Below are 72,089 nucleotides of genomic sequence, written 5' to 3'. Positions count from 1 at the left end.
TGGTGGGATGAAGAGGTTAAGAAGGCCATAAAGAAACGTCAGGAAGCCTCCAGGGAACACAGGTATTCCAAAAGTAAGGGAGAACCTGAAGCAGAAGTAGAGAGGAAATGGGTAAACTACATAAAATGCAAAAGGGAAGCATCTTATTTGATCAACGAGAAAATCAAGACAAAAGGGTCCCAATGGCTGTCAAAAATAAGCAATAAAAAAGATAAACAGGCAGCTAGAAAATTCTGGCAACATCTGAACTCCTTGGGTAATAGGACAAGCCTAGAGCAGAGGTATATAGTAACAGCTCAAGGTACTCGGTTAGAAGGAGAGGCGGCAATGGAGCATATAGGAACCATGATGAGGGAAGAATTTACAGAACAGACAAATGGTACATGCAGTACGTCGGAGAGGGATAGCCCGGTCAACCCACTGCTTTCGCTTGGACAAAAAGAGTGGGAAAGGGCGGAGAAGAGGGTACCAAGTAGCACATCGGCAGGCCCCGATGGTATTCCAATTATGTTAATAAAGAAATTGGGACCGAAATCTAAGAAAGCATTGAGGGAGGTGGTGAGCAAAATGCTAGTGGATGGTAAAGTACCTGACGAATGGAGGCTAAGTAGGATGAGAATGATATATAAGGGAAAGGGGGACAAAGCTGACATAAATAACTACCGGCCTATAACAGTGACGTCAGTGGTTTACAGGGTGGTTATGCAGATTATAAAGGACAGACTGCAGGCATGGGTAGAGAACGAGGGGGTACTTGGAGAGCTACAAGATGGGTTCCGGAAGCATAGGAGGCTAGAAGACAATCTGTTCTCGCTAACACAGTGCATTGAAATAGCTGAAAAGGAACACAGACCCCTATGGCTGGCTTTTTTGGACATCAAGGGAGCCTATGACAGTGTACTTCAAGAGGGCTTGTGGGGCATTCTGGAAACTTTAGGAGTGCAAGATGGAGTAACCAATTTCTCAAAAGATATCTATGAAGGTAACCGGGTGATTATACAATGGGAAAAGCAGGTTTCGGAGCCTGTGATGATTCGGCGGGGGCTTAGGCAGGGTGCCCATTGTCACCTCTGATGTTTATGCTGTACCTACAAGGTCTAGAGGCCAAAATACAGCAAAGCGGACTCGGCTTCAACCTATCATTTCTCAAGCAAGGAAAATTGATTGAACAGTCATTACCAGGACTGATGTACGCGGATGATATTGTATTAATGGCTGACAATGCAGAAGATCTGCAGGAATTAATGGACATATGTGGTACAGAAGGAGACAGGTTAGGCTTGAAGTTTAGCAAAGAAAAATCAGCAGTCATGATTTTTAATGATAACAGTTGCGGCGAGCATAAGATACAGGAGGCCACGCTGGAGATAGTCGATAAATACAAGTACCTTGGGGTGTGGATAAATAATGGCATTGAGTATCTGACAGAGTACGAAAAATATCTAACGACTAAAGGTAACAGAAGTGCAGCCATTATGAAGAGTAGGGCACTGTGGAACTACAATAGGTACGAGGTAGTACGAGGGATATGGAAGGGGGTAATGGTACCAGGCCTGACTTTTGCCAATGCAGTTCTATGTATTAGAACAGAGACCCGGCAACAGTTGGAAATTAGGCAACGTGGTGTGGGTAGGCTCGCTCTGGGAGCACATGGCAAGACACCAAATCTTGGAGTGCAGGGGGATCTGGGATGGTCTTCTTTCGAGGGCAGAGAGGCTAGTAGCAAGATAGCATTTGAGGAGCGATTGAGAAAAATGGGGGAAATTCGGTGGGCTAGGAAGGTTTTCAGTTACTTATACACGAGGAATGTTGACACGAGGTGGAGGAAGCGAACTAGAAAATTGACAAGCAAATACTTGGGCAGTAGCGGGGGAACAAGTAAGGAATCATCTGTCAAGAAAAAGGTTAAGGAGGCAGAGAGGGGTATGTGGAGTACAGAGATGCAAACCAAATCGGCATTGGAGACATACAGGACGTTTAAGCAAGAAATAGCCAAAGAAAATATTTACGATAACTCTAAGGGAAGCTCATTGTTGTTCGAAGCCAGGACAGGTGTACTGAGGACTAAAACGTACCGAGCCAGATACCAGGAGATAGATTTGGTGTGCGAGGCGTGTAGAGAGGAGGAGGAAACGGCGGAACACCTGATACTTGCTTGTAAACAACTTCACCCTGCAGTTGAATCTAACGGGGAACTATTCAAAGCCTTGGGTTTTAAAGACAGTGAAAGTAGAATAGACTTTGAACAGGTAGAAATAACTAAACGGAGGCTATATGATTGGTGGACAATATCAACGCAAAAGGCTACGTGGCGCGCGCCGCCGCCGCCCGATTCAAAGGGTTGAGCCACAATCATCCATCCATCCATCCATCCTTGCGAATAGCCTTGTCATTTCCTCACACGGTACATCGCGTTGTGGCAGAGCTATTGAACTTCAATTGGATTATGGGGCTGTACGTGCCAAACCGACAATCGGATTATGAGGCACGCCGTAGTGGCGGACTACGGGTTAATTTTGACACCACGCGATGTCCTTTAACATGTGCCAATATATAAGTGCACGTGCGTTTTCAACTTCGTCCCCGTCGAAATGCGACTGCCGCGATTTGGATCAAATCCACGGCCTCTAGCAATGCCATAGCCGCAAAGCTAACGCGGCGGGCACAGAAGTGTTGATTTGGCGGTCGACAGCTTCCTTAGTGTCGCCTGGACCCTGCGGTGCGCTTGTATTAATGCGGATCTGCTTCTGTGCACCGTGCCTAAGCTGCACGCTTGGCATATTTGCATGGCGTTCATTTTCCGGAAGTAGCAGCAGCGTGCTACACCGTACCTTGAACTTAAACTTAGCCTGTTTCCCCACAACCACTGTGGGGTTTCTTCATGGTTTGGGAGAGGGAAGTAGGCTCAATTGTGCAGTCCATATGGAAGCACGGCTTCCTTGCCTTCTCATGTTACCTCCCTTCCCCCCTCCTCTATTATATGGGAAGTGCATCTTCTCCTCTCTGCAGTTCTATCTGCGGTCCCTCTGGCCTCGCACGTTAGTAGAAAGGGGAGCTCTGCAGTTTCTGCACTGCTTCTCAGGGGAGTCACGGATAATTACAGCTGTCAACCGGCTAATGTGGAGACGGCCAGGGAGATCCAGAGGGCATTGTGCATATTCGACACGGCGGGTGAAAACGAGTTCCACCAGTCGCCTTTTCTCCCTCGCGTCTGTCATCGATATACACGCTCTAGAGCCTTCCCCTCCTCCCCCCCCCCCCCCCCCCGCCATCCCGACACGGTGTGCGAGACGGCAGACATCGCCTCTTACTAATCTCTGTTGCGGACATGTTGACTTTCCCCTGCTCTTGGTGAAACCAAGGGCTTGAAGGAGGCTAGTGGTGCCTAAATCGACCGCTGGGCAAATAGCTTCACATTTTAATAAAGTAATGCTGTACCGCAGTTCACAACATGCATCTTTTTCCTTCTAATATTTCTCTTTATAGGTGCCTGTTCTAATCCTCATCTCGCTTCGAAAAGTAATGAGCTTCCCTTTGAGTTACCATAATTTGTTTCTTTCCTGATTTCGCTTTTTTTCTCTCTTGGCAGCTTTCATTTCGATTGCCATTGATTCCCTCTCTCATTTACCGCTTGACGTTCTTTGTCAACTGGCATGCGGCCTCCTCGCTCCCTGCATAAAAGGGGCGCGCGCGACTATCATGCGAATTCCATGCAGTTCTGAGAAAGCTATCGCCCGGCAACATGGCTAGCGCCAGAAGGGCTTTTCCATTGTCCGCGTCTGACTTCCTCTCCCCACACAGGCGACTGAATGGAAGCTTCGCCGAATGACCAGTGGCCTAAAGTGGGCGAGTCATCGTCACGATTTCTCTGGAACACGGCTTCGGCCCTTATCGATGACTGATCGACTCCGCCCAAGCTCGCCATCGGCACTTCACGCTTGTGACCAGCTTTCGAAATATCGCTTATTGCCTTATCGATTCTACTGAGAAACTCTTTGCATGCTGCTTTGCTTTTGTGGGGGAAAAAGAATAGTAATAATAACCGTATTTGTACGATGCGCCGCGACATTCGTTGTCTTTTCTTTTCCTTTTTGCAATTGTCTTAACCATACAGCGAACTAAATCAAGAAGAGATAGGTCAATGCATTTGGTGCCTCACCCCATGGTGCGTGGGCGGTAGAATATTGATTTCAGTTAACCCGAGTAAACTTGAGTAGCTTAACTGTCGAACAAGCACGCAGCGTGCTTCAGTTGCAAGCGGCGGGCGCCTTTGGTGCATATTTTTATTAGATTTCAAAGCAAGGCAAGAACAAAAAGAGAAAATGACAGTCCTCCTCCGCTTCTCTACACTGTCGAAGCCCGATTTCCTACGCGCGCCGTACAACGTCCCAAAACTTTACGCCGATGGTTTGCGCACAAGTGCTTCGTGTCAAATGAGATCTGAACCTTGTGATCTGGATCAAGCTGAAACAATCACTTTCACCATTGAATCGTCGCGAAAACAGAGCTCTGGGTCGTTCAGTTGCGCGGAGCAGGGTATCGGAAAAGAAATCGCTTGCGATAAGAAAATGCGCGTATGTGTCTGAGCTTTTATTTTTCCGCCTTCAACACATTTTATGTGTCTTTAAGCCAAAGATATATTCTGAACACAGTCGTTTTCGAGCTAAACATTCGATAGCATCAGGTCACCTTTGAGTTAGGAGGAGGTTACGTTCACTCTCAGGAGTCTGCGCGACGGTCGGTATTGATTCATCTGGTGAGCGGCGTGTAGAATTTACATTCCGCACTTTCAGTGCCGGAAGGCGTTTGCTTTACGACGTGTGCATAAAGACGAACAGATCACTCGCACTATTTTTTCTCTGTTGTGCTGCATGTGCTAAATATGGATAATGTTGTCCTTCCGGTGCGCAGTGGTGCGAGAAATGTTGATTATGTGAAGTTGCTTGTTTTACCAAGCTGAAAAGTGGACCACGAGAGACAAAGTAGTGGAGGCCTCCGTATTTATTTTACGCGATGTGGTCCTTTTGATTTCACAACCACGGGCGTGGTACAGGAGCATTTTTTTTATTGCAATAAATCTCTGGGAAGGCGCACAAGTGCGTGGGAGACGAACTTATGACCTCGGGTTGAGTAAATAGACCAAATGGGAAATGAAATCAAATAGATCGAATACGCGTCTATTTATACAAGCAATATTCTGTTATTCCGTTTTTACATCTTATTTCTCCATTTTACCTGTCAAAAGCAGTGCCTCTTCTTCCTGCTTTAAGGGAAAATTAATCCCCTGCGATAGACAGGACCAGCTTACATGTGACAACTCTCGTCTACATTTGGTATTCTTACAACCACTTTAAAGAATCAGCCGCAACCGCTCCGCTTCAACGCCTTCCCCTCTTGTAGAGTAGCTCACTAAACTAATAACTGTATTTTTTTGAACATTTCGCCTTTTTTTGTCATCGTACTCTACACGTCCACTTGACAATCACCCCGACGGCGTCATTGCATCGAGCATCAGCGGCCATTGTTGCCTCGACCCAAGCCAAGTCCTAGTATCTATATGATGGCTCTAGAAGCATCCGTACTTCAACCGATGTTGATATTTTTCACGTGAATTGACTAAATAAGCGGCCACGTGCAGACAAGCGTGACTCATCTAGAAAGTTCGCCTAGCGCCGGTAGGGGAAAGACCAGCGCTGGCGTCGGGGGTGAGACTTGACGTGGGGGAGGGCACGTTATACCACGCCGGAGAAACACTTGTGTTGCTCACTCACTCTCCCTCCCTGCCCCGTTCTCTCTCCTCCTCTCTCTCTCTCGCTCCCTCTCTCTCTTCTCTTCTAGGGGATCACGTGGTCGAAAGAAAGGATAAAAGGAGATCACTCGCACTGCACCAGCCTTTTCCTGCACCGGTCGGCCTGCCTGGTCACGGCCGGACTGGACTACGCGTATGATGCGTGCTCCAGTCCGGCCATGGCCACGCGTTGCACTTCGCCATATTGTGAAGACAGGGCCGGCTAACGTTCATTACGTTTCCTACGCACATAAGGTGAGTGACCCATTTGCTACGAAATTTATTCGTTTCATTTATAACCTGAATAAATCATTGAACGTTATGACATCTTCAGCAAACGCGAGTGAAGGCGGTTTGAGACACGGCATCTTATGCAATGCCGCACGACATAATCGGGGGAACGCGAATGCGTGACTTCAAGTTTGGGTTCTCTGTGGTTAAAGGACGCTAGTGTTAGTGGCGTTTCTTTCACTGAGGCTAACATATTTGTAATGTGCTTCACTGCATTTTTGCACATGTTAGGTGAATGGGTATCCACATTGGAAACGAACGAGTGATCTCAAAGCTGGGTTTTCTGTGGTTAAACAACATCAGTATTGGACGCATTTCTTCCGCTTGGGCGAAAGAAATGCTTAGTTGATTACTTGAAAAGTATTAGTTGAGAAATGTGCTTTGCTACATTGTTCCACCTGTTAGGTGTTGTAGGTACCCACAGATATCCCACGAATCGGGTGACACCTCAATCTGCTAGCATAGCTTGTTTTTTGTTTTGTTTTTCAAGCTCGTCCAAACAATCTTGCTTCAAAAATATTTCACAGTAGGTGTTTCAATAAGTTTCCCACATTTAGAACAAAAACCTCGTGGCACTCTTTGCGCGGCCAGCTAACTTCCGAACACCGTCAGACACAGTAGAGCCGGCCTTACAATTTCACGTGGCGTATGTGTATTTGGGAATTCACCAGCGAAGGTTTTGGTGCAGCGAGGAAATTGCGCGAGGAATTCAACCTCAGGGCGGGGGGGGGGGGGGGCGTCATTAGGCAAATCTTCGCTACACCTCTGAAGACGCAGTATAGTGGAATCCGCCATATCATCTACCTGCGCGGAAATAAGATATCCCGAGTGGTTTTAATCAGGCTCGATCGGGTTCTCTAGATGCCGTCCTTTTTCAGGAATTTGCCACTTATGTGCGCTTGTCAGGCTGGACTTCGCACTCAATTCTCAGGTTGCCATTGATTACATTATCTTCTGATTATTCATAACCTCATGATCTTTCTCCTGATTTCCCTCTATTGTGGCGCCGGGTAACATGCTAGGGGATTAAACATGGCGCCGGCGTCAATGTCTCGAAAAACAAAGGGTAATATGTCACATGGGTGCTTCGAGCAATTTCCGAACTTGAAGAAGCCCTGCCCCAAGCATACCACATCAAAAATTTGTACGATGAATTAATAGGAAAGTAGAGAAACAACCATGGTATGCTATGGCCAGAGCTGGGGTGGTGTATACTTTGTCTTCACCTAATGAAAAAAAAATGCTGACATAATGTTAAAATCAAAGCGTTTGTTTTGGCTGGGTAACGTGGAACGCTACGCGCACCTGCCGTGGTGGATCGTGGATTTGTTCTAATAACAGCTTCGTCGTTACTTTGCAGCATCTGAGCAACGCACCCGTATGCTCTCCCCCTGGGGTACAGATCGACACGCAATTACGAGGACCCACTTTCGTCGGCGCACCCATCCAAGCGAAGACAGCTAAACCTCTCTCAAGGTAACGCCATTCTTCCTATCCTGCTCCCATGATCTGATCCTCCTCCTACAAGAACCGCTGCTACCGCTACCAAAATGTTTAACAACACGTCCGTGAAAAACAAATGGCTTGCAGTTTGTGTCGTTCTATTCATTTGTTATCGTTTCGTATTATTTTAATTTGTTATTAGGATATTCCGAGCAGTACACATCGTTACTTATGCGTATGTTTGCGCGATGGTTTGTCAAACATTGCAATCTTTTCAGTGCGCTGGTGGTCGTACGGTTGCAATGGCAAGCGGTGTGGACTTCGTCCGGACTATATACAGTGCGAATCAAGTATAGCACTAGTCCTTCATCGATGGCGAGCAAACGGGTTGCAAAACATGCGCGTTACTGTGGGCTGACAAATGATTCCCGGAGAATAAAAGAAACGATTTCACTGATTGCGTGATCAAATACGATGGTGACGTGACACTCGTGGGTTTACAGAAAAGCGTTGCGGAGCTGCTCGTTGTAGGACGTGTTAACCGGTCTCTCCATCTCTGATGCCTCATTTGTACACTCTTTGTGCAGCACCGAGATTTCCGAAGGCGGGGACCCGTGGTTAGCCGACAGTACGCCGCCTGAGGCTGCCTTCGATGGTCTACAGTGGTCCTTCTCCCAGTGCGTCTGGTCTGCGCTCTCGACTACCTACAATGGACGAAACTTTTTTTTCTTTTTTGGAGGCCTGCGAAGCGATAACTGCGAGCTAGTGTGGCCTGCATATTTTTCCAGGGGTACGAAGATTGCAAGCGATTTTACATTTCAAGAATAAATACACCACTTTGTTCTCACGCTTTCTGTGCACTGTTTCCTTTATATAGACACCACTTTGTTTCCCCAAAATACACTCGTTTCCTTGATTTGCTGTAAGATATTACCGTGACAATATGAATGACGCTTCGGGCGGAGCAAACAAAAGCTTAGTTTGACGTCGCATTAAAGGTTCGTTTCAATTATCTGGCGAGTAAATCGATGGCACTGGATAGATGGGAACACTTACAAAGGCCACCTTGCATGTACATTTTCAAGTTGCGCCATCAATTTTTTTGTAATGCCGGTGAGTACAAGTTTTCCTTGGTATCGTACTTTCTAGAAAGCACATAGCGCCTAGTGAAGCATTAAGTGCACGTTAGCTGTACGGGGGCCATTCCAAAGGCATGCAAGTAGGCGCAGGCATTGTAGGGTGCCTTCACCTCTTTCGTTTACCTTTGTTAAAAAAACAGCGATGTAGTGGAAACATTCATCAATCTAACAGCGCTCACTGTCGACATCAAAGATATGTTTCTGCGTATTCGCGCCATAATCGTCTTTCCCGCAGAAACGAAAACGCGCGGAATCTGTCCTTTCCCGCTAAAACCAACACGGCTGACGCGGTCAACGAGTTCAAGGACACAAAACAGCAAACAAAGTTAACAACCTTTGGGGTGTAAATCGGCCACACAACGATAAACGTCATCTGCCTTGCTTGTGTTTCCTTTATTGAAAACGCCGCGCCTGCTAGTTTCCTGTCGCCAATGCCATGTCATGCTGATAATGCGCATGGCGTTCGTTACTAGGAGGTACCGGGCTCGCAGCGCTAAGAAAAGGAAATGCGGACAAGACAGATGGCGTTTATTGTGTGGCAAAATACGGCTCCAAGGGTGTAAACATTTCTAAGAGCGTAACAATGTTGGAAGCAGAGTTCCATGAAAAGCACGTGCATTCAATCTATTCGTTTTCTTTCGCGGTAGAACCCCATGGAGTTTAGTTTTCGAGCTTGGCGGTGTAATGAGGGCACAGAAGAATTTCGAAATATTAGCTGCGCCGTTTGAGAGATTACATACGCAAGACAATGATGTTTACAAACAGTTCCACACGAAACAAAGGGAACAATAATGTCGCCCTAAACTTCTTTACAAAAGTGGGAAAGCGCCAAAATTCACTTTGGTGTAAAATACATAAGCGACAAGCATGCGTGCTTGCATTCCTACGCCAAAACAGGTAAATCGTGGAAAATGCTTAACAGCGACAAATGCACACGCGCTTTCACAGAATCGCACCAACAAATACAAGAAACGGGAGGAGCGGATAAGAAAATAGAAGGGGACAGACACTTGCAGGCAGAAAAATTGCGGGAACGTAGCAACGAAAAAGGCAGTCAGTATTTGTGGCTTATGCTGGACGAACGCGAATTGTGCATCTTCATTTCTGGAGTGGCCGGCGGCCCAAACAGAGCGCGCGCATGGAGACACGCTGGAGAGGTTTCTACTTTTCATATTTTAAGTCATATAATTTGTAGCAGGCATCGAGAAGACAGTCCATGACAACCATACCATTGTGTCAATTGTGTCACCATCACAACCACACCGTGAACAACTGTTGCATGTTCTGCATTCCGCTGCCGCGTACATTTGCTGTACAAGCGGTCGGATATGCTCACGATTTTGCTTGGCAAGTGCGATCCGTTGTGTAGAGGCTCGTTCAATCGAACCTTTCCTTCACTCTTCGACTTTTCCACTCGCTGCTGTCGCTGACTTGCACGCCGTGTCAGGTGGTGGTTCAGAGCGTGCATATACAAGCCATGCACGTGGCAGAGAGGGAAGGGTTACATTAACTCACCACTCTCGCACTGCACTAAGCGCCGAAGAAATTAAACATTCGCCTTCAACATCACCGCTTATTATGGTGAATCAAAGCAACAGGCACATAAAGCTTCGCTTACATCAATTCCCATCGAGCGGGGGATATGCACAATTTTAGTTATTTTCTCAGTGGTAATCGTTTACGCGCTTTCACACACGAGATGCTTAGACAGAGCTGTTGTGTGCTTCTGTCTGGTCGGACCAACTGGATGGATGGATGGATGGATGGATGGATGGATGGATGGACGGACGGTCGGACGGACGGATGGATGGATAGATGGATGGATGTTATGAGCGTCCCCTTTGCAACGGGGCGGTGTGTTGCGGCACCAAGCTATTGCTTTTATACCGCCTAATGTCCTACCTAGGTTCAAAAAAAAAAAAAAAAAACCACAATCAATTCCCATAACCAAATTTGCTGACCCCCTATTGTAAGCTTTGTTTTTGTATATCTCCGTTTTTTTTTATCCTTTGCCTACTATTCTTCCACCAATCTTCCAATCGCCTCCTACTAATCTGTATTGTGGACATGTTTACTTTCCCACTGCTCTCGCTGAAACCAGGGGCTCCAAGCAGGCCTGCGGTGCTTAAATCGACCGCTGCGCAGATATCTTCACGTTCTAATAAAACATGCCCAATCTTGTCCCTAGCCTTCGCGCAGTTCAACCACATGCTGCTTCTCCCTTCTTATTTCTCGCTTTGTAAGTGCGTGTTCTAAGGCATACCGATCTCGCTTGGAAAAGCAACGAGCTTGCCTCTGAATTATCATAAATTGTTTCTTTCCTTATTTCGTTTTTTTCCCTCTGAAGTAGTTACTTTTGGCAGGTTTCTTTACGACTGCCTTTGATTCCCTCTCCGACATTCAGCTTGACGTTCTTTGTCAACTGGCATACACCGACCACGCTACCTGTCTGGAAGGGGCACGGCGACCATCTTGCGAATTCCATGCATTTCGGAGAAAACTGTTGCAGGGCATCTGGCTAACGCAAGAGGGGCTTCTCCATTGTTCGCGTCTGACTTCCCCTCCGCGCACAGGCAACTGAAGGGAAGCTTCGCCGAATAACCGGTGGCCTACAATGGGCGAGCCATCCTCGCGCTTTCTCTGGAATGCGGCGTCGGCGCTTATCGATGACTAATCGACTCGCACACGCTGGCCATCGTCCCTGCGCGCTTGCACCAGTTTTCGAAACATCGCTTATTCCCTCGACGATTCTATCGAGAAACTGTTTGCATGCGGCTACATATCGATACATATCGGATAGGTGTAAGCGTTGATTGATTTACGCCAAGTTAATTTTATTTGCATTAGCTAAAGTAGTGAAGTTTTCCGCGAGGTCGGCGAAATCAGTGCCGAGATAGCTCTGTCTACATTGCTCTGCATAATCTCCGGAACCGCAGCTGTAGCTTCAAGGCCAAGAAAAAATTATCCATGAGTTATCGATACTCCGTGGCCTTGTTTGACTGTAGCTTCTCACAGCATCAAGATGGAGGGCAAGGAGGGAGAAAGGCCAGGGGGGAGGCGGGTCCGCTCTCCTGGGTACGTGCCTGAGGGTGGCAGAGAGGAAACGCTAACACCAAATCGCCGCCCACGTACTGGACTTCGCGCTGAAGACATTTAACATTCGCCGTCAATATCAGCATTAATTATCGTCAATCAAAGAACCAGCACAATAAGCTTCGCTTACATCGATTCCCACCGTGGGTGAGATCCGCACAATTTCCGTTCTTGTCCAACTGGCAACCGTTTTTGCGCTTTCTCACGAAGTGTTCAGACAGAGTTCTTGTCTTCTGTCTTCTCTTTGACCGGGCCAATTGGATGTATGGATGTTATGAGCGTCCCCTTTGGGTCGGGAATGGTACGTTGCGCCACCAAGCTCTTGCTAATGTCATACCTAGGTTAAAAAAAGAACAAGAAAAAAAATTATGCAGATCCCACGCACTGTGGGAATCGATGTAAGCAAAGCTTTCCGTGCTCTTTGCTTTGAGTGACGATAATTAGTGGTGATGTTGACGGCTAAGGCTTAGTTTCTTCAACGTTACATTGCGTACACCACTGCTGTGTGTCTGCGTAATACACAGAACACACAGGGAGTGGGGTTTGCTTGAGGCGTTGTTGTACGCCATGTTTCATAACCTCCGCGAGGGCATAGCGTTGTCATTTCCTCACATGGCACATCGCGTAGTGGCAGAACTATTAATCTTGAATTGCATTATGGGGTTGCACGTGCCAAAACCACAATCGGATTATGAGGCACGCCATAGTGGCGGACTTCGACTTAATTTTCACACCGTGATTTTCTTCAACGTGTCCCAAAATCTAAGTGCACGTCCGTTTTCTATTTCGCCCCCGTCGAAATGCGGCTGCCGCGATTGGGATCAAATCCACGGCCTCTAGCAATGCCATGGCCGCAAAGCTTACGCGGCGGGCACAGAAGATCTTATTTGGCGGTCGACCCCTTCCGTAATGTTGCCTAGACCCTGCGGTGTGCTTTAATTAATGCGGCTGTGCTTCTGTGCGACCTCCCTAAGTTGCACCCTTGACATATTTGCATGCCGTTTATTTTCCGGAAATAGCAGCAACGTGCTACACCGTACCTTGAACTTAAGCTTAACTTGTTTCCCCTGCCGCTGAGGTAGAGTTGTGGGGTTTCTTCATAGTTTGGGAGAGGGAAAGTACGCTTAATAGTGCAGCGCATATTCCCTTCCTTCCTCTATTATATGGGAACTGTCTCTTCTCCCTAGTCGTGTTCGAAGTGCGTCCCCCCTGGCCTCCCTCCTTAGTAGAAAGGGACGCGCTGCAGTTTCTGCACTGCTTCTGAGGGGAGTCACGGATAATTACAGCTGTTAGGCGGCTCGCGTGGCAACGGCCAGAGGGCATTGTGCACATTGGATGCGGTGGGGTTAAAACGAGTTTCACCTCTTGCCTTTTCTGCCTCACGACTGTCATCTATATACACGCTCTTAAGCTCCCCCGCCCCCTCCCGCCCCTCCCGACGCTGTGTGCGAGACGGCAGACATCTAATCTCTGTTGCGGACATGTTGACTTTCCCCCTGCTCACGCTGAACCCAAGGGCTTCAAGGAGGCCAGTGTTGTCTAAATCGACCGCTGGCCTCCTTCAGCGAATACATTTCGCTGTCTAAATCGACCGCGAATATATTCACATTCTAATAAAACATGCTCCATAGTTTCCCTAGCTTTACCGCAGTAAGCAAATGTTTCTTCTTCCTTCTTATATCTCGCTTTATAGGTGCCTGTTCTAATCGTGATCTCGCTTCGAAAAGTAATGAGCTTCCCTTTGATTTACCATAATTTGTTTCTTTCCTGATTTCTTTTTTTTTTCCTCTTAAGTAGCTACTCATGCAGGGTTCCTTTTCCGCTGGCATGCAGCGACAACGCTCCCTGTATGTAAGGGGCTCGCGCGAGTATCTTGCCAATTCCATGCAGTTTGGAGAAAACTGTGGCACGGCCTCTTGCTAGCGCGAGAAGGGCTTCTCTATTGTCCGCGTCTGACTTCCCCTCCGCACACAGGCGACTGAATGGAAGCTTCACCGAATGACCGGTGGCCTATAGTGGACGAGGCATCTTCACGCTTTCTCTGGAATGCGGCGTCGCCGCATATCGATGACTAATCGACTCGCACAGCCTCGCCATCGTCCCTGCATGCTTGTGACCAGCTTTAGAAATATCGCTTATGGCCTTCCCGATTCTGTCGAGAAACTTTCTGCCTGCAACTTTGCTTTTAGGGCAAAAAATAATAATAATGATAACCGTATTTATACGATGCGCCGCAACATTCGTTCTTTTTTTTCTTCTTTTCCTTTTTTTTGCAATTGTCTTAACCGTACAGCGAACTAAATCAACAAGATATGGGTCAATGCACGCGGTACCTCACCGCATGGCGCGTGGGCGGTGCAATTTGGATTTCAGTTTAGCCGAGTAAACTTGAGTTGCTTGACTGTGGGACACGCACGCAGCATGCTTCAGTTCGATGCTGCGTGCGCCTTTGGGGCATCTATTTATTACAGTTCAAAACAAGGCAAGAATAAACAGAGAAAAGAACAGTCCTCACCCGTTTCTGTGCACTGTCGAAACACGACTTCCTGCGCGCGCTGTAGAACGTACAATAACTTTACGCCGATGGTTTGCACACAAGTGCCTCGTGTCAAATGAGATCCGAACCCTCTGATCTGGATCAAGCTGAGACGATCACCTTCACCATTGAAACGTCGCCAAAACAGACCGCTGGGTTGTACAAGTGAGCGGGTAAGGGCATTACAAAAGAAATTGCTTGTGCTAAGAAAATGCACGTATGTGTCTCAGCTCTTATTTTTTCCGCCTTCAGAGCACTTTATGTGGCGTACATATATTCTGACACGGTCAGTTTCCAGCTAAATATTTGTTAGCATCAGGTCAGTTATGAGTCAGCAGGAGGTTATGTTCACTCTTAGAAATCTGCACGACTGTCGGTATTGATTGATCTCGTGTGCGGCATGTAGAATTTATATTCCGCACTTTCAGTGCCCGAAGGCTGTGATTTAAGTATTGTAGCTCTCCGTATCGGCGTTTGCTTTACGACGTGCACACAAAAACGAACAGATCATTCGCACTATTTTTTTTCTCTGTTATGCTGCATGTGATAAATATGGATAATATTGTTCTTCCGGTGCGCAGTGGTGAAAAATGTTACGTTATGTGAAGCTGCTGCTTTTAGCAAGCTGAAAAGTGGACCACGAGGGACACCGTATAGTGGATGCTTCCGTATTTCTGTTACGCGATGTGCTCGTTTTGACAGCACATCCCCGAGCTTGGTACACGAGAATTTTTATTATTGAATTAAATATCTTGGAAGGCGCCCAAGTGGTTGGGAGTCGAACTTATGACCTCGGTAAATGTAATCAAGTAGATCGAATACGCGTCTATATATACAAGCCATATTCTGTTAAACCATTTTAATGTCATATTGCTCATTTTTTAACTGTCAAAAGTAGTGCCTCTACTTCACGTTTCTTAATAAAATTAAGCCTCTGCGATTGACAGGAACTGCTTACACGTGACAACTCTCGCCTATATTTCGTATCCTTATAAACACTTGGAAGACTCAGCCACAAGCCCTCCGCTTCAACGCCATGCCACCTTGTTATGTAGCTAATACAACTAATGATTTTCGTTCTTTGAACATTTCCATTTTTTTTTTTTTTTGTCATCCTAATCTACACGTCCACTTGACAATATCCACGACTGCATCTTTAAATCGAGCATCAGCGGCCATTGTTTCTTCGACCTAAAGAAGCGGCCACGACTAAAAAAGCGGCCACGTGCATACAAACGTGACTCATCGAGAAAGTTCGCCTTGCTCCGGTAGGGGAAAGACGGGCGCTGGCGTCGGGAATGAGACGACATTGGGGAGGGCACGCCATACCACGCGAGAGGGACCCACCTGAGCTCTGTAGAAGAAACAGTTCTCTCTCCCTTACCGAACTCTCACTCACTCACTCACTCACTCACTCACTCACTCACTCACTCACTCACTCACTCACTCACTCACTCACTCTTTCACTCTCTTTCTCTCCCCTTTTACGCTAGGGGACCACGTGGTAGAAAGAAAGCATAAAAGGAGATCACTCGCACGCCACCAGCCTTTATCTGCACCGGTCGGCCTGCCTGGTCACGGCCGGACTGGACTACGCGCCTCGTGCGTGCTCCAGTCCGGCCGTGGCCTCGCGTTGCACTTCACCATATTGTGAAGACAGGGCCGGCTAACGATCCTTCCGTTTCCTACACACTCAAGGTGAGGAACCCATTTGCTACGAAATTTATTCGTATCATTTATAACCTGAATAGATTGAACGGCATGGCTTCTTCCACAAACGCGAGTGCATGCAGGCGCTTTGAGACACGGCATCTTATGAAATGTCCCACGAGACAATCGGGGGAGAGCGAACGCGTGATTTCAAATTTGTGCTTTCTGTGGTTAAAGGACGCTAGTGTTAGCGGCATTTCTTCCACTGAGGCTTACATATTTGCGGAGTAATGTGCTTTACTGCATTTTTGCACATGTTAGGTGTTATGGGTATGCATAGGTACCCCACGAACCAAGTGACACCTCAATCTGCTGCCGCAGCTTCTTTTTTCTTTCATTTTTGCAAACACGTCCAAACAATTTTGTTTAAGAAAATGTACCATAGTATGGGCGTCTAAATAATTTTAAAGAAAGCGGACCGAGCCTTACTAATTGCGTGGCCTACATGCATGCGTTCAGGAAGTCACCCGCGAAGGTTTTCGTTCTGCGTGGCAGTTTTACGGAAGTAAATAAAGTAAAAAGGGATCGTGGCTTAACTTGCCGACTGTCCGGAAAATCGATCGTCCCCTTTGCATTTTCTGAGCCGGTTTATTGAACATTGGGAAGGGGGCTCGCCATACCACGCGAGAGGGACCCACCTGAGCTCTGCAGAAGAAACAGTTCTCTCTCCCTTACCGAACTCTCGCTCACTCTCTCTCTCTCTCCCCTTTTACGCTAGGGGACCACGTGGTCGAAAGAAAGCATAAATGGAGAAAACCTCGCACTGCACCACCCTTTTCCTGCACCGGTCGGCCTGCCTGTTCACGGCCGGACTGGACTACGCGCATGGTGCGTGCTCCGGTCCGGCGGTGGCCTGGCTTTACACTTCACCATACTGTGAAGACTGGGCCGGCTAACGGCTTTTCCGTTTCCTATGCGCACAAGGTGAGTAAACCACTTCATACGAAATTTGTTCGTTTCATTTATAAACTGAATAGATCATTGAACGTTATGACATATTCCGCAAACGCGAGTGAAGGCGGTTTGAGACACGGCACCTTATGCAATGCCGCACGAGATAATCGGCGGACAGCGAATGCGTGACTTCAAGTTTGGGTTTTCTGTGGTTAAAGGACGCTAGTGTTAGTGGCGTTTCTTTCACTGGGGCTAACATATTTGTAATGTGCTTTACTGCATTTTTGCACATGTTAGGTGTATGGGTATCCACATTGGAAACGAACGAGTGATTTCAAAGGTGGGTTTTCTGTGGTTAAACAACATCAGTATTGGCAGCATTTCTTCCGCTTGGGCGGAAGATATGCTTAGTTGGTTAGTTGAAAAGTATTAGTTGAGAAATGTGCTTTGCTACATTGTTCCACCTGTTAGGTGTTGTAGGTATCCACAGATATCCCACGAATCGGGTGACACCTCAATCTGCTAGCATAGCTTGTTTTTTTGTTTTGTTTTTCAAGCTCGCCCAAACAATCTTGCTTCAAAAATATTTCACAGGTGTTTCAATAAGTTTCCCACATTTAGAACAAAAACCTCGTGGCACTCTTTGCGCGGCCAGCTAACTTCCGAACACCGTCAGACACAGTAGAGCCGGCCTTACAATTTCACGTGGCGTATGTGTATTTGGGAATTCACCAGCGAAGATTTTGGTGCAGCGAGGAAATTTCGCGAGGAATTCAACCTCAGGGCGTGGGGGCGTCATTAGGCAAATCTTCGCTGTACCTCTGAAGACGCTGTAGTGGAATCCACCGTATCGTCTACCTGCGCGTAAATAAGACATCACGAATCGTTTTAATCAGGCTCGATCGGGTTCTCTAGATGCCGTCCTTCTTCAGAAATTTGCCACTTATGTGCGCTTCTCAGGCTGGAATTCGCACTCAATTCTTAGGTTGCCATTGATTACATTACCCTCTGATTATTCATCACCTCATGATCTTTCTCCTGCTTTCCCTCTACTGTGGCGCAGGGTAACATACTAGGGCATTAAACATGGCGCCGACGTAAATGTCTCGAAAAACAAAGGGTAATATGTCACACGGGTGCTTCCAGCAATTTCCGAACTTGAAGAAGCCCTGCCCCAAGCATACCGCATCAAAAATTTGCACGATGAATTAATAGGAAAGTGGAGAAACAACCATCGTATGTTATGGCCGGAGCTGGGGTCGTGTGTATACATTGTCTTCACCTAAAGAAAAAAAATGCTGACATAATGTTAAAGTGAAAACGATTACTTTGGCTGCGTAACGTGGAACGCTACGCGCACCTGCCGTGGTGGATCGTGGATTTGTTCTAATAACAGCTTCGTCGTTACTTTGCAGCATCTGAGCAACGCACCCGTATGCTCTCCCCCTGGGGTACAGATCGACACGCAATTACGAGGACCTACTTTCATCAATTCCCCCATCCAAGTGAAGACAGCTAAACCTCTCTCAAGGTAAGACCATTCTTCCTACCCTGCTCCCATGATCTGATCCCCCTCCTACAAGAACAGCTGCTACCGCTACCACAATGTTTAACAACACCTCCAGGAAAAACAAATGGCTTGCAGTTTGTGTCGTTCTATTCATTTGTTGTCGTTTCGTATTATTTTAATTTGTTATTAGGATATTCCGAGCAGTACACATCGTTACTTATGCGTATGTTTGCGCGATGGTTTTGTCAATCTTTACAATGCGCTGCTGGTCGTACGGTTGCAATGGCAAGCGGTGTGGACTTCGTCCGGACTATATACAGTGTGAATCAAGTATAGCACTAGTCCTTCATCGATGGCGAGCAAACGGGTTGCAAAACATGTGCGTTACTGTGGGCTGAAAAACGGTTCCCGGAGAATAAAAGAAACGATTGCACTGATTGCGTGAACAAATACGATGGTGACGTGACACTCGTGGGCTTACAGAAAAGCGTTGCGGAGCTGCTCGTTGTAGGACGTGTTAACCGATCTCTCCATCTCCCGTGCCTCATTTGTACACTCTTTGTGCAGCACCGAGATATCCGAAGGGGAGGAACCATGGCTGGCCGACAGTACGCCGCCTGAGGCTGCCTTCGATGGTCTACAGTGGTCCTTGTGCAAGTCCTTGTCCTAAGCTCTGGACTACCTACAATGGACGAATTTTTTTTTTTTTTTGGAGGCCTGCGAAGCGATAACTGCGAGCTAGTGTGGCCTGAATATTTTTCGAAGGGGACGAAGATTGCAAGCGATTTTACATTTCAAGAATAAATACACCACTTTGTTCTCATGATTTCTGTGCACTGTTTCCTTTATATAGACACCACTTCGTTTCCCCAAAATACACTCGTTTCCTTGATTTGCAGTAAGATATTACCGTGACGATTTCAATGACGCTTCGGGCGGAGCAAAGAAAAGCTTAGTTTGACGTCGTCGCATTAAAGGTTGGTTTGAATTATCTCGCGAGTAAATCGATGGCACTGGATAGATAAGAACACTTACAACGGCCACCTTGCATGTACATTTTCATGTTGCGCCATCAATTTTCTGTAATGCCGGTGAGTACAAGTTTTCCTTGGTATCGTACTTTCTAGAAAGAACATAGCGACTAGTGAAGCATTAAGTGCACGTTAGCTGTACGGGGGCCATACCAAAGGCATGCAAGTAGGCGCAGGCATTGTAGGGTGCCTTCATCTCTTTCGTTTACCTTCATTAAAAAAACAGCAATGTAGTGGAAACATTCATCAATCTAACAGCGCTCACTGTCGACATCAAAGATATGTTTCTCCGTATTCGGGCCATAATCGTCTTTCCTGCAGAAACGAAAACGCGCGGAATCTGTCTTTTCCCGCTAAAACCAACACGGCTGACGCGGTCAACGAGTTCAAGGACACATGAACAGTAAAAGAAAGTTTACAACCTTTGGGGTGTAAATCGGCCACACAGCGATAATCGTCATCTGCCTTGCTTGTGCTTCCTTTATTGAAAACGCCGCGCCTGCTATTTTCCTGTGCCAATGCCATGTCATGCTGATAATACGCATGGAGTTCGTTACTAGGAGGTACCGGGCTCGCAGCGCTAAAGAAAGGAAATGCGGACAAGACAGATGGCGTTTATTGTGTGGCAAAATAAGGCCCAAAGGGTGTAAACTTTTCTAAGAGCGTAACACTGTTGGAAGCAGAGTTAGATGAAAAGCACGTGCATTCAATTTATTCAATTCATACAGTGTAATGAGGGCACAAAAGAATTTCGAAATATTAACTGCGCCGTTTGAGAGATTACATACGCAAGACAATGATGTTTACAAACAGTTCCACACGAAACAAAGGGAACAAGAATGTGGCCCTAAACTTTACAAAAGAGGGAAAGCGCCAAAATTGACTTTGGTGTAAAATACATACGCGACAAGCATGCGTGCTTGCATTCCTACGCCAAAAGAGGTAAATCGTGGAAAATGCTTAACAGCGACAAATGCATACACGCTTTGACAGAATCGCACCAACAAATACAGGAAACGGGAGCAACGGATAAGAAAATAGAAGGGAACAGACACTAGCAGGCAGAAAAAGAGCGGGAATGTAGCAACGAAAAAGGGAGTCAGTACTTGTGGCTTATGCTGGACGAACGCGAATTGTGTATCTTCATTTCTGGAGTGGCCGGCGCCCCAAACAGAGCGACGCATGGAGACACGCTGGAGAGGTTTCTACTTTTCTTATATTAAGTCATAGAATTTGTAGCAGGCATCGAGAAGACAGTCCCTGACAACCACACCGTTGTGTCAATTGTGTCACCATCACAACCACACCGTGAACAACTGTTGCATGTTCTGCATTCCGCTGCCGCGTACATTCGCTGTACAAGTGGTCGGATATGCTCACGATTTTGCTTGGCAAGTGCGATCCGTTGTGTGGAGGCTCGTTCAAGCGAACCTTTCCTAGACTTCCACTCGCCGCTGTCGCTGACTTGCACGCCGTGTCAGGTGGTGGTTCAGAGCGCGCATATACAAGCCAGGAACGTGGCAGGGAGGAAAGGGTTATATCAACTCACCACTCTCGCACTGCACTAAGCGCCGAAGAAATGAAACATTCGCCTTCAACATCACCACTTATCATGGTGAATGAAAGTAACATTTTCTCAGTGGCAATCGTTTAGACGCTTTCACACACGAGATGCTCAGACAGAGCTGTTGTGCGCTTCTGTCTGGTCGGACAAACTGGATGGATGCGTGGTTGGATGGATGGATGGATGAATGGATGGATGGATGGATGGACGGACGGACGGACGGATGGATGGATGTTATGAGCGTCCCCTTTGCAACACCAAGCTTTTGCGTTTATACTGCCTAATGTCCTACCTAGGTTCCAAAAAAAAAAAAAACCCCACAATCAATTCCCATAACCAAATTTGCTGACCCCCTATTGTGAGCTTTGTTTTTGTATATCTCCGTTTTTTTATCCTTCGCCTACTTTTCTTCCACCAATCTTCCAATTGCCTCCTACTAATCTCCGATTGCGGACATGTTTACTTTCCCCCTGCTCTCGCTGAAACCAGGGGCTCCAAGCAGGCCTGCGGTGCTTAAATCGACCGCTGCGCAGATATCTTCACACTCTAATAAAACATGCCCAATCTTGTCCCTAGCTTTAGTGCAGTTCAAGCACATGCTTTTTCTCCCTTCTAGTTTCTCGCTTTGTAAGTGCGTGTTCTAAGGCATACCGATCTCGCTTGGAAAAGTAATGAGCTTCCCTCTGAGTTATCATAAATTGTTTCTTTCCTTATTTCGGTTTTTTTCCTCGATTTCCTTTGATTCCCCCTCCGACATTCATTACCCGCCGTGGTTGCTCAGTGGCTATGGTGTTGGGCTGCTGAGCACGAGGTCGCGGGATCGAATCCCGGCCACGGCGGCCGCATTTCGATGGGGGCGAAATGCGAAAACACCCGTGTGCTTAGATTTAGGTGCACGTTAAAGAACCCCAGGTGGTCAAAATTTCCGGAGTCCTCCACTACGGCGTGCCTCATAATCAGAAAGTGGTTTTGGCTCGTAAAACCCCAAATATTATTAAATTATTATTATTATCCGACATTCAGCTTGACGTTCTTTGTCAACTGGCATGCACCGACCACGCTACCTGTCTGGAAGGGGCACGGGCGACTATCTTGCGAATTCCATGCAGTTCGGAGAAAACTGTGGCACGGCATCTGGCTAACTGGCGAGGGGCTTCTCCATTGTCCGCATCTGACTTCCCCTCCGCACACAGGCGACAGAAGGGAAGCTTCGCCGAATGACCGGTGGCCTACAATGGGCGAGCCATCCTCGCGCTTTCTCTGGAATGCGGCGTCGGCGCTTATCGATGACTAATCGACTCGCACACGCTGGCCATCGTCCCTGCGCGCTTGCACCAGTTTTCGAAACATCGCTTATTCCCTCGGCGATTGTATCGAGAAACTGTTTGCATGCGGCTACATATCGACACATATCGGTTAGATGTAAGCGTTGATTGATTTACGCCAAGTTAATCTTATTTGCATTGGCAACAAAAGTAGGGAAGTTTTCAGCGAGGTCGGCGAAATCAGTGCCGAGATAGCTCGGTCTACACTGCTGTGCATAATCTCCGGCCCCGTAGCTGTCGCTTCATGGCGAAGAAAAATTATCCACGAGTTATCGATACTCCATGGCGTTGTTTGACTGTAGCTTCCCACAGCATCAAGATGGATGACAAGGAGGGAGAAAGGCCGGGGGGGGGGGGGGGTATTCCGTGTGATTTGCGTGGTTGACGGTTTCCCTCGCCTGTGTACGTGCCTGCGCGTGGCAGAGAGGAAAGGCTAACACCAACTCGCCACTCACGTACTGGACTTCGCACTGAAAACATTTAACATTCGCCGTCAACAACAACATTAATTATCGCCAATCAAAGAACGAACACAATAAGCTCCGCTTACATCGATTCCGCACCGTGCGTGAGATCCGCACAATTTCCATTCTTGTCCAACTGGCAGTCGTTTTTGCGCTTTCTCACGAAATGTTCAGACAGAGTTCTTGTCTTCTGTCTTCTTTTTGACCGGGCCAGCTGGATGTATGGATTTTATGAGCGTCCCCTTAGGATTGGGAATGGTACGTTGCGCCACCAAGCCCTTGCTAATGTCCTACCAAGGTTTAAAAAAAGAACAAGAAAAAAAAATTATGCTGATCCCATGCACTGTGGGAATCGATGTAAGCAAAGCTTTCTGTGCTGTCTGCTTTGACTGGGGATTATTAGCGGTGATGTTGACGGCTAAGGATTAATTTCTTCAACGTTTAGGCTAACACGAGAGTGGTTAGTTAATGTTAAGCGTTACCTTGCGTACACCACTGCTGTTTGTCTGCGTAGTTCACAGAACACACAGGGAGTGGTGTTTGCTTGAAGCGTTGTTGTGCGCCAAATTTGATAACCTCCGCGAGGTCATAGCGTCGTCATTTCCTCACATGGCACATCGCATAGTGGCAGAACTATTAAACTTGAATTTGATCATGGGGCTGTACGTGCCAAAACCACAATCGGATTATGAGGCACGCCGTAGTGGCGGACATTGGATTAATTTTGACACCGTGATTTTCTTTAACGTGTCCCAAAATCTAAGTGCACGTCCGTTTTCTATTTCGCCCCCGTCGAAATATGGCTGCCGCGATTGCGATCAAATCCACGGCCTCTAGCAATGCCATAGCCGCAAAGCTAACGCGGCGGGCACACAATTCTTTATTTGGCGGTCGACCGCTTCCGTAGTGTAGTGTCGCCTGGACCCTGCAGTGTGCTTTAATTATTGCGGCTCTGCTTCTGTGCGCCCTCCCTAAGCTTTCGAAAAATCGCTTACTGCCTTCTCGATTCTGTCGAGAAACTTTCTGCTTGCAACTTTGCTTTTATGGCAAAAAATAATAATAATGATAACCATATTTGTACGATGCGCCACGACATTCATGTTTTTTTTATCTTCCTTTGTGCGATTGTCTTAATCGTACAGCGAACTAAATCAACAAGATATGGGTACGTCACCGCATGGCGCGTGGGCGGTGCAATTTGGATTTCAGTTTACCCGAGTAAACTTGAGTTCCTTGACTGTGGGACACGCACGCAGCATGCTTCAGTTGGATGCTGCGTGCGTCTTTGGTGCATTTCTTTATTACAGTTCAAAACAAGGCAAGAACAAACAGAGAAAAGAACAGTCGTCATCCGTTTCTGTGCACTGTCTAAGCACGACTTCCTGCGCGCGCCGTACAACGAACGAAAACATTGCGGCGATGCTTCGCACACAAGTGCTTCGTGTCAAATTAGATCTGAACCCTCTGATTTGGATCAAGCTGAGAGACTCACTTTCACCATTGATGCGTCGCGAAAACACAGCGCTGGGTCGTTCATGTGTGCAGAGCAGGGTATTGGAAAAGAAATTGCTTGTGATAAGAAAATGCGCGTATGTATCTCCGCTCTTATTTTTTCGCCTTCAGCGCATTTTACTTGCATTTTAGGCAAACATATATTCTGATACAGTCAGTTTCCAGCTAAATATTTTTTAGTATCAGGTCAGCCTTTAGTCAGCAGGAGGTTCCGTTTAATCTCAGGAATCTGCGCGACTGTCGATATTGATTAATCACGCGTGCGGACGGCAGAATTTACGTTACGCACTTTCAGTGCCGGAATGTTGTGATTTAAATATGGCAGCTCTACGTAGCGGCGTTTGCTTTACGACGTGTACACAATAACGAACAGATCACTCGCACTATATTTTCTCTGTTATGCTGCATGTGATAAATATGGATAATATTATTCTTCCGGTGCGCAGTAGAGCGAGAAATGTTGGTTATGTGAAGTTGCTTGTTTTAGCAAGCTGAAAAGTGGACCACGAGAGACACTGTAGTGGAGGCCTTCCTATTTATTTTACGCGATGCGGTCGTTTTGACCTCACAACCACGGGCCTGGCACACGAGCATTTTTTTATTGCATTAAATATCTGCGAAGGCGCCCAAGAGGCTGGGAGTCGAACTTATGACCTCTGGCTGAGTAAGTGGACGAAATGGGAAATGAAATCAAATAGCTCGAATACGTGTCTTTATATAGAAGCCATATTCTGTTAACCCATTTTTATATATTATTGCTCGTTTTCTAACTGCCAAAATTAGTGCTTTCTCTTCCTGTTTTAATGGAAAATAATGCTCCTGCGACTGACAGGACCTGCTTACACGTGACAACTCTCGTCTACATTTCGTATTCTTACAATCCACTTGAAAGAATCAGCTGCAACCCCTCCGCTTCAACGCTCTACCCTGCTTGTTATGTAGCTAATACAAGTAACCAATGATTGTCGTTTTTTGAACATTTCGACTTTTTTGTCATCGTAATCTACACGTCTACTCGGCAATATGCACGACTGCGTCTTTGCATCGAGCATCAGCGGCCATTGTTACCTCGACCTAAGCCAAGTACTACAGTCGAAATGCTGGCTTGAGCTAATTACCGCCCTATAGCTATACTTTCATTCTTCAGTAAAATTATCGAAAAACTAATCGTAACACGCTTATCAAGCTATTTATCAAAATTTTGCATCCTATCACCAAATCAATTTGGGTTTCGGGAAGGTTACTCAACTGATTTGGCATTAATATTTCTAACAGACAAGATTCGGCAGGCAATTGACACTGGAAATTTCGCTGGCGCATTATTTATTGACCTTTTTAAAGCATTCGATTCACTTGTTCATAACATCCTTTTTGCTAAATTAGACTCTATTGGTATAACTGGCCCGGCACTGCAATTACTACGTAACTATTTGAAAGATAGAGAATACACTGTATCAATCTCCAGCACTTACTCGCACCCTAAAACAACTAACATTGGTGTACCACAAGGATCTATATTAGGGCCTCTCTTGTTTTTAATATACATTAATGACCTCCCAAAGTACCTAAAGTCCTCTGACTGTATCCTTTACGCTGACGACACTACCATGTTCTCCTCAGACAAAAGTCTTGATTCATTGATGTGTAAGCTTAATCACGACGCGGCAAATATTGTAACCTGGTGCCAACTAAACAGACTACACATTAATACTGCCAAATCTAACTTCGTCATCTTCTCAGCTAAACAAAATCTTATCTCAGTGTATCCATCGCTAACTTTTGCTTCCAGTGTACTTTATCCTACTGATAGTGTACTGTTTCTTGGCGTCATATTAGATAAACACCTAAAATTTGACGAGCATGTTTTATCCTTAACAAAGAAGGCAGCATATGGAATTAGAATATTAATTAAAGTTCGCAATTTCTTTAATATGAAGACACTCATCTCCCTCTACTACGCTTTTATTCACACGGATATTAATTATTGCATATTATCACGGGGAAACACGTATCCCACACATTTATCTCCACTACAGCATACCCAAAATCATGAAATTCGCATCATTACACGTAGCAGCTACACATCGGAAGCATCTCCATTGCTCAGATCTAACGGCGTTTTATCGTTACAGAAACTAAATAAATACTCACTTGGAATACTTGTTTATAAATCTGTTAACGGAAAGCTCCCATTCCCTATAATTACTACCAGCCAGTATCCATATTCCACGTCTACCCGTTTCGCTTGTGCCAACAGCTATTTATTACCAAACCCTAGAACTAATTATGGTAAATTTACTACTAATTTTTCAGCCACACTACTTTGGAATTCATTACCGTGTCATATTAAGATATCCTCTCATTTTTACACATTCAAATCAAACCTTCGTAAATTGTTGCACTCAATATAACAATTTGATCGTTATCACTCTATAAATAAGTGCTTTGTGTCGTTAAATATTTTACAGCGTAAGCTAGTGACTAACTTAATATGGTGTCTTTTGTGTTTTCATATAGCTGCTTTGTATATATATACCCTACTCATTTGTAATGGGAGGTCCCCTGTACAGTCTGTTGACTATGGGACCTCCCTCTGTATGTATGTATAATCCCCATTTGTAACCTTATTATTATGCAAATAAAAATAAATAAAGAAGCATCCCTGCTTTAACCAGCGGTGCTATATTTTACGCGAATTGACTAAAGAAGTGGCCACGTGCAGACAAGCGTGACTCATCGGGAAAGTTCAACTTGCTCCGGTAGGGGAAGGACAAGCGCTGGCGTCGGGTGCGAGACATGACGTGGGGGAGGGCACGCTACACCACTCCGGCCACCAGAACTCTGCAGAAGAAACAGTTCTCTTGCTCCCTCACTCTCCCTCCCTTCCCCAATCTCTCTTTCACTCTCTCTCTTCCTGTTCCCTAGGGGACCACGTGGTCGAAAGAAAGCATAAAAGGAGAGCACTCGCAGTGCACCAGCCTTTTTCTGCACCGGTCGGCCTGCCTGGTCACGGCCGGACTGGACTACGCGCATCGTGCGTGCTTCAGTCCGGCCGTGGCCGGGCTTTGCACTTCGCCACATTGTGAAGACTGGGCCGGCTAACGATCTCTTCGTTTCCTACACGCACAAGGTGAGTAACCCACTTGCTATGAAATTTATTCGTAGCTTTAGATCATTGAACGTTATGACATCTTGCGCAAACGCGAGTATGCGGTTTGAGACGCGGCATCTTATGCAATGCCGCACGAGACAATCGAGAGCGAGCGCGTGACTTCATATTTGGGTTTTCTGTGGTTAAAGGACGATAGTGCTAGCGGCATTTCTTCCACTGAGGCTTACATATTTGCGGAGTAATGTGCTTTACTGCAATATTGCACATTTTTGGTGTTATGGGTATCCATAGGTATCCCACGAATCGGGTGACACCTCAATGTGCTGCCGCAGCTTTCTTTTTCTTTTCTGCCAACACGTCCAAAAAATTTAGTTTAAAAAGTAACTGATAGTAGCCGTCTCAATAATTTTTAAAAAAGCGGACCGATCCTTACTACTTTACGTGGCCTACATGCGTTCAGGAAGTCACTTGCGAAGGTTTTCGGGCTGCGTGGAATTTTTACGGAATAAACTAAACAAAGTAAAAGGGATCATGACTCAACTTGCCGACTCTCCGGAAAGTCGTCCTGTTTGCATTTTCTGATTCATGCATGCGCGGAAATACAATATCACGAGTAGTTTTACACTTGGGAAAGGGTCCATCGTGTTCTCTCGAAGCCGTTAGCTTTCAGAAACACGCCACTTATGCGCGTTTGTTGGCCTGGACTTCGCACTCAATTCTTAGGTTGCCATCGGTTATATTTTGTTCTGATTATTGGCGATCTCATGGTCATCTTTCTGCTGCCTTCCCTCTATTCCGGTGCCACGTAACATGCTAGCGGATTAAACATTGCGACGACGTCACTGTCTCAATAAACCAAGCGTAACATGTCCCAAGGTCTACCCATGCTTACAAGAGCGCTTCCACCTATTTCCGAACTTGAAGAATTAGCGCCGACGCAAACTTTGGATGATGAATAGGGAGGTGGCGAAACAATTACAGGTTGTTATGGCCAGAGCTGGGGTCATCTATGCATTGTCTTGACTGGACCTAATAAAAAAGATTGCCGACATCGTTTAGAAGTAAGGCATGGGGCCCAGTCGTGACCTGTGCGAAAGTGAATCATCGCATGCTATTGCGTTGTCTGGGTAACGTGGAACGGTACGTGGACCTGCCTTACCGGATCGTCGACTTCTTCTAACAGCTTCGTCGTTACTTTGCAGCATCTGAGCAAGGCACATACCCGTATGCTCTCCCCCTGGGGTGCACATGGACACGGCGATCACCGGGACCTTCTTTCATCGGCGCCCCCATCCAAGCGAAGGCAGCTAGACCTCTCCCAAGGTAACTCGTTTCTTCCGCTCCCGCTCCCGTGATCTTATCCTCCTTCGATATGAAGCACTGTTAGCGCTACCAAAATGTTAAGCAAGTGCGTGTAAAGCAAATAGCTTCTAGTTTTATGTCACACTATTCATTTGTTATCACTTTGTAATATTTGTATTTGTTTTTACGATCTGGATGTGATTTGTTTATGAAACATTGAAACTTTTTTGGGCGCGCTGATGGTCGTACGGTTGCAATGGGAAGCGGCGTAGCCTTCGTCCCGATTATATATACTGTGTGAATCAAGCATATTACTAGTCCTTCATTGATGGCGAGCAAATAGAGTGAATAAAATTGACCGCTCCTTCCAGTCCGTGAAGATGGTCGAACAGTGAAACTGGGTTAAATACACCGAGTGTTACACCATGAAAGTCAAACTTCGCAAGCATTCTGTAATGTAAATCTTCTGTTTCACCATTCTTTCACCTCGTTTTTGCTTTGGCGGTAAACAGCTTCTTAATCTGTAATACACACTACACGTGGTTACTGGGGCAATGAAAGAAATAATAAATGCATTATCAGAAACGACTGCGACGTGACACTCGTCGGGCTACAAAAAGCGTTGCGTAGCTGTTCCTTGTAGTTTGGGACAACTGGTCTCTCCACCTCTCGTGCCTCATTTGTACACTCTTTGTGCAGCACCGAGATTGCTGAATGGGGGAACCTTGGTTCGCCGACTCTACGCCGCCTGAGGCTTCCTTCGATGGTCTACAGTGGTCTATGTCCAAGTGCTTCTGGCCTACGCTCTCGACTACCTACAATGGAGGAAACTTTTTTTTTTTTTTTGAGGCCTGCGAAGCGATAACTGCGAGCTAAGCTAGTGCCGACTTCATATTTCTCCAGGGGGACGAAGACTGCAAGCGATTTTACATTTTAAGAATAAATACACGACTCTGTTTTACGCTTTCTGTGCACTGTTTTCTTTATGAGGACACCACTTTGTTTCCCCAAAATACACTCGTTTCCTTGACTTGCGTAACATATCCCGGTGACAGTACATGTCACGCTCGGGGCGGAGCTAACTAAACATTAGTATGACCTCGTCGAATTGACCGTTGGTTTCAATTATGTGGCGGGTCACATGATATAAAAAGCGACTGTAGATAGATAGGAATGAAAAGTGCCTAATCGGTCATATTGCGTGTGTATTTTCAACGTCTACGATGCACCGTCAATTTTATGAAGTACCTGTGAGTATTGCAAGCAGAAGGCATATCGTTATTTTTTTTACTCGTAACCACTGCAAGAGGAGTATGCAATATAGTCTGGTTGATTGACCACTTGCATTTCTGAAGTGCCACAATAACAGGTCGCGCTCGTCAAACAAAACGAATCAATACGACTGGATAAAAGCAAAGAAAGCGGCCACGACGTCGCCTTCGCTATGAACGTAGCCTCTTCCAAGATATGACAACGCACAGCAGAGTTGTTTTCGAGTGCGCAATCCCCGATTATGCTTTCTCCACTACAAACACAGAAGTTTTACTTGCTATCGCACTTGAGAGAGAGACTCATTATTAGAAAAAAGATCTTTGCCGGCGCGTACACAACCGCTGGCATGATACTCTGTATAGAGACGGAGAATGGGATCAAAAGATTGCTGAGGAGAGTGGGAAAACAAAAGAATAAAAAAATACGAAATCCGCAAGTGGTCCTCATACTAATAATTGCAGTTGACACGGCGGGCAAATTTAGGCTTTCTGACAGGTATTTGAGCAACAAATCCAAAACTCGCCCCTGTTTTGAAGGGCCGCGCATTGGACATCAGATGCGGGGTAATGTTAACGGACCGTGAACAAATCAGGTCGATTTGTTGCTCTAAATATTGTCTCGTGCCGGTACGCGGGGCATTCTAGTAATATGTACTCCGTTGTCTCTAAGTTGCCACGCTTATCACAGTATAGGTGTTCGTGGAAACCCCTATGCGGTACAGATAGTTGTTCGTGTATGCCACGTTCAGTCGAAGACGATGGTACAATGTCTGTAAGTGTCGAGGAAGTGGTCGTGGAATTTCCTGTCTCATTTCTGGGTCAGTGTAACGCAGGAAGTTATCTTCGTGAAGCGGCAGGTTCCAGATGCGTTCTTTTTCTTTATAGGAATATTTTTTGCAATGTTTGAAGCATCGGCTTTTGTAAAAAAATTTAATTTTGAAATTGCACTATTGGAGTCCATTTTGGACAGCTTCATCCGCTTTTTCATTTCCTGAAATATCTGCATGACCAGGTATCCACTGGCACTTCATGCAATGCCCAGCAATCTTAGCCTTGTGGTGAAGATCAGCAATATCAAATGCTGCAGGTTGGTTATTACAAGGCTTGTGCCTGTTTCACATAACTTGTGGGACTGCTCTTGAATCCGTGAAAATCACCCCCGTCTTTGGCGGCTGCTGCGAAGTACATACACCAGGGCATCCTTAATTCCATACAGCTCCGCTGAAGTAGATGATGTCGCTCGCTCAAGACGAAACGAGAATCGTTGCTCTATAGAGGGAACGAAAAGTCCGCACGATGAGTGATGTGGAGTTGTAGAGCCATCTGTGGATATTTGCGTTGTGACTGCGTATTCTTTGTGCATACATTCCAAAGCTTGAAGAAACACGGCGACTATAATGACGCATGAAGTGCGTGTAACTGGACGGGAAAGTTGACAAACGATAACGAACACGTGTCATCATTGTAGAGTGACTACCTCATCCATTTTCTTTCATTAAAAAAAAAGTCAATGTAGTGAAAATATTAACCGATCACAGTGGTTGTACAGATCTGTCTACTCGATGCCTGCTACGAATGATATACAATACAGAAAACAGAAACCGCTTCTACGCTAGGGTGACTCGATGTGGGCGCTCTATTCTGAGCACCATCCACTCCCGAAATTAGGACAAGCAATCTACGTTCCTCCATCACGGACCACAAATCCAGGCTACCTTTTTTGTTGCTAAATTCAGAGTTGGGTCCCACTCTCTCCTGCCTGCAAGTATCTGTCCCCTTCTTTTCTCTCATCCCCTCCTCTCATTCCTTGTATTCGTTGGTGTGACTCTACGAAAGCGTGAATGCATTTGTGGCTGTTATGTATTTTCCACGCTGTACTTGTTCTGGCGTAGGAATGCAAGAGTTCGCATGCTTTTCGCCAACATATATTTTTCCCCAAGGTGACTTTGGTCGCTCTCCTTCTGCTGTGAAGAAACATGCGGCCCCATTCTTGTTTCCTTTGTTTCATGTGGAACTATTTTTAAACATCACTGTTTTGCTAGTGTGATCTCACAAATGGAAGAGGTAATGCTTCGAAATTCTTCTAAGCTCTCATTACACTGGCAATCTCGAAGACTGGACACATAGGCTTCGCCCGCAAAGGAATATGAATAAATTGAATGCGCGTACTCGTAAGCTAACTCTGCTTGCGGAAGTGGTACACGTGTAGTTGAACTCGTTGACCGCGCCAGCTGTCGGTTTTGGCAGGAAAAGGAAGATTGCGCGCTTTATCGTTTCACGGGAAAAGGTGCTTATGATACGAAGACGCAGAAGTGTATGTTTCATGGTGACAGTGAGCGCTTTGTGATTGGTGAATGTTTGCACAATGTTTCCACTAGATTGGCATTTTTAAAATTTTTTTTTATGACAATAAACGAAAGAGATGTAGGCGCCCTACAATGATGACGCCTACTCGCTTTCGTGTTGACTGGCCCCGTACAATTATCTGTACTTAATGCGTCGCTAGTCGCTGTGTTCCTTCTACAGTCGCATAAACGAGAAGAAATGGGGTTAACCGAGAGGCCTGATTTTTTATTACTCCTATCAGATGGAGCCAACAAACACTGATACCAAGGACCACATACGGGAAATTACTTGTGCTTAATAAATGAAATAAAGAAACGATCGATTAATTGAAATGAAAGGGGACAAAAAATAACTTAACGTGGGTGGGGAACGATCCCACAACTTTCGCATCCGAATTTCCCATTAAAACTGCAAGACACACCTATTTTGACTGTTTAAATTCCAGCAATAAAATATAAGTACAGGTTAACAGAAACTGACTTCTATCAATAGACTCGCATTCTAACTAATTGCTTTCATTTCACATTTGCACTACGCACTGAATCGCTTGATGGCTACATAATGCTGCACTGCTTAGCTGAAGGTCATGTGTTCGAATCCTGACCACTCGGGCGCCTTCCCAGATATTTGATTCAAAATAAAAAAAAATGCTCGCGTATCGCGGTGGGGTTTGCGCAGTCATAAGCACCACATCGCGTAATATGAGTACGGCGGCCTCCACTACACAGTGTCCCTCGTGGTCGTTATAACCCGCAACTCGATATAACCTAACATTTTTGGCACTGCTGGGCACCCGAAGAACAATATAATGCACACTTATCACATGCAACATAATAGAGAAAAAGATAGTCTGAGTGATTGGTTCATTTTTGTGTACACCTCGTGAAACGCAGTTCCGCAGAGTTAGAGTAATTAAATCAACGCCTTCCGGCATTGAAAGGGCGGAATGTCAATTCAGCAAGCCGCACACGTTGATCAATGAGTACCGATGGTGGCGCACACTCATGAGAGTGAAGCTAACCTTCTGCTGACTCGAATTTTATTCTGCAGCATGAAATGACCGCAAGTTTCCACGCTCGACTTGCTTTAAGCCACAATTGCAGTCATTTCATAACCTGAAAAAATAAAAAGCTGACAGTATGCTAACGAATATTTAGCTGAAAATTACTCCACCAGAACATACCGGGTGCTTCGGCGAACATGTTCAAATTTGTGTAAAGATGGCCTGTGGCAGATCGCACGATTCTAGTTCATCAGCTGCTCTACTCGAAGAGGCGGACATTAGTTGCACAAGAAATTGAAATGCATAATTGCCTAATCAACAAAAATTCGCTAATTAGCAGTCTAACTAATTACCTTACGGCTCATATTGCAATTTTAAAGATTTAGACTTGGAGTTGTCAAGGCGGATACACATTTTCACGATCGCACCAGTTTAGAGATATTAATTCCCGAACTTTGCGGAGGAAAGCTCTGGCGTTCCAGTTACTTTCATATGAAAACGTCGTCTGATGTATTAAGGCACAAATTAACTGGAACGCCAGCGCAGTCTTCGATACATATCGGATAGGTGTGAGCATTGATTGATTTCCGCCAAGTTAACTTTATTTGCATTCGCAAAAGAAGTGAAGTTTTCCGCAAGGTCGGCGAAATCAGTATCGAGATAGCTCGGTCTACATTGCTGCGCATAATCTCCCGCACCGCAGCTACCGCTTCAGAATCAAGCAAAGTTTTCAGAGAGTTACTGATGCTCCATGGCCTTGTTCGGCTGGAACTACTCGCAGTTTCGAGATGAAGGACAAGGAGGGAGAAAGGCGGGGGGGGGGGGGGGAAGGGGTGTATGCCGCCTGATTTCTGGGAGCGGGACGGTCCCCCTCCCCAGGGTACGTGCCTGAGCGTGGCAGAGAGGAAAGGCTAACGTCAACTGCCCACTCCCGTACTGGACTTCGCGCTAAAGACATTTAACATTCTCCGTCAACGTCAGCATTCATTGTCGTCAGCTAAAGAACCAACACATAAAGCTTCGCTTACATCGATTCACACCGTGGGTGAGATCCGCACAATTTTCGTTCATGTCTAACTGGCAGTCGTTTTTGCGCTTTCTCACGAAATGTTCAGACAGAGTTCTTGTGCTCTTCAGTCTTCTCTTTGATCGGGCCAATGGAATGGATGGATGTTATGAGCGTCCCCTTTGGATCGGGGTGGTAGGTTGCGCCACCAAGGACTTGCTAATGCCCTACCCAGGTTAAAAAAAAGAACAAGAAAAGAAATTATGCAGATAACACGCACCATGGGAATCGATGTAGGCAAAGCTTTCAGTGCTGTTTGCTTTGATTGACGATAATTAGTGGTGATGTTGACGGCTAAGGCTTCATTTCCTCAACGATACCTTGCGTACACCACTGCTGTTTGTCTGCGTAGTACACAGAACACACAGAGAGTGGTGTTCGCTTGAGGCGTTGTTGTGTGCCATATTTTATAACCTCTGCGAGGGTATTCACAAGTTCCGTCGCCTACAGGTGGCGCGCAAGCCGACTCAATATGGCGTCCACAGAGAGCATGGGAACCCCCGAGCACAATGTGCGTCCTTCAATCACAGCTAATGGCTTATCTTTAGATTTGTCCTGTTACTCTTCCTTTCCTCTTTCTTCCCCTCCTTCCTATGTTCCATTTCTGCGTTGTTGTCACCTCTCTTCTGAAGAGCAGGCAGCTTTTGTTCCCCTTCCGGTGGCAGTTGCCAACCTTCTCCTCCTCGCTTTCCCTTTCCAGTTAATTGTATATATGTGTTCAAAACAAATAATAATAATATTTGGCTTAGCGCATCAAGATGGCTCTACCTTTTTCGCAATCACTGTCTCTAAGTGACATCATGAGCCACATAGACGCCTCAGATATGCGGATACGGTTCCCAAAACATTATTTGTTGCGACGTGAAGGCCTGCAATGCATCGCCTGTCGCTGTGGAAGGGCTTTGCCTGCAGACGTCACATGCCCGGCAGGAGCTGCACGAGCTGGGATTTATGACCGGGAAGGTTCTATCAAGGAACGCTAGCTTGTATTTTATCTTTATCTTCGTGCTGATCGCGACGGTCCGCAAAGCCTGCCTTTCGCGCATTGCCGTTTCGCAACAAAAATTAGTTTTACGGCTCTGTGACGTTTTCGAGCTCCTTTGACGGATTGAGTTGTTATGAGGAGATATTTATAATCCATAATTAAAGGAAAGATGTCACTAAGGTTACCACAACTGCGATTTTTAAGACTATTTTTTTTTTGTACGTCGCTATGCTAGCGCATGCAGATGTACAGAAAGACATGCCGGTTATTTTATTTTTCACTGGTACAGTTGTATTGTGACGAATAGTCGCTACAGAAGCTTGTTGCGTTCACGTCGACAATTCGGTGCCGGTGCCTGGGTTTCTGGGCCACTGTAGCTGCAAAGCTTGGCCGCGCGTTGGCAGGCGGGGTGCAGCCCAGAATGTAAACATATGTTTTTCTGGCGGGACGATACAACGGCAACCACACTGCGGGTTGCTGCCGGTGAAACACGGCCAAATACTACGCCCGCCCACGTAGATCTACTGTAGCATTTCTCTAGAGCTGCGACAAAGTGCTACAAACAGGTCACTTTCTATGTTAAATGCTCGTGTGCTCTCGTTGCGCTGGTCACAAGAGCACAGCTGGAGCTTGGCCGCGCGGAGGACCCCGGGATGCAGCGAGAACGAAAACATGCGTTTCTGGCAAAAGGAGACACCATGGCAAACGCGCACTATGAGTTAATGCAGGTGAAACCTGAGCAAATACTTCCGACGCTCGCACGTACTATATACACATACTTCGGATCAAAGCCATGCCGTTCGCGCTGCTGCAATACACTGTCGCAAGCTCTGTTTTTCTTTTTCTAACTAACGCATCGATATTCCGTAGAGAAACAAATAAAAGAATGCACATAAGCAACCGATTTTCGTTCTCTTGGCTACATGACTCCAGAAAAAGTCACTGCCGATGGACTGCGCGTTGCGCCCTTTCATCCGTGGTGTGCGCGACTTGCCAATTCCCAACTTGACAGCCCATTCTTTCATGCCGCGTCTTTGGGGAGCGAATGGAGACTGACTTCACTTGCCGCAACTATGTTGGCGCTTTGGGGCACGCAGCACATGTGATTGCTTTGGAATTTCATCTTGCACAAACGACGCGCAAGAACAGTCAATCAAGCCTTCTAGCCGCCGCGAAGAAAGCAAGCAAATGCGCTACCGCCGCGCCGCCTGCGGTTACTCCGATAGTCTTTGAAAAAAAATTCGCCGATGGCCGCCGCGTGGCGTGACAGTCTACGGAACTTGCGAATAGCGTTGTCATTTCCTCACATGGTACATCACGTTGTGGCAGAGCTATAGAACTTCAATTGGATTATGGGGCTGTACGTGCCAAACCGACAATCGGATTATGAGGCACGCCGTGGTGGCGGACTACGGATTAATTTTGACACCGCGCAATGTCCTTTAACATGCCCCAAAATATAAGTGCACGTGCGTTTTCTATTTCGCCCCCGTCGAAATGCGACTGCCGCGATTTGGATCAAATCCACGGCCTCTAGCAATGCCATAGCCGCAAAGCTAACGCGGCGGGCACAGAAGTGTTGATTTGGCGGTCGACCGCTTCCGTAGTGTCGCCTGGACCCTGCGGTGCGCTTGAATTAATGCGGCTCTGCCTCTGTGCGCCGTGCCTATGTTGCACGCTTGGCATATTTGCATGGCGCTTATTTTTCGGAAGTAGCAGCAGCGTGCTACACCGTACCTTGAACTTAAGCTTAGCCTGTTTCCCCGCAACCACTGTCGTATAGTAGTGGGGTTTCTTCATGGTTTGGGAGAGGGAAAGTAGGCTTAATTGTGCAGCCCATATGGGAGCACGCCTTCCTTGCCTTCTCATGTTACCTCCCCCCCCCCCTCCTCTATTATATGCGAACGGCATCTTCTCCTGCTCCTCTCTACAGTTCTATCTGCGCTCCCTCTGGCCTCGCACGTTAGTAGAAAGGGAAGCTCTGCAGTTTCTGCACTGCTTCTCAGGGGAGTCACGGATAATTACAGCTGTCAACCGGCTAATGTGGAGACGGCCAGGGAGATCCAGAGGGCATTGTGCATATTCGACGGGGTGGGTGAAAACAAGTTCCACCAGTCGCCTTTTCTCCCTGGCGTCTGTCATCTATATAGACGCTCTTGAGCCTGCACGCTTGTGACCAGCTTTTGAAATATCGCTTATTGCCTTATCGATTCTACTGAGAAACTCTTTGCATGCTACTTTGCTTTTGTGGGGGAAAAAGAATAGTAATAATAACCGTATTTGTACGATGCGCCGCGACATTCGTTTTCTTTTCCTTTTTGCAATTGTCTTAACCGTACAGCGAACTAAATCAAGAAGAGAGAGGTCAATGCATGCGGTGCCTCACACCATGGTGCGTGGGCGGTAGAATAATGATTTCAGTTTACCCGAGTAAACTTGATTTGCTTAACTGTCGAACAAGCACGCAGCGTGAGTCAGTTGCAAGCGGCGTGCGCCTTTGGTGCATTTCTCTATTACAGTTCAAAGCAAGGCAAGAACAAAAAGAGAAAATAACAGTCCTCCTCCGCTTCTTTGCACTGTCGAAGCACGATTTCCTACGCGCGCCGTACAACGTACCAAAACATTACGCCGATGGCTTGCGCACAAGTGCTTCGTCTCAAATGAGATCTGAACCTTTTCATCTGGATCAAGCTGAGACAATCACTTTCACCATTGAATCGTCGCGAAAACAGAGCTCTGGGTCGCTCAGCTGCGCGGAGCAGGGTATCGGAAAAGAAATCGCTTGCGATAAGAAAATGCGCGTATTTGTCTGAGCTTTTATTTTTCCGCCTTCAGCACATTTTATGTGTCTTTAAGCCAAAGATATATTCTGAACACAGTCCTTTACCACCTAAGCATTCGTTAGCATCAGGTCACTTTTGAGTCAGGAGTAGGTTGCGTTCACTCTCAGGAGTCTGCGCGACGGTCGGTATTGATTGATCACGTGAGCGGCGTGGAGAATTTACATTCCGCACTTTCAGTGCCGGAAGGCGTTTGCTTTACGACGTGTACGTAAAGACGAACAGCTCACTCGCACTATTTTTTCTCTGTTATGCTGCGTGTGATAAATATGGATAATATTGTCCTTCCGGTGCGCAGTGGTGCGAGAAATGTTGATTATGTGAAGCTGCTTGTTTTAGCAAGCTGAAAAGTGGACCACGAGAGACACCGTAGTGGAGGCCTCCGTAATTATTTTACACGATGTGGTCCTTTTGATTGCACAACCACGGGCGTGGTACAAGAGCATTTTTTTTTTATTGCATTAAATCTCTGGGAAGGCGCTCAAGTTGTTGGGAGTCCAACTTATGACCTCGGCTTGAGTAAATAGACCAAATTGGAAATGAAATCAAATAGATCGAATACGCATCTATCTATACAAGCAACATTCTGTTATTCCGTTTTTATATCTTATTTCTCCATTTTAACTGTCAAAAGTAGTGCTTCTTCCTGCTTTAACGGAAAATTAAGCCCCTGCGATAGACAGGACCAGCTTACACGTGACAACTCTCGTCTACATTTCGCATTCTTACAACCAATTGAAAGAATCGGCCGCAACCCCTCCGCTTCAAAGCCTTCCCCTCTTGTAGTGTAGCTAACACAACTAATAACTGTATTTTCTAGAACATTTCGCCTTTTTTTGTCATCGTACTCAACACGTCCACTTGACAATCACCCCGACGGCGTCATTGCATCGAGCATCAGCGGCCATTGTTGCCTCGATCCAAGCCAAGTCCTAGTATCTATATGATGGCTCTAGAAGCATCCGTACTTTAACCGATGTTGATATTTTTTCACGTGAATTGACTAAAAAAGCAGCCACGTGCAGACAAGCGTGACTCATCGAGAAAGTTCAGCTTGCTCCAGTAGGGGAAAGACAAGCGCTGGCGTCGGGGGTGAAACATGACGAGGGGGAGGGCACCGTATACCACGCGGGAGAAACACTTCTCTTGCTCACTCACTCTTGCTCCCTCCCCTGTTTTCTCTCTCCCTCTTTCTCTCTCGCTCCCTCTCTCTCTTCTCTTCTAGGGGATCACGTGGTCGAAAGAAAGGATAAAAGGAGATCACTCGCACTGCACCAGCCTTTTCTTGCACCGGTCGGCCTGCCTGGTCACGGCCGGACTGGACTACGCGCATCGTGCGTGCTCCCGTCCGGCCATGGCCTGGCTTTGCACTTCACCACATTGTGAAGACTGGGCCGGCTAACGGCCTTTCCGTTTCCTACGCGCACAAGGTGAGTAACCCACTTCTTACGAAATTTGTTCCTATCATTTATAACCTGAACAGATTGAACGTTATGGCGTCTTCCGCAAACGCGAGTGCAGGCGGATCGAGACGCGGCATCTTATGAAATGCCGCACGAGACAATCGGGGGACAGCGAATGCGTGACTTCAAGTTTGGGTTTTCTGTGGTTAAAGGACGCTAGTGTTAGTGGCATTTCTTTCACTGAGGCTAACATATTTGTAATGTGCTTTACTGCATTTTTGCACATGCTAGGTGTATGGGTATCCACCTTGGAAACGAACGAGTGATTTCAAAGCTGGGTTTTCTGTCACTAAACAACATCAGTATTGGCAGCATTTCTTCCGCTTGGGCTAACGTATTAGTTGAGAAATGTGCTTTGCTACATTGTTCCACCTGTTAGGTGTTGTAGGTATGCACAGATATCCCACGGATCGGGTGACACCTCAATCTGCTAGCATAGCTTGTGTTGTATTTTGTTTTTCAAGCTCGTCCAAACAATCTTGCTTCAAAAATATTTCACAGGTGTTTCAATAAGTTTCCCACATTTAGAACAAAAACCTCGTGGCACTCTTTGCGCGGCCAGCTAACTTCCGAACACCGTCAGATACAGTAGAGCCGGCCTTACAATTTCACGTGGCGTATGTGTATTTGGGAATTCACCAGCGAAGGTTTTGGTGCAGCGAGGAAATTTCGCGAGGAATTCAACCTCAGGGCGGGGGGGGCGTCATTAGGCAAATCTTCGCTGCACCTCTCAAGACGCTGTAGTGGAATCCACCGTATCGTCTACCTGCGCGTAAATAAGACATCACGAGTGGTTTTAATCAGGCTCGATCGGGTTCTCTAGATGCCGTCCTTTTTCAGAAATTTGCCACTTATGTGTGCTTCTCAGGCTGGACTTCGCAAGAAATTCTTACGTTTCCATTGATTACATTATTTTCTGATTATTCATCACCTCATGATCTTTCTCCTGCTTTCCCTCTATTGTGGCGCAGGGTAACATACTAGGGCATAAAACATGGCGTCTACGTAAATGTCTCGAAAAACAAAGGGTAATATGTCACACGGGTGCTTCGAGCAATTTCCGAACTTGAAGAAGCCCTGCCCCAAGCATACCACATCAAAAATTTGTACGATGAATTAATAGGAAAGTGGAGAAACAACCATGGTATGTTATGGCCAGAGCTGGGGTGGTGTATACATTGTCCTCACCTAATGAAAAAAAAAATGCTGACATAATGTTAAAGTCAAAGCGATTGCTTTGGCTGGGTAACGTGGAACGCTACGCGCACCTGCCGTGGTGGATCGTGGATTTGTTCTAATAACAGCTTCGTCGTTACTTTGCAGCATCTGAGCAACGCACCCGTATGCTCTCCCCCTGGGGTACAGATCGACACGCAATTACGAGGACCTACTTTCATCAATTCCCCCATCCAAGTGAAGACAGCTAAACCTCTCTCAAGGTAAGACCATTCTTCCTACCCTGCTCCCATGATCTGATCCCCCTCCTACAAGAACAGCTGCTACCGCTACCACAATGTTTAACAACACCTCCAGGAAAAACAAATGGCTTGCAGTTTGTGTCGTTCTATTCATTTGTTGTCGTTTCATATTATTTTAATTTGTTATTAGGATATTCCGAGCAGTACACATCGTTACTTATGCGTATGTTTGCGCGATGGGTTTGTCAAACATTGCAACCTTTTGAGTTCGCTGGTGGTCGTACTTTTGCAATGCCAAGCGGTGTGGACTTCGTCCGCACTACATACAGTGTGAATCAAGTATAGCACTAGTCCTTCATCGATGGCGAGCAAACGGGTTGCAAAACATGTGCGTTACTGTGGGCTGACAAATGATTCCCGGAGAATAAAAGAAACGATTTCACTGATTGCGTGATCAAATACGATGGTGACGTGACACTCGTGGGTTTACAGAAAAGCGTTGCGGAGCTGCTCGTTGTAGGACGTGTTAACCGGTCTCTCCATCTCTCATGTCTCATTTGTACACTCTTTGTGCAGCACCGAGATTGCCGAAGGGGGGGACCCGTGGCTCGCCGACAGTACGCCGCCTGAGGCTGCCTTCGATGGTCTACAGTGGTCCTTGTCCCAGTGCGTCTGGCCTGCGCTCTCGACTACCTACAATGGACGAAACTTTTTTTCTTTCTTTTTTTTTTTTGAGGCCTGCGAAGCGATAACTGCGAGCTAGTGTGGCCTGCATATTTTTCCAGGGGCACGAAGATTGCAAGCGATTTTACATTTCAAGAATAAATACACCACTTTGTTCTCACGCTTTCTGTGCAATATGTTCTTCATAAGGACACCACTTTGTTTCCCCAATATACACTCGTTTGCTTGATTTGCAGTAAGATATTTGCGTGACAATATCAACGAAGCTCCGGGCGGAGCAAACAAAAGCTTAGTTTGACGTCGTCGCATTAAAGGTTCGTTTCAATTATCTGGCGAGTAAATCGATGGCACTGGATAGATGGGAACACTTACGACGGCCACCTTGCATGTACATTTTCATGTTGCGCCATCAATTTTTTGTAATGCCGGCGAGTACAAGTTTTCCTTGGTATCGTACTTTCTACAGAGCACATAGCGACTAGTGAAGCATTAAGTGCACGTTAGCTGTAAGGGGGCCATACCAAAGGCATGCAAGTAGGCGCAGGCATTGTAGGGTGCCTTGACCTCTTTCGTTTACCTTCATTAAAAAAACAGCGATGTAGTGGAAACATTCATCAATCTAACAGCGCTCACTGTCGACATCAAAGATATGTTTCTGCGTATTCGCGCCATAATCGTCTTTCCCGCAGGAACGAAAACGCGCGGAATCTGTCTTTTCCCGCAAAAACCAACACAGCTGACGGGGTCAACGAGTTCAAGGACACCCGAACAGTTAAAAAAAGTTTACAACCCTTGGGGTGTAAATCGGCCACACAACGATAATCGTCATCTGCCTTGCTTGTGCTTCCTTTATTGAAAACGCCGCGCCTGCTAGTTTCCTGTGCCAATGCCATGTCATGCTGATAATACGCATGGAGTTCGTTACTAGGAGGTACCGGGCTCGCAGCGCTAAAGAAAAGGAAATGCGGACAAGACAGATGGCGTTTATTGTGTGGCAAAATAAGGCTCAAAGGGTGTAAACTTTTCTAAGAGCGTAACACTGTTGGAAGCAGAGTTAGATGAAAAGCACGTGCATTCAATTTATTCAATTGATACAGTGTAATGAGGGCACAAAAGAATTTCGAAATATTAACTGCACCGTTTGAGAGATTACATACGCAAGAGAATGATGTTTACAAACAGTTCCACACGAAACAAAGGGAACAAGACTGTCGCCCTAAACTTCTTTACAAAAGAGGGAAAGCGCCAAAATTCACTTTGGCGTTAAATACATAAGCGACAAGCATGCGTGCTTGCATTCCTACGCCAAAACAGGTAAATCGTGGAAAATGCTTAACAGCGACAAATGCATACACGCTTTCACAGAATCCCACCAACAAATACAAGAAGCGGGAGGAACGGATAAGAAAATAGAAGGGAACAGACACTTGCAGGCAGAAAAAGAGCGGGAATGTAGCAACGAAAAAGGTAGTCAGTATTTGTGGCTTATGCTGGCCAGGAACGTGGCAGGGAGGAAAGGGTTATATCAACTCACCACTCTCGCACTACACTAAGCGCCGAAGAAATTAAACATTCGCCTTCAACATCACCGCTTATCATGGTGAATCAAAGCAACAAGCACATAAAGCTTCGTTTACATCGATTCCCGTCAAGCGAGAAATATGCACAATTTCAGTTATTTTCTCAGTGGTAATCGTTTACGCGCTTTCACACACGAGATGCTTAGACAGAGCTTTTGTGTGCTTCTGTGTGGTCGGACCAACTGGATGGATGGATGGATGGATGGATGTGGATGGATGGATGGATGGATGGATGGATGTTATGAGCGTCCCCTTTGCAACGGGGCGGTGGGTTGCGGCACAAAGCTCTTGCTTTTATACTGCCTAATGTCCTACCTAGGTTCAAAAAGAAAAAAAAAACGCAATCAATTCCCATAACCAAATTTGCTGACCCCCTATTGTGAGCTTTGTCCTTGTATATCTCCGTTGTTTTTATCCTTTGTCTACGTTTCTTCCACAAATCTTCTGATCGCCTCCTACTAATCTCTATTGCGGACATGTTTACTTTCCCCCTGCTCTCGCTGAAACTAGGGGCTTCAAGCAGACCTGCGGTGCTTAAATCGACCGCTGCGCAGATATCTTCACATTCTAATAAAACATGCCCAATCTTGTCCCTAGCTTTAGTGCAGTTCAAGCACATTCTTTTTCTCCCTTCTAGTTTCTCGCTTTGTAAGTGCGTGTTCTAAGGCATACCGATCTCGCTTGTAAAAGTAATGAGCTTCCCTGTGAGTTATCATAAATTGTTTCTTTCCTTATTTCGTTTTTTTTTCCTCCATTGCCTTTGATTCCCTCTCCAACATTCAGCTTGACGTTCTTTGTCAACTGGCATGCACTTCTTCTTCGTGATTTGGGAGAGGGAAAGTACGCTCAATTCTGCAGCCCATATGGGAGCACGGCGCAGCGTACTGGGAATGGGGGCGGGGGATGGGGGCTTGACGTTCTTTGTCAACTGGCATGCACCGACCACGCTGTCTGGAAGGGGCACGGGCGACTATCTTGCGAATTCCATGCATTTCGGAGAAAACTGTTGCAGGGCATCTGGCTAACGCAAGAGGGGCTTCTCCATTGTCCGCGTCTGACTTCCCCTCAGCACACAGGCGACAGAAGGGAAGCTTCGCCGAATGACCGGTGGCCTACAGTGGGCGAGCCATCCTCACGCTTTCTCTGGAATGCGGCGTCACCGCTTATCAATGACTAATCGACTCGCACACGCTCGCTATCGTCACTGCGTGCTTGCACCAGTTTTCGAAACATCGCTTATTCCCTCGACGATTCTATCGAGAAACTGTTTGCATGCGGCTACATATCGATACATATCGGATAGATGTGAGCGTTGATTGATTTACGCCAAGTTAATTTTATTTGCATTGGCAACAAAAGCAGGGAAGTTTTCCGCGTGGTCGGCGAAATCAGTGCCGAGATAGCTCGGTCTACATTGCTGTGCATAATCTCCGGAACCGCAGCTGTAGCTTCAAGGCCAAGAAAAAATTATCCATGAGTTATCGATACTCCGTGGCCTTGTTTGACTAGCTTCTCACAGCATCAAGATGGAGGGCAAGGAGGGAGAAAGGCCAGGGGGGAGGCGGGTCCGCTCTCCTGGGTACGTGCCTGAGGGTGGCAGAGAGGAAACGCTAACACCAAATCGCCGCCCACGTACTGGACTTCGCGCTGAAGACATTTAACATTCGCCGTCAACATCAGCATTAATTATCGTCAATCAAAGAACCAGCACAATAAGCTTCGCTTACATCGATTCCCACCGTGGGTGAGATCCGCACAATTTCCGTTCTTGTCCAACTGGCAACCGTTTTTGCGCTTTCTCACGAAGTGTTCAGACAGAGTTCTTGTCTTCTGTCTTCTCTTTGACCGGGTCAATTGGATGTATGGATGTTATGAGCGTCCCCTTTGGATCGGGAATGGTACGTTGCGCCACCAAGCTCTTGCTAATGTCCTACCTAGGTTAAAAAAAGAACAAGAAAAAAATTATGCTGATCCCGTGCACTGTGGGAATAGATGTAAGCAAAGCTGTCCGTGCTCTTTGCTTTGAGTGACGATAATTAGTGGTGATGTTGACGGCTAAGGCTTAGTTTCTTCATCGTTACATTGCGTACACCACTGCTGTTTGTCTGCGTAATACACAGAACACACAGGGAGTGGGGTTTGCTTGAGGCGTTGTTGTACGCCATGTTTCATAACCTCCGCGAGGGCATAGCGTTGTCATTTCCTCACATGGCACATCGCATAGTGGCAGAACTATTAATCTTGAATTGCATTATGGGGCTGCACGTGCCAAAACCACAATCGGATTATGAGGCACGCCATAGCGGCGGACTTCGAGTTCATTTTCACACCGTTATTTTCTTTAACGTGTCCCAAAATCTAAGTGCACGTCCGTTTTCTATTTCGCCCCCGTCGAAATGCGGCTGCCGCGATTGGGATCAAATCCACGGCCTCTAGCAATGCCATGGCCGCAAAGCTAACGCGGCGGGCACAGAAGATCTTATTTGGCGGTCGACCCCTTCCGTAATGCTGCCTAGACCCTGCGGTGTGCTTTAATTAATGCGGCTGTGCTTCTGTGCGACCTCCCTAAGTTGCACTCTTGACATATTTGCATGCCGTTTATTTTCCGGAAATAGCAGCAACGTGCTACACCGTACCTTGAACTTAAGCTTAACTTGTTTCCCCTGCCGCTGGGGTAGAGTTGTGGGGTTTCTTCACAGTTTGGGAGAGGGAAAGTACGCTTAATAGTGCAGCGCATATTCCCTTCCTTCCTCTATTATATGGGAACTGTCTCTTCTCCCTAGTCGTGTTCGAAGTGCGTCCCCCCTGGCCTCCCTCCTTAGTAGAAAGGGACGCGCTGCAGTTTCTGCACTGCTTCTCAGGGGAGTCACGGATAATTACAGCTGTTAGGCGGCTCGCGCGGCGACGGCCAGTGTTTGGATCGCACCGATGGCGCGAGTTGTTGTGGTCGCACCGCTGGTGCGATCGGTTGAGAACTCGGCGCTGACGCCCGTGGTTGTACCTGGGTCGCAAGCCCCAAGGGTAGCGTTGGCCTGGCGGCCTGGGGTACAACTGGAAGCATCCGAAGGTCCCGGCAAAGCATGAGTCGACTGGTAACAACAAAACAACTTGTTTATTTTAACATCGCAAAGAGTTGGCGGTCAGGTTGACCGAAGTAGAGAGACGGGAGAGCACTTTACTCAACAGAAGAAAACGGAGCCCTCCTTTTGGCGTCCGGGGGCAGCTGTTTTTATACTCTCGCAGTTGAGGGCAAGAAGGAACCCCTCAATAGACGAGCACGTGATTGTACAATGGGCTAATGGTGACGCACACTGTCGTAGCGCCGCCGGTCGGGCACAAAGACTGGAAGGAGAGGGTGACCCCCTGCTGTCGCATCGCCGCCGGTCGGGCACAATGGCACATACACTCACACACGCACATGAAGACACGTGGCATCGGAACATGCCTGGAAACGCCTGGAAACGCCTGGCGGGGAGCGTTGCGGCGACGCCGAACGGGCCAAAATGTCTGCCGCCCCGCCGCAGTCGCGCCGGCAAAACCGCGCGTCGCAGGCGAAACGCAACACCAGGGAGCTCCAGAGGGCATTGTGCACATTGGATGCGGTGGGGTGAAAACGAGTTTCACCTCTTGCCTTTTCTGCCTCACGACTGTCATCTATATACACGCTCTTAAGCTCCCCCCCCCGGCCCCTCCCAACGCTGTGTGCGAGACGGCAGACATCTAATCTCTATTGCGGACATGTTGACTTTCCCCCTGCTCTCGCTGAACCCAAGGGCTTCAAGGAGGCCAGTGGTGTCTAAATCGACCGCTGGCCTCCTTCAGCGAATACATTCAGACAGGGAATATATTCGCTGTCTAAATCGACCGCGAATATATTCACATTCTAATAAAACATGCTCCATAGTTTCCCTAGCTTCACCGCAGTAAGCACATGTTTCTTCTTCCTTCTTATATCTCGCTTTATAGGTGGCTGTTCTAATCGTGATCTTGCTTCGAAAAGTAATGAGCTTCCCTTTGATTTACCATAATTTGTTTCTTTCCTGATTTCTTTTTTTTTTCCCTCTTAAGTAGCTACTCATGCAGGGTTCCTTTTCCGCTGGCATGCAGCGACCACGCTCCCTGTATGTAAGGGGCTCGCGCGAGTATCTTGCGAATTCCATGCAGTTTGGAGAAAACTGTGGCACGGCCTCTTGCTAGCGCGAGAAGGGCTTCTCTATTGTCCGCGTCTGACTTCCCCTCCGCACACAGGCGACTGAATGGAAGCTTCGCCGAATTACCGGTGGCCTATAGTGGACGAGCCATCTTCGCGCTTTCTCTGGAATGCGGCGTCGCCGCATATCGATGACTAATCGACTCGCACAGCCTCGCCATCGTCCCTGCATGCTTGTGACCAGCTTTAGAAATATCGCTTATGGCCTTCCCGATTCTGTCGAGAAACTTTCTGCTTGCAACTTTGCTTTTAGGGCAAAAAATAATAATAATGATAACCGTATTTATACGATGCGCCGCAACATTCGTTTTTTTTTTCTTCTTTTCCTTTTTGCAATTGTCTTAACCGTACAGCGAACTAAATCAACAAGAGATGGGTCAATGCACGCGGTACCTCATCGCATGGCGCGTGGGCGGTGGAATTTGGATTTCCGTTTAGCCGAGTAAACTTGAGTTGCTTGACTGTGGGACAAGCACGCAGCATGCTTCAGTTCGATGCTGCGTGCGCCTTTGGGGCATCTGTTTATTACAGTTCAAAACAAGGCAAGAATAAACAGAGAAAAGAACGATCATCACCCGTTTCTCGGCACTGTCGAAACACGACTTCCTGCGCGCGCTGTAGAACGTACGAAAACATTACACCAATAGTTTGTCGCTTGTGCTTCGTGTCAAATGAGATCTGAACCCTCTGATCTGGATCAAGCTGAGACGATCACTTTCACCATTGAAACGTCGCCAAAACAGACCGCTTGGGTTGTACAAGTGAGCGGGTAAGGGCATTACAAAAGAAATTGCTTGTGCTAAGAAAATGCACGTATGTGTCTCAGCTCTTATTTTTTCCGCCTTCAGAGCATTTTATGTGGCGTACATATATTCTGATACAGTCAGCTTCCAGCTAAATATTTGTTATCATCAGGTCAGTTATGAGTCAGCAAGGAGGTTACGTTCACTCTCAGAAATGTGCACGACTGTCGGTACTGAGTGATCTCGTGTGCGGCGTCTAGAATTTATATTCCGCACTTTCAGTGCCGGAAGGCGTTTGCTTTACGACGTGTACACAAAAACGAACAGATCATTCGCAATATTTTTTTCTCTGTTATGCTGCATGTGATGAATATGGATAATATTGTTCTTCCGGCGCGCAGTGGTGAAAAATGTTAGGTTATGTGAAGCTGCTGCTTTTAGCAAGCTGAAAAGTGGACCACGAGGAATACCGTAGTGGATGCTTCCGTATTTCTGTTACGCGATGTGCTCGTTTTGACAGCACATCCCGAGCTTGGTACACGATAATTTTTATTATTGAATTAAATATCTTGGAAGGCGCCCAAGTGGTTGGGAGTCGAACTTATGACCTCGGGAAATGAAATCAAGTAGATCGAATACGCGTCTATATATACAAGCCATATTCTGTTAAACCATTTTAATGTCATATTGCTCCTTTATTAACTGTCAAAAGTAGTGCCTCTACTTCACGTTTTATAAGAAAATTAAGCCTCTGCGATTGACAGGAACAGCTTACACGTGACAACTCTCGCCTATATTTCGTATCCTTATAACCACTTGGGAGACTCAGCCACAACCCCTCCGCTTCAACGCCATGCCACCTTGTTATGTAGCCAATACAACTAATGATTTTCGTTTTTTGAACATTTCGATTTTTTTTTTTTGTCATCCTAATCTACACGTCCACTTGACAATATCCACGACTGCGTCTTTAAATCGAGCATCAGCGGCCATTGTTTCTTCGCCCTAAAAAAGCGGCCACGACTAAAAAAGCGGCCACGTGCATACAAACGTGACTCATCGAGAAAGTTCGCCTTGCTCCGGTAGGGGAAAGACGGGCGCTGGCGTCGGGAATGAGACGACATTGGGGAGGGCCTTCTGAGCTCTGTAGAACAGTTCTCTCTCCCTTACCGAACTCTCACTCACTCACTCACTCTCTCCCTTTTACGCTAGGGGACCACGTGGTAGAAAGAAAGCATAAAAGGAGAGAACTCGCACTGCACCAGCCTTTTCCTGCACCGGTCGGCCTGCCTGGTCACGGCCGGACTGGACTACGCGCCTCGTGCGTGCTCCAGTCCGGCCGTGGCCTCGCGTTGCACTTCGCCATATTGTGAAGACAGGGCCGGCTAACGTTGCTTCCGTTTCCTACACACTCAAGGTGAGTAACCCATTTGCTACGAAATTTATTCGTATCGTTTATAACCTGAATAGATTGAACGGCATGGCTTCTTCCGGAAACGCGAGTGCATGCAGGCGCTTTGAGACACGGCATCTTTTGAAATGTCCCACGAGACAATCGGGGGAGAGCGAACACGTGATTTCAAATTTGTGCTTTCTGTGGTTAAAGGACGATAGTGTTAGTGGCATTTCTTCCACTGAGGCTTACATATTTGCGGAGTAATGTGCTTTACTGCATTTTTGCACATGTTAGGTGTTATGGGTATGCATACGTACCCCACGAACCGGGTGACACCTGAATCTGCTGTCGCAGCTTCTTTCTTCTTTCATTTTTGCAAACACGTCCAGACAATTTTGTTTAAGAAAATGTACCATAGTATGGGCGTCTAAATAATTTTAACGAAAGCGGACCGAGCCTTACTATATTGCGTGGCCTACATGCGTTCAGGAAGTCACTCGCGAAGGGTTTCGTTCTGCGTGGAAGTTTTACGGAAGTAAATAATGTAAAAAGGGATCGTGGCTTAACTTGCCGACTGTCCGGAAAGTCGATCGTCCCCTTTGCATTTTTCTGAGTCGGTTTATTGAACATTGGGAAGGGGGCTCGCCATACCACGCGAGAGGGACCCAACTGAGCTCTGCAGAAGAAACAGCTCTCTCTCCCTTACTGAAGTCTAGCTCACTCTCTCTCTCCCTCTTTACGCTAGGGGACCACGTGGTCGAAAGAACGCTTAAAAGGAGAGCGCTGGCACTGCACCGGCCTTTTCCTGCACCGGTTGGCCTGCCTGGTCACGGCCGGACTGGACTACGCGCATGGTGCGTGCTCCAGTCCGGCCGTGGCCTCGCTTTGCACTTCGCCATACTGTGAAGACTGGGCCGGCTAACGAACGATTCCGTTTCCTGCACGCAAGGTGAGTAACCTAGTTGCTACGATATTTATTCGTGTCAGTCATAATCTGAGTAGGTTGAACGTTTCGACTAATCAACGTCCGCAGGCCAACGTGGCCGCTCGAGTGGTGGCGGTATGGGACGCGGCATCTTGAGAACTGCCGCAAGAGACATTCGAAAGCGAGCGCGTGATTTCAAAGTTGGGTTTTCTGTGGTTAAAGAACGTTAGTGTTAGCAGCATTTCTTCCCACCGAGGCTAACGTATTTCTAATGTGCTTTGCGCTAAATTTTTGTACATGTTTGGTGTTATAGGCATGGACAGGTATCCCACGAATCGTTTGACACCCCAATCTGCTATATACCACAGCTTACATTTTTTTTTTTTTCACTTTTGCAAACACGTCCAAATTTTGTAAAAAAAACATCCTATAGTTGGCGTTTATATAAAGCGGTGTGGGCCTTACGTGGTGAACGTTAATTGCGGAAGTCACCTGCGAAGGTTCTGGTGCTGCGCGGAAATACTATGGAAGTAAACAAACTAAAAGGGATCATGCCTTCCCTTGCTGACTCTCCCGAAAGTCACTGCAATGTCTGAGTCGACTTATTGAACCGTGAAAATGGGGCTGGGCGGGTTATCCAATCCTGTACCTCCGGAGTCGCTGTAGTGGAACGCACCGTATTGTCTACCTGCGCGGAAATACAATGTCACGAGTAGTTTTACACTTCGTAAACGGTCCATGATGTTCTCTCGATGCCGTCAGCTTTCAGAAACGTGCCACTGATACGCGTTTGTCAGGCAGGACTTCGCACTGAATTATCAGGTTGCCATCGATTACATTTTCTTCTCATTATTCATGATCTCACGGTCATCGTTCTCCTGCCTTCCCTCTATTCCGGCGCCGCGTAACATGCTAGGGGGTTAAACATGGCGCCGACGTCAATGTCTCGAAAAACAAAGCGTAACATGTCGCACGGCTGCTTCGACCTATTTTCCAACTTGTAGAAGGCCGGCAGCAAGCTCTGGATGACGAATAAATAGGAAGCTGGGGAAACAATTACAGGACGATACGGCCAGAGTTGGAGTCATATATGCATTGTCTTGACGTAATGAAAAAGAACTGCTGACATCGTTTAGAAGTGGGGCTAGGTACAGAGTCGTGACCTGTACGAAAGTAAATCGCCGCGTGTCGTTGCTTTGCCTGGTTAACGTGGAACTGTGCGCGCACCTCCTGTGGCGGATCGTGGACTTGTTCTAACAGTTTCGTCTTTAATTTGCAGCATCTGAGCAACGCACATTCACGTGTGCTGTCCCCCTGTGGTTCCGATGGACACGGCAACCATCGGGACCTTCTCTCATAGACGCCCCCATACAAGCGAAGACAGCTAGACCTCTCCCCAGGTAATGACATTCTTCCTCTCCTGCTCCCATTATCTCATCCTCCTCCGACCTCAAACGCTGCTAGCGCTACCAAAATGTTAAACATGCGCTTGAAAAGCAAACAGCTTGCATGTAGTTTTTGTCGTTCTATTCATTTGTTATCGTTTCGTATTATTTTTATTTGTTATTAGGATGTAGTTCGCTGTATTCCGAGCAGTACACATCGTTACTCATGCCTATGTTCGCGTGATGGGTTTGTCAAACATTGCAATCTTTTGGCCGAGCTGGTGGTCTTACGGTTGCGATGGAAAGCGGCGTGGACTCTGTCCGGACTATATACAGTGCGAATCAAGTATAGTAGTAGTCCTTCATTGATGGCGAGTAAATGGGTTGACAAAAAATGTGCGTTATTCGGGGGCGACAGGTGATTACAGGGACAATAAAAGAAATAATCAATCAGATTTCACTGATTTGCGTGATCAGAGACGATCGCGCCGTGACACTCGCGGGCTACAAAAAGTTCTGCGTTGGGCGAGTTGGTTCGTCATTGTTTTTTTTAGGCTTGTAGCATGGCTCAGAGCGAGGAAACAGGAAGGTGCAAGGGGTAATGAAAAGGAGAGCGCTCACTCTGTTCTCCCTTCCTTTTCGTTACCTCTTCACCTTCCTTCTTGCTCGTTCTGAGCTGCGCTACAAGCCTAAAAAGTTCTGCACAGGTGCTCGTTGTAAGTGGGGATAACACGTCTCTCCACGACTTATGCTTCATTTGTCTACACGCTTTGTGCAGCACCGAGATTGCCGAATGGGGGAGCTTGCCTTCTCCACGCCGCCTGAGGCTGCCTTCGATGGTCTACAGTGGCGTTTGTCCCGGTGCTTCTGTTCTACGCTCTCGACTATCTACAGTGGACGACAACTTTTTTTTTTTTTTAAAGAAGGCCTTCCAAATAATAACTGCGAGCTCCGTGTCGACTTCTGTTTTCTCCAGGGGGACGAAGATTGCAAGCGATTTTATATTACAAGAATAAATACACGACTCTGTTTTCACACTTTCTGTGCACTGTGTTCTTCATAAGGACGCCGGTTGGTTTCCGGAAAATACACCCGTTTGCTTGATTTGCGGTAACATATCCCAGTGACAATACAAATTACGCTCAGTGTGGAGCAAACTAAATATTAGCTTGACGTAGTCGAAGTAAAGGCTGATTCCAATTATCTGGCGAGTCAATCGACGGATCTAGATAGATGGGCACAAGGAACACTTACGACGGCCATCTTGGATGCGTACTTTCGTGTTGCCCCCTTAATTTTGAAGTGCCGGTGAGTATAAGTTTTGCTTGGTATCGCGCTTCCTAGGAAGAACACAACGACTAATGACGCATTAAGTACCTGCAGCTGTACGGGGCCAGTCGAGACGAATGCAAGTAGTTGTTGTCCTGAGTGGCCGTGGCACATACCCACAGTGGGGGATTGGCCATGAATCGGGTGGTCCAATTAGGTACATAAAAATAATAATAACAAGGGAGTTAACAATTTGAGCATTGGAGTTGAAAAGTTAACGTTTTGTGTTTGGAGAAAAGAAAGGAAAGCTATAGTTGGGAGGAACGAACGATCAGTCTAACACGGAAATCGATTGGTTTCAATGAGGTAATTTTGGATTGCCAAGCAAACATTTCAGTGGCTGAACCCAATAATGGAGGCTCCGAAAGGTAGGATCACAGGCACTGATAAAGTCAGACCAATAGAGCGAAGCGGGATTTCGAGTAGTCGTTTTCTTACAATATTTATAGAAAAACGTCTGCAAGACAACAAGAAATGGTCTATTGTCTCCGCTTCGCCACAGAATGAGCATAATAGTGAGGGGACCAGACCTGCGGAGGTAGAAGTTCAAGTTCAAGGTATACGTCAGCGCAGCCTCGTGATGGCCCACTTCAATTTTCCGTGTTCGGCAAAAATCTCTGTGCCAAGGGTGTAGGAGATGTCCGTAATCCACAGAGTTGGTAATTGCGTAAGATCTTGTGGCACTCCGTGCCACGTTCGCCCAGTAAAACCTTTCCTTAAGTCCTGAATCATGTGCCCACGTCGCCCAGTTCTCACAGCAGATGTATGCCAATCGGAGAAACTGATATACAAAAATAATTGCTTCGTCAAAAGCACCTTTCACCGAAAGTACTACAGGGTCTCTCGGCTTGCTGTACTTAGAAATGATTCACCACCGATGTCCTGGTCTTATACGGCCGTTTTTGTGTTCCCGCGCAAGCTGCCTTGGTGGCTGATGAAAGGCCACGTTCATTGCATCCCGTAACGTGTTTACAACTAACACACTCTTAATCGTCTGCGACGTTTTATCAACATTGTACCATTACGCACAATAGAAATCGTCGATTTGACATTTGCTACCAACCACTACATAACTTTCCACCTCCGCAGCCGTACAAACTCCCAGCTGATCACCAACGTCGAGCAGGTAAAACGCGATGTGAGAAGCAAAAATTACAAATTACTTGCTAAAAAAAAAAAATACCACGTAGAAAAGTTGTCTATTCGATGTGACGGAACACAACGTAAGTTTCATTTTAGAATCAGTAATTATTGCGTTCAAAAGAAACAAAATAATCAGTGAAAGTTTTGTTGTGAATGCGACATGAATGCCGTTAAGCATTTGTGTCGCACCTTTTTGAGGTCCAGGATCCATGATTTATAAACCGCGATCACCACAATGCAAAATGTTTTTCAGGAGCACGCTCGACACATGTCCTGCCTCTTCGAGGAGTGAACTTGCAAATGACGGTGGTTCGGAGCAGAGCACCGTCTGTTGCAATACACATACATATAAACATTTTTTTTTCAACTTTGACACTTCTAATTATTAAAAACGCTACGTCAAAGAATAGGCCGGGCGTAATATCGACGCTGCAGTAGTGCGAACACTAAAAGAGGAGAAAGAGAGAGAGAGAGAGAGAAATTAACACGAAACGATCTTGCATCGCAAAATTCTGAAAGCTGTGCGCTCTTCTTTCGTCTGCTCTCGACGCATGAAGGCCGTTTTTGCTGGCGTCACTAGAAGTCTCTTAAATGTTTTGCAATGACGTACGGCCCGCCAAAAATACTTTTAGCAAAAGACCGCGCGAGCGAGGACCTTTCTGTGCACACCAGCGCCTTACGACGGAGCCAATTCTTGGGAGACGGTCACGAATCTGCCCGCGATTTGTGGGCACGTCCTTCCCACTCGGCCTCCGAGATCCAGGCGGCGCGTGGTGCCGTGCGCACATCGGCAGATCTCGGAGGCTACGCTTAAGCGCAGGCTGGCTAAATATTACGCCGGCTCTACATCAAGTATAATTTGCGACTTTAGGTATCGCTTCGCTTCGAATCCGCGTCGAACTTACTCCACGCGTCTTCCTTTAAGCAGAGCCGTATGTGCTATCGGCGTCAAAAGCTTACGGGACGATGAACTTGAAAAATAAAAAAATTCACTCAAAGAAAAGCCAGGACACATCACATCGGATTCCGAGTTGTTCCGCATTAGCGGGTGTGTCCTGTACCCAGCGACCTACTCAATCAGAATCGCCATATTAAAGCGGAGCGAAAATTCACAATTTTTGTGGATCCCCTGCTTTCGATGCAGAGTAAGCGTATACTGGGGCCGACCTTGGTCTTCCCCGGGGAGCCTAATCATGTCGAGACACTTTGGCTAACTTCACATGAATGTGCTTTGTGTGCGCGCTCTGTGGTGTGTATGGTAATTTGGGTAGCGGAAATTATTTTGTTCTTGCTCATGCCGACCTAAATCACGGATTGGAACACATGCCCACTACGGGGTGAGATGCCCAAACACACAGGGTGAAACAAAATTAGGCAACTACATTCGGAAAGAAACTTACCGAACACAAGTAACACGACTCCTTACATATGCGTCCAAGGACGAGTGTCGACTCATGTTCGGTAAGGTTTATAAGGGAAGATAACGATTGACAAGGATCGGATCGATTGTGATAAGGCTGATACGGACCGATAACGGTGATAAGGCTCGGATATAATCCGATAAGGATGATAATGGTACGATCTAGTCCGATACATTGTTGATAACGACTGATAAGGGTTGACAAAGTTAGGTTTATAGTGGTCAGATCAAGTTTCATAACATCGATAATGAGACCGGGCCGCGTAGAGATGAGCAAGTGGCACAATACTTACGCATACTTAGACAGCTCCTACGAGAGTTTCTGCGTGAACTTTTACGGTATGATCAGCTATATATATCTAAATTCTACTTCCCCCTCCAGTGGCTAGACTTTCGATTTCGCTCTCAAATCCAACACATTTCTTGGAAGTTGGTCCTATAGCGTTGCCTTATAGTGTTGCCTTTCCTGCGTCGAACCTGTATTTGAATAGAAAAATCCGAGTTGGTCACTCGACGCAAAGCTTCCTCTGAAGCGCTTCGCTATTTTCCGTTATGTTGTTTCTACGCATTGTTTGGCGTATTTTGCAAGATAACCACGTATCAAATTCTAGCGGCTTGAAGCGGAAAGCATTGGGCATTACAAACCGGTGTTTGACTTACTGAAAGAGAGGAACGATGCTCCATAGCGCTCAGACCTCCGTGTCGAAACCTAAGTGTTAGATTTATGTGTTTCCTCATGTAGTACAAGAAACATCCCGCGACGAGTGATCTGAGCAACAGGGAAATTATCTAAAGCGGTACAAAATATCTGGAAGCGGTTTCTCTAAATGCAAATACTTTTTTAGTGCGCATTCGTCTTTTGTCTGAATGGAAATGAAATCGGCTCGTTCTTTAACAGCACGCGGCCGCTGGAACAGACACGAAGCCTCGGAGCTCACAAACTTTGTTTTCTTATTTCTAATGACAGCTGTTTTTTTTTTCCTTAAAGTGTGCGGTCCGTAAATTAATTGCTCGGCGTACCATTTCTACGAAAATGTCTGCTTTGAGAGAAGAAGCCGTGCGGGAAGTTATAACAGAAATAAAAGAAGAAAGAGAGACATTACGAGTAACAGCTGTTCGTATATGGGAGGCAGCTGCGTCTGTTGCGAACGTCCTGCTCTCAGCGATGTGACTTCACGAAGAAAACAACTACATAGATATATACACCGACGCTTAATTGCCGTCGACGATGCCGAAGAGCACAGGGCGAACACATGGCGGTGGCGTCGTGTCATACAAGACAGCCGTTACCTTTGTGTTGTCGATGTTCGTATTCAGAGTCGCGGACTCTCGGCAGTGTTTTTACCCCGGTAAGCCACGACTTCGTATTCTCGCAAGCGCGGCATATTTTTCCCTGGAATGCGCGTGTGACCTCATTTACAACATTTTTTTTCGGAGCTCGGGATCCTCTAAAAGATATCCTCCTTGTTAACAAATGTTACCCAGAAGCGCATGTGACAATCAAAGTCCACCCTTAAATCGTAGTTTTCGTGGAGAATGTGCGCCATAATATAGCTTTCTTTCGCTACATTTGTGCTCCGAAAACATATTCCGCGTTTGGAGTCGGCAAAACTAGCAGAGAGAGGTTAACGTAAAAACTGCGAATGAAAGGACTTGAGGTAGCACGTTCAGGTTTCTCTCGCGCACTGTACAACTTCTGTGTCGTAGTTTTAGGCGCACAAGCTTGGCGAACTTGCACCAACAAGCCGCATATATTCTGTAGCTTCCTTGATGTAGTGTACGCCCGTATGTCTTCATTGCGGCACGGTACTGTGGCGCCGTCTAGTATGCACTCAGCGAATGATAGATGCGGCCTCTGAGATCTCGGCGCACACCTTTGCCTATTTTTCCAACTTCCTTTTGTTCGTTTGTTTGTTCTTTGCGTGATGAGAAATTGTGCTGCAAAACAGACTTCAAATAAGATGACACGAACAACTGCTAACACCAAGTGCCACTTGCTGACACAAGTGAAATTGTCCATGACTACATATCTCGGAGGCACGTATGACACGCAAGAGGCCTCAGGCATAAGGAGTGCCACGAACCGCTGCAAAACTTAAACGCAACTAGCTGTAGAAAGTGAAACGCGACGCCAAATAGAACCGTCGCGAAAGAAATTCCACGTTCACAGAGTGCAGCAGAGATAGCATCGACTTTTTATCTCGGGAAGAAGTGGCGACCCGATCGCGACTAATGGCAAGGCATTAGTATTTCTGTGATGATCCCTGATTAATTATTTAGTTAATTAGTGTTTAGTGCTTAAACGTTTAAAGTACTTTACGGAAGGTATGTTTATGATGGAGCTAGGATCGACTATCTGCTGAAGTTGAGATGTAGGTTTTCTGTCAAATGTTGATAGATAAGCTCGCGGATGATGAAAAGTCCAAAGAATGGCACTGCCTTCGTTTCGTTTTTGGCCTCCAAAAGAACGCGCTGTCATTTGCAGAGAACGTCGACCAAGAGTGCGTCGAAAGAATAAAATCTGAGAAAGGCCTCAACGGTACCGCTGCGGGCGTGAGTACAAATCGCACGACTATATTTTTTTATTTTTTCTTTATTTATTCCTCACAGGTCCCGAAAAGAATTGGGTGAGGGGGCATATCAACAGAAATACAGTACAAGGTAATAAACCAGAGTAACGGTACAAGAGACGCGGTACAAGGCAAATACACCAAAGAAACACAAAGATGATTCGAAAAGGGAGTAAAAATACCATATATACATAAACACACACACACACACACACACACACACACACACACACACACACACACACACACACATATATATATATATATATATATATATATATATATATATATATATATATATATATATATATATATAAACTTATGTAAACTAAAACCAAAGAATTATGTCACATGTGACGGTGATACAATTGTGTGAACTACGATTCCAGCGGGTAAAACAGCAGTTGGCATCCTACTCTCTCAAAAAAGAGGTCGTAGTAGTTGCGACGCACCATTTGCTACCTTTTAGTATAACTGCAGTCGGTAACGGTATAGTTGGTAACAATACCAACTAAACAAGGTAGCCACTGTTACCCAATGGGTCTCAGCTCCCCATTCCAAACGCAGTTAGCACAACCTGACACACATATTATCACCTCTGCTGCATGTGTCGGACCAGCTGTGGCGTATTCCAGAGCGGGTTTGAATCGAACCCGCGACCTTGTGTTCAGACGCGGAACGCCGCATATCCACCAAGAAAAGAAGCGACGGGTGCATGACAAAGAAGGATCGATCTGCACTCGAACCAACTAATTTTGAAGGCGCACATTTACCGATACTGTACATCGTATTTCGCTGTGTATTTGATTCCACATTGCGGGGCCACCTTTTACCAGGCGATGTGCTCTTTAGAACGCGGTCACTCGAGAAGCGGAGTGTCTTAAATATTTCCATATTAAGTAAACATAATTAAACGTCAAAGTCACATTGCCTTAAATGCCCCTCCCCCTCTCCCCCCCCCCCCCTTCCCCCCGGAAAGAAAATGTGTTTCTCCTCAGAGTTAAATTAAATTATGGGATTTTACGTGCCAAAACACTTTCTGATTAGGAGGCACAGCGTAGTGTGGTGGCGGACTCCGGAAATTTAATTCGATCACCCCGGGTTCTTTAACGTGCACCTAACCACACGGGTGTTTTCGCCCCCCATCGGAACGCAGCCGCCGTGGCGGGGATTCGACCCCGCGACCTCGTGCTCACCAGCCCAACACCACAGCCACTGAGCACCACGGCGGGTTCGTAAGAGTCAACGAATATATATATATATATATATATATATATATATATATATATATATAGGGGTACGCACGCAAACAACTGGCACAGCTTCGCTGCACGCGAGATTGCGTGGTACAGGCGTTATCTATATGCATATACACGACCTTTGAACACCGACCTTCGTTATGCAGGGATTCAGCGGCAACCAGACGCTGCAGGACCGCGTGGTCCTGACCGGTTGCTACATAGAGCTGCTTCCAAAAGAACGCACCTGCATCGACGCGAACTTCGTAAGTGGCTGTTGGAACCCGCGGGATTGGTTGCTTTAAACGAGAACCTGCTCCACGGGCGGGTGCACTTGCTGTGTTCTATTTCTCAACAGTGCATCGTCACTGTGCAACTACCGAGGTTGTGCGACGTGTTTAGCGCTTAAGAAAGACGATGACAACGAGAGAAGCACGATCAACGGCACAGGCGGTGTCGTTGTCCGGGTTTCTTTCGGGGTTCTATGGTTTTTCTCTGCAGCGATCACGCTTAATACATCGTGTCATGCAGTGAATATATCAACTAGGCCGAGTTCGAGTTCTTCATAAAGCATACTGCGATACTACTTGAGAAAGGGTGAGGCACTGAGGCAAAGGGCAAACGGGTTAAGGATATTTACAGTCCACCACGGAAATTCGCAACGTGAATAATTAGTTTAGACTGATCTGATTATTTACTTCAGTGACTTATAAGATATCGTTGAAAAAAAAACCCTTATATAGATTCATTTGGCAGGACAATATTGACTATTATTGGAGAACATAAAGTCAAAATTTTACGAATCAAGCGCCGACACTTCAGTGCCGGGTACGTCAATTTGATGTGAAGGGCTTAACGTACGTATATACTCCTATTTCGGCCATTTTCGGAGCCCAATAACTTCTCGAAACTTCATATTTACAGTCTGTGTCTGTACTTTCGAATGCTCCGGATGGCTTATTTGCCGAAAGACAATCGATTAGGCCCGAGTTCTCAAAATTCAGGACGTCACGACGAAATTGTGCGAGAACCTTAAGGTACGCGGTGTCGCCACCTGCGTTTCGCGTTTACGTCTTTCCTGGCTTGATAAGCCTTCCCTCGGGGAGACAATGGCTGTTTTGCTATTCCATAAGTGATATATTCGAAAACAGCTCGACATACTATTGCTCCTTAGTGCCCCTTTGGGACATATGACACTTCTTATTGAATGAACCGCTGTGTCTAGGCCGTTAAAGCTGCTACCGATTGAGACTGATGAATTGAATTCGAGACCATCTGCATCGCAGCGCGCGCTGAAATTGCGCTTTTTTTTCGCTTAATTTTGTGGCCCACTGTACGGCACAGTCCACTCTTTAAGGTCAACACTTGATCGGCTACCAAAGGTCCGGTCAGACCGGCAAACTATCTCTCAAAATTTCATTCTCGGTAATTGTACGGTAATCAGTTTGCCGATTTAGAACATAAAATGAATGTCAAAGTTTGATTTTTCGGACTTTCGCGCCGAAACTTAGTAATTACGTCAATGTGACGAATTTTAAAGAGGTTTGTTCCCTATATTTGGTATCATCATCATCAGCCTGGTTGCGCCCCCTGCAGGGCAAAGGCCTCTCCCATACTTCTCCAACTACCCCGGTCATGTACTAATTGTGGCCATGTTGTCCCTGCAAACTTTTTAATCTCATCCGCCCACCTAACTTTCTGCCGCCCCCCGCCACGCTTCCCTTCCCTTGGGATCCAGTCCGCAACCCTTAATGACCATCGGTTATCTTCCCTCCTCATTACATGTCCTGCCCATGCCCCCATTTCTTTTTCTTGATGTCAACTAAGATGTCATTAACTCGCGTTTGTTCCCTCACCCAATCTGCTCTTTTCTTTTCCCTTAACGTTACACCCATCATTCTTCTTTCCATAGCTCGTTGCGTCGTCCTCAATTTAAGTAGAACCCTTTTCGTAAGCCTCCAGGTTTCTGCTCCATACGTGAGCACTGGCAAGACACAGCTGTTATACACTTTTCTCTTGAGGGATAATGGCAACCTGCTGTTCATGCTGGTGCTGGCGGCGCCAAAAAGCTTAAACACAACGGGATAGGAGGAAATGCCGAATATTTCCGCAGCTTCGGCTCGCGCGCAGTCTGGCCACAACAGGGTTTCCTGTGACCGCTCCACTACCCATGCGAAGAACACAGTGTTACTCGGCTTTAGTATGTCTGCGAGCACAAACTGATTGGAAATTCAAGTTTCTCGTTGATCTCACGCGCAATAATTTTTTGACGCGGTGTATATGCATAGCATAGCATATGCATGAACAGGCCTGGAGTGCGGCCTGATCCCGGTGACCAGAACCGGTAACGCACTCCCTCACCAGAGCAGGATTGGCCACCCTGGTGCAGTACTTGGCCACAACCTCCTATATGAATACAACAATCAAACCCCGGCCCTCAGTCCCCAGCAGCCGCGAAGCAACTGACCACGGCGGCGGTCAGATCTGTAACGCTGCAGAGGGTGCTAAGAATACCTGGCTCCGGACAGGCCGCCATTGGAATCTGAACCTGGCAACGTTTAACGTTAGAACGCTATCTAGTGAGGCGAGTCTAGCAGTATTATTGGAGGAATTAGAGGGTAGTAAATGGGATATAATAGGGCTCAGTGAGGTTAGGAGGACAAAAGAAGCATATACAGTGCCAAAAAGCGGGCATGTACTGTGTTACCGGGGCTTAGCGGAGAGGCGAGAACTAGGAGTCGGATTCCTGATTAATAAGGAAATAGCTGGTAACATACAGGAATTCTATAGCATTAACGAGAGGGTGGCAGGTCTTGTTGTGAAACTTAATAAGAGGTACAAATTGAAGGTGGTACAAGTCTATGCCCCTACATGCAGTCATGATGACCAGGAAGTCGAAAGCTTTTATGAAGACGTGGAATCGGCGATGGGTAAAGTCAAAACAAAATACACTATACTGATGGGCGACTTCAATGCCAGGGTAGGCAAGAAGCAGGCTGGAGACAAGTCAGTGGGGGAATATGGCATAGGCTCTAGGAATAGCAGAGGAGAATTATTAGTAGAGTTTGCAGAACAGAATAATATGCGGATAATGAACACCTTTTTCCGCAAGCGAGTTAGTCGAAAGTGGACGTGGAGGAGCCCGAATGGTGAGACTAGAAATGAAATCGACTTCATACTCTGCGCGAACCCTGGCATCATACAAGATGTAGACGTACTCGGCAAGGTACGCTGCAGTGACCATAGGATGGTAAGAACTCGAATTAGCCTAGACTTGAGGAGGGAACGGAAGAAACTGGTACACAAGAAGCCAATCAATGAATTAGCGGTAAGAGGGAAACTAGAGGAATTCCGGATCAAGCTACAGAACAGGTATTCGGCTTTAACTCAGGAAGAGGACCTTAGTGTTGAAGCAATGAACGACTATCTCATGGGAACCATTAAGGAGTGCGCAATAGAAGTCGGTGGTAACTCCGTTAGACAGGAAACCAGTAAGCTATCGCAGGAGACGAAAGATCTCATCAAGAAACGCCAATGTATGAAAGCCTCTAACCCTACAGCTAGAATAGAACTGGCAGAACTTTCTAAGTTAATCAACAAGCGTAAGACAGCGGACATCAGGAACTATAATATGGATAGAATTGAACAGGCTCTCAGGAACGGAGGAAGCCTAAAAACAGTGAAGAAGAAACTAGGAATAGGCAAAAATCAGATGTGTGCGTTAAGAGACAAAGCCGGCAATACCGTTACTAATATGGATGAGATAGTTCAAGTGGCTGAGGAGTTCTATAGAGATTTATACAGTACCAGTGGCACCCACGACGATAGTGGAAGAGAGAATAGCCTAGAGGAATTCGAAATCCCACAGGTAACGCCAGAAGAAGTAAAGAAAGCCTTAGGAGCTATGCAAAGGGGGAAGGCAGCCGGGGAGGATCAGGTAACAGCAGATTTGTTGAAGGATGGTGGTCAGATTGTTCTAGAGAAACTGGCCACCCTGTATACGCAATGCCTCATAACCTCGAGCGTACCGGAATCTTGGAAGAACGCTAACATAATCCTAATCCATAAGAAAGGGGACGCCAAAGACTTGAAAAATTATAGACCGATCAGCTTACTGTCCGTTGCCTACAAAGTATTTACTAAGGTAATCGCAAATAGAATCAGGAACACCTTAGACTTCTGTCAACCAAAGGACCAGGCAGGATTCCGTAAAGGCTACTCAACAATAGACCATATTCACACTATCAATCAAGTGATAGAGAAATGTGCAGAATATAACCAACCGTTATATATAGCTTTCATTGATTACGAGAAAGCGTTTGATTCAGTCGAAACCTCAGCAGTCATGGAGGCATTACGGAATCAGGGTGTAGATGAGCCATATGTAAAGATACTGGAAGATATCTATAGCGGCTCCACAGCCACCGTAGTCCTCCACAAAGAAAGCAACAAAATCCCTATAAAGAAAGGCGTCAGACAGGGAGATACGATATCTCCAATGCTATTCACAGCATGTTTACAGGAGGTATTCAGAGGCCTGGAGTGGGAAGAATTGGGGATAAAAGTTGACGGAGAATACCTTAGCAACTTGCGATTCGCTGATGATATTGCCTTGCTTAGTAACTCAGGAGACCAATTGCAATGCATGCTCACTGACCTGGAGAGGCAAAGCAGAAGGGTGGGTCTGAAAATTAATCTGCAGAAAACTAAAGTAATGTTTAACAGGCTCGGAAGAGAACAGCAGTTTACGATAGGTAGCGAAGCACTGGAAGGGGTAAGGGACTACATCTACTTAGGGCAGGTAGTGACCACGGATCCGGATCATGAGACTGAAATAACCAGAAGAATAAGAATGGGCTGGGGTGCGTTTGGCAGGCATTCTCAAATCATGAACAGCAGGTTGCCACTATCCCTCAAAAGGAAAGTGTATAACAGCTGTGTGTTACCAGTACTCACATATGGGGCAGAAACCTGGAGACTTACGAAAAGGGTTCTGCTGAAATTGAGGACGACGCAACGAGCTATGGAAAGAAGAATGATGGGTGTGACGTTAAGGGATAAGAAAAGAGCAGATTGGGTGAGGCAACAAACGCGGGTAAACGACATCTTAGTTGAAATCAAGAAAAAGAAATGGGCATGGGCCGGACATGTAATGAGGAGGGAAGATAACCGATGGTCACTAAGGGTTACGGACTGGATTCCAAGGGAAGGGATGCGTAGCAGGGGGCGGCAGAAAGTTAGGTGGGCGGATGACATTAAGACGTTTGCAGGGACAACATGGCCACAATTAGTACATGACCGGGGTAGTTGGAGAAGTATGGGAGAGGCCTTTGCCCTGCAGTGGGCGTAACTAGGCTGATGATGATGATGATGATATGCATAGACGCTGAATATACACGAGAATATACGGTATATTTGTGCGAAGCTGTAACTTGGCATCGCTCTAATCTTCTCTGTTTTTGTTTCGTGACATCAAGTCTGAGCTCGGGAATTCTTTTTTCAGCTCGGAGATTTTTACACCTGCGTCTACAACTACACCGTCAGCATGAAAGAGGTGAGTCACACTCCCCCTGGAATAAACACGTGTGTAGGATGCGTCGATGAGTGAATCGCACGGCCATGTTTTTGAACCCCTCGATGGGAAACGTAACATAAATAGAAGTCAGGAAACGCACGCCACCATAGGTACCGCAGGCCAAAATCAACCAATTAGAAATAATGAGTCACTGAAACCCAAGTCTTAATGCAGTATAAAATTCAATCGGCAAAACAAAATTGTTGCAGTGTGATGTGCAGAGAATAATGATCGGAGGAAAAAATGATGGGAAGAGTATGAAGTTGATAACACGTTTCGACACACGCACGTCGGTGTGGAACGTCACCCACGTGACGTTTCACACCCATGGGTGGTGACTGCACCCGTTCAAACAGCGACCGAATAGCAAGTTTCCCACGAGCGTCCATTTCCGAGCGCCGGACAGCAACACGCAGCTTCCTCGTCCTTCCCAAAAGCTTTTAGGGGACTTCTCGTCGTTACCAGGCCGCTTAATCCAACACCACCTAGATAGCACAATGGCCTATTCACTCCGATTCATGACGTCGTACTGTCAACCCGACTGCCATAGAATCTAATGGGGATGCTCCCGAGTAAGCAACGGTGATTTTGACGTCACCGTTTTCGTAACGCCAGCCTTGGCAACGGAAATTTGAGGCGTGACGTCATGGATCGGAGTGAACGGGCCTTGTGCTATCCAGTTTTCTCAATCAAACATCGAGGCGTGCTCTTTCCCTGGTGCACACGGCGTCTGAGCACGACGACGGTGCGTCGAACTCTCCACTATATGGCAGCATCATCACGGATCGGCCAAGGCAAGCAGCTGCACCACGCAAGTCGTCCGAATGACTATCAAGTGACACGTGCTTCAGGTAGTGTGCTATACAATTTAACCGTCAAGTCACCCGTTTGTCTCTTTTAAGTGATTCCACGTGCCGCTGCCAGTGAACGTTCGGTTTCTTCGCTTCTTACCCATCTCGCACCTCCGTGCCGCCCGTTTCACGTCAGTTCGATCGTTCGTAGAAATCATGCAGTCGTCGTTCGCGTCGTCTTGCTGCTGTCTTCAGACACACACGCACTCGCGTTAATTATGTAGTTCGCTGTTCTAGCGTCACACCGGATCGCCGGATTACCGGACTACCGGATTGCCACAAACCGGTAATCCGGTTTGTGGTAATCCGGTAGTCCGGTAATCCGGTGATCCACAAACCGGACCGGATTACCGGATTACCACAAACTGGATTACCACAAACACATTGGCCAACCTGGGTTGAGGTTGAACTTGAGGTTCCGCAACGCTTTGCGGAACCTCAAGCAATGCTGCCATAGACAGCTGCCTGCAAAAAAATGCTTCGCGTAAACGTCGATTCCCACAGTGCGCGGGATGCACAATTTTTTTTGCATTCTTATACGGTCCCTTCAAGTACACGTACACGTAATAAATACAGCGTCGACCATCTATTACGGGAAGCTTTATTATTAAGGTGAAAGCCTTATACGCCCCACGAAGCGAAAAAATCCGGCGTCCCTCCGGGGTCCGTGCGGCGTTATCGTACGATGGTACCAAAACCCACGTGACCAAGTGATGACGTCACGTTCCCGGCGCCGGACCTACTGCGGCTCGCACCGCGAAACCCCACGGTGGAGTAAATTAAATGGTGAACGTCAATCAATTAAGGTGGATTAAAGTTGATTAAGGTAGATGAAAATAAATGAACTTGAACTTGATCAAGATGGATTAAAGTTGGTACAAATTAAAGCAAGGTGGATTAAAGTGGGTTAAGGTAGATTAAACGGGATCAAGCTCGGTAAAAGAGCAAGGTGGAGTTTTAAGTGATAACTTAGACAAGTCCTCGTGCTTTCGCCTTCAAATCCCGTAAGGTCCCTTAAGTGACTGTCAACTTTTAGCGAACCCTCCCGGACTTAAAAGCACTTCTTGTTGAGCTAGTTGGTAGCTATTCATTATAAAATATGAAGACGCCAAATAAACAGACACACACAAGACTCCCGGACTATCGTGACCATGGCTGCTGGCTGCTGACGCTGTCTTGCCGAATAGCTCACGCTTCTAAAGAAAAAAGAAAAAAAATTACGTGCTCAGTGGTGCGACACAGCCTCGGCCCCCTAGCACAGCAGCCCCATGCCCTAACCTTCGGGCCACAATAAGCACGTACACTTCTATCGTGCTAAAAAACCAACCAACTCAATCAAGGGCAACCCAGACAAGGCTAACTCAAAGTTTCGTTCGGCCTTATCAGACATCATCACTCCCGGATACAATTAACTAATCAATTTCTCTGTAATAACTAACCACCTTTTGCTGCCTTGTTGTTTACTTATGTATGTGTTTCTTACCCACTCCCCTCTGTAATACTTCGGTCTTGACGGTACCAGAAAATAATTTAAAAAATAAACTCTTTGAGACCACCGTCCCAGGTGTCACATCGCGTGTAGCGTAGCTGCGCGAGAAAACATGCCCCCCCCCCCCCAGCCATATTTGCTTACGCCAAAGGCGAAGGAACGAAATGGACAAATATATATAGCATTTCGTTAACCGCTTCACGAAAGCTTAGATTCATAAACAGATTTCGAGATGTGCGTTGCATCTGCGTAATTCCTTTCCTCGAGTTTTTTTTTTTTTTCATGTTCTAGGAACTGAAAAAGCTGAATGTGACCAGCCAAGAAAGCGCCAAGGAGCTCGGAAATGCATTCATGGTACGAGCCGCATGTTATCTCTCGTGTAATGTGTTCGCGCCTTGCAAGTTAGCCCAGCTTAATCAACGGTACATGTTAAATATTAGGAAGCCCTGCTCGAAATGATTTGAGAACAAGGCTCTCATAAAAGGATGGATAGGTGGGCTTGTTGGTAATACATTATAATAAAAGCTTAGAGCGCTAAAAAACACAAAGAAGAAACACACACCACACGCGATTTATTATAAGGCTCTTACGTGGGACCCGAAACATTTTTTAAAATTTATTCGTCTTTGCTGACGTCTGTACTGTATTTTTTTTAAATTATTCGTGATTATTCCGGAACAAACAAGATTTTTTCAGAGTCTTTAAGTTTAGTCAGCATAATGTTCCGCGCGAATACGACGAACTACTGCTACCTGCGGTATTGCCATCGGTAAAAAAAATTAAAAAATTCCAGGGGTTGGGTGGTGGTTACGTGCCAAAACCACGATGCAGGTTACATGGGTGTTGTCTCTTGCGTTTCGTACCCCCCCCCCTCCCCCCAATCGAAATACGGCCGCCTCGGCCAGGGTTTTTATCCGGTTCCTGCTCTTACATGACTTCCTTGTAACTTTCTGCAGGAGTGCCTCAACGGAGAAGATATTCCGTGGCCGGATGACTTATGGCGCGGGTTCGTATCCCTGTCTTGGTATCTCTGTGAATTCTATTGCGTTGAAGACGCTCCTGCCTCCATGGCTGTATACTTAATAAGGCCATCTCCTACCCGATCAAGTTTCTTTTCTTCTTCCGCTTTCACTTCAACTTTCCGTTTATTAAATATATGAAGTTAATCGTAATTTTACCTCATTTATAATAAATTGTTTATTCTGAAATTCTATACTCTGAATAAATATGCCAGACGTACGTTCGATCTCCCGTGTTTCTGAACGCGTCGAGCTACAACAGCGTTTCTCAATGACTTAAATATTGGTTAGTAAAATTTCAGCAGTTATCGGGCGCAGTCACGGGGTTATGCAATATAGGATCGATAACGGATAGCAGCAAACGGTTTATGCCATTACTGCAACGACTTCTTGTATTTATGTGAATTTTGTGGACGTTTAGTTGGGACAGGTCACATTGTGTAGTCGGCATGCAGTCCTCAATGTATGCTCTCCGACAGATTAGACTCGCAGTGGATATTGCCTGCCAGCTAAGGTGAATATTCCTCTGAAATAACGATTTTAAAGCTGTCATAGTATAGGAGCTAGTAGGATATGGGAGCTACTATAGGAAAGGCGGTGGTCCCGGGTTCGAGCCCCGGGCCAGGACGAATTTTTCTTCAACTGCGTGGCTTTTCTTTCGAGGAACCCGTCAGGGTTTCCCTTGTAGCAATCTCTACGATTGGGTAAATGTCTCATTTTCCCTTAGTTAATGAGCAACTTAATATAAGTACTAGATGTTGTAAGTCCTGGCATACGAGTTCGGAAGTACTCTAACCCCCGCATTCAGAAATGCAACTTAAGTTGAAGCCCATGCTTGACTTGATCTAAGTGACGCCTATCGTGGATGCACCGAAGGAAACGCAGTGAGCCTCTTTGGGCACGTTAACGCCAGGCGTCATCTAAATCAAGCCAAGCATGGGCTTCGACTTAAGTTGCATTTCTGAATACGGGCGTAAGCGTGCTTCATGCCGAATATGTCTGATACGAAGTCAAACAACGCACTTGCATGTAAATGACGCGTCCACGAATATATCAAGTAAGACGTTTAGTTGAACGAGAGCAAATCGGCAATCGCCTATTCCGCAGAGGACAATCAACGCGTCGCTGGTTCACAAATATTCCGCATGGCGCCGCGAAAGTCTGCGACGGTTGTGAATACTTTCGACAAAAAGCGTACGCGTGTTTGTTCCAAGAACCGTGGTTTCCGAAATTGGGCCATGGCCTCAGAGATTCGTGGTCAATGCGATCGCTAAGCCACCGTGAAAATAACGGGTAGCAGCACATGGATTTGCCTAATCGTCGTGCTTGTGGCTGCACACATCTCTTGTGGCGTTATATATTAAGCTTTGTGTTAATAGATTTCCAAGCAATCGTCTCTTTAAGCACAGCAAGGCAATGAGATCCCGTGCACATTGCTCAGTGCAAATTGTTGCGATTATGACGCAATCTTTTTCGTTGAAAATGGCCAGTGTGCAAAGCCATTTTGAAGCCACACGGAGGAGTGTTAGGCAGATTTACGTATATAAACTGCGCATCATAACCGTGCTGACTGAATCGCCAAATATTGCAGTTGCCTCCGGCACTAGCATCGTAGCTCCCTCCAGTTACGTCGTAGAGAAAACTATATGCTTACAACATGGCCTCCGAGACCGGGCTGCGTGCGTCGTTTGACAGCGCTCGCCGCCCGATCTCGGATTCCATGCTTCCAACAGTACGCTACCCCGAAAGAACGCCTAATTCAAACGCACTAACACGTCGACCACATCGACGAGAGATGTGGGCGCCGCTGTCCCTGTACGCGCGTTCCTGTTACGCCGGAAAAACCCTGACGCATTCCACAACTACCGCCTGTTGTCTCGTGCAGGGAGAACAACGCCACGGCGGTCACGGAGGACCCCACCGATAGACTAGCCGGTTGGCCGTTTTACTGACTCGCCGGCCGCGGCAGATGCCCGACTGTGGAGAGGGAAATAAAGCTGTCGTCGCTTGTGTAACCGATGTAACGTTGATCGTGTTTCGTTCACTTGTCTCCAACAAAGCGCGCCTGAGCATTGCCTGTCGTGCGCCCCCTCACCGCCATAGGTGAACAACGCTGCACGCTTTTATAACGTACGCATCTGAAGTGGAACGAAGTGATCATCAGCTGTGGTTGCACACCGAATGTCGTTGGCGTCAACGTTTCGACAAGGGTCGAAACTCGGCTTCGTCAGGGCGGCAACTGCGGTCGAAACGTTGGCTTCGTCGGCAAGTATGCAAGACCTGTCGTTCTAAGGTTGGCCCCCGCGGTGCGCCCTGTTCGTCGACCGCATTTGGTGCACTTCAGGCCTCCGACCTTCCTGGTAAGTTCTTCGAGGTCGGAAACACGTTTCGCGGCTACAATCCGCCTGTTAACTCTGGTTTGGAAGAGAGAGAGAGTTAATATCCACTTGCACGTAAATGCGAATTATACACAAGCCGGAAAAACTTATACATGCACCACGGGCATTGCGAGTCAGTAACACAGGGCGTGTATAGCAGCCGATCATTGCCGGAAAGACGACGAATTCGACAACGTGGTCGAACGTGGCTGCCCAGAATAGTATTATGCGCTGGGAAACAATGTGTAGAGTCTGGCAACTAAGGTGTGATTGAAAACCAGCGAAGAAGAAGAAGAGGTGGTTTAATGATCGGAAAATGTAGAGAGGTCGGCCGGAAAATGGGGGCATCTGGCCTGCTATACTCTACGTAAGGGAAGTGGAAGAGGGGAGGAAAAAGGATCACAATGGGGGGGGGGGTGACAATGGGAGGAACGAGGTGAAGGACACATTGCATATGTGTTATCACAAGCGTGAGTCCAGGCGCGTGTCGCCTAAGAAACGTGAAAGAGCACGCATTGTCTCTATCGTCAGTCAACTCTCTGGCCATGCGTCTGGCAAGAGGTCTTCCGACAGTAGTCTATTGCATAAATGTCTCAGGGTATATAGCTGCCATTGTCAGCCTTTCGCGCGCATACTCAGGGCACACCACAAGCACACGGTCTACAGTTTCTACAACGCCACACACTGAACAGTCCGGGGAGTCTGCATGTAATGCAAGAGTCGCTAATGCCTTGTCACTGCCAGCCACGAGCGGGCGAGACACTGACCCAGTACAAACCAAATGTCGGCCGTTCTGGGCGGTGTTGGCTTTGATTCGTCGTTTGCATACTGTTCGCGCAGTCATTGGCGGCGCAAATACGTCAAAAAAAGATGAGAGAATACCTGTCTGTAAAGACACGTCTGCTTTACTTTCGGGGCGTGTGAGCGCAGATCACACAGAGGGCGCCACTGGTCCCAGTATATCGGGCATTGCGGTGTTGACGCGTCCATAACCCTGCTCGATGAGAAGGTGAAGCAAGCGTTTGATCGGGCCGTGACTGTGAGGCCG

At 46.6% G+C, this 72,089-nt stretch overlaps 1 protein-coding gene and 1 long non-coding RNA gene across 2 annotated transcripts; both read left to right on the top strand.

The window, feature by feature from the left end:
* The first annotated feature begins 27,365 nt into the window (after positions 1–27,365).
* LOC142587188 (uncharacterized) lies at positions 27,366–52,830 on the top strand. Its single transcript, XR_012829386.1, has 3 exons — positions 27,366–27,430; positions 28,615–28,735; positions 52,808–52,830. It is a non-coding gene; the product is annotated as an uncharacterized LOC142587188 (long non-coding RNA).
* A 4,263-nt stretch (positions 52,831–57,093) lies between these two features.
* LOC142587187 (uncharacterized) lies at positions 57,094–70,680 on the top strand. The gene is made up of 7 exons (XM_075698068.1): positions 57,094–57,270; positions 58,407–58,474; positions 59,897–59,995; positions 65,233–65,283; positions 67,936–67,998; positions 68,601–68,650; positions 70,549–70,680. Exons 1-7 carry the CDS (start codon positions 57,150–57,152, stop codon positions 70,613–70,615), a joined length of 519 nt encoding a protein of 172 aa, XP_075554183.1. The 5' UTR covers positions 57,094–57,149; the 3' UTR covers positions 70,616–70,680.
* The last annotated feature ends 1,409 nt before the right edge of the window (positions 70,681–72,089 follow it).

Source organism: Dermacentor variabilis, chromosome 7 (genome assembly GCF_050947875.1).
Source record: "Dermacentor variabilis isolate Ectoservices chromosome 7, ASM5094787v1, whole genome shotgun sequence".
Lineage (NCBI taxonomy): Eukaryota > Metazoa > Arthropoda > Arachnida > Ixodida > Ixodidae > Dermacentor > Dermacentor variabilis.
This window is presented reverse-complemented; position numbering and strand designations above follow the sequence as displayed.

What these genes read in the sequence shown, in the direction of transcription:
- LOC142587187 (XM_075698068.1), top strand. Translation starts at nt 57,150, where the DNA reads ATGCCGAAGAGCACAGGGCGAACACATGGCGGTGGCGTCGTGTCATAC. An exon ending in CCTGCATCGACGCGAACTTC is followed by an intron (nt 59,996 to 65,232) that starts GTAAGTGGCTGT and finishes TTCTTTTTTCAG; the next exon opens with CTCGGAGATTTTTACACCTG. An exon ending in ACACCGTCAGCATGAAAGAG is followed by an intron (nt 65,284 to 67,935) that starts GTGAGTCACACT and finishes TTCATGTTCTAG; the next exon opens with GAACTGAAAAAGCTGAATGT.